At 44.8% G+C, this 72,089-nt stretch overlaps 2 protein-coding genes across 2 annotated transcripts; one reads left to right on the top strand and one right to left on the bottom strand.

Moving 5' to 3' along the window:
* The first annotated feature begins 37,786 nt into the window (after positions 1-37,786).
* LOC141104545 (uncharacterized) lies at positions 37,787-38,496 on the top strand. The gene has a single exon (XM_073594147.1). It carries the CDS (start codon positions 37,802-37,804, stop codon positions 38,456-38,458), a length of 657 nt encoding a protein of 218 aa, XP_073450248.1. The 5' UTR covers positions 37,787-37,801; the 3' UTR covers positions 38,459-38,496.
* Positions 38,497-39,787: 1,291 nt separating this feature from the next.
* LOC141104556 (histone H3) lies at positions 39,788-40,239 on the bottom strand. Its single transcript, XM_073594162.1, has one exon. It carries the CDS (start codon positions 40,200-40,202, stop codon positions 39,792-39,794), a length of 411 nt encoding a protein of 136 aa, XP_073450263.1. The 5' UTR covers positions 40,203-40,239; the 3' UTR covers positions 39,788-39,791.
* Between the last annotated feature and the right edge of the window lie 31,850 nt (positions 40,240-72,089).

Below are 72,089 nucleotides of genomic sequence, written 5' to 3'. Positions count from 1 at the left end.
CTGAACACGTGAGTCAGCTGTACACGGCGAGTATAGTAAAAAAAAACACTTTGTAACAGGCCCCTCGCGGGCTCACTACGCCACACTTCGGGCACGGCCTCGCTACGCTCGGCATTTTAATATTCTAACTCTGTGTCCACTTGGATGGTGGGGCTTTAACCTGGACATAGGGCAGAATGTAGTGCGCAGGCGCCATGTAGAGCTGACGATCAGCTGTTCTTCGGCAATTTTCGGCGGCTCCGTAGTCGTTCGTACTGCGCAATCGCAGTACAGGGGGGTCCTTATCCGCCAGGGGAACTTTCTCAGCAAGACACCGGTCTGTGATGTCCCACGCCGACCGGGTGGGGGGGTATAAAGGCCGGCATCTCCAGCTCTCTAATCGCTGGACTCTGGGGCGCTGCCACGCTTTTTGTTCACATACAAGGTTAGTGTCATCTATAGGGCATGCTCTTGGATTCTTCATCTCTTGTTATTTTGGATCCTTTTTCATTATGTTACCCGGTCTTTTCCTTTTTTCTTTCCTAGTTGTTTCTGTTTAAGGCCAATTTTGCCTTTACGCTCTGTGTAGTGTTTGGGAGTCTGCCTGGCAGTCTACAGTGAGCAATCAATTCCAGTACTTTATCTGATTTGGAAGCTTAGGCATGCATCGTTTTTGTCCTGGGTAAGTGTAAATGATGGTCTACTTTTGGAGATCATTTTGTGATTTTATTCGATTTATATCCAATGATCACTTCTTTCATAGTAGCAATTCCCTTTTTGTTTTCTGATACCACAGCTTCAATCTATGCCTCAGTTCACACCAGAGGCGGCACGACTTGCAGGTCACCTCACCGAGGCGACCTGCACACGACTGCCCCGGCAACTTGCAAAACGACTTCTGTATAGAAGTCTATGCAAGTCGCCCCAAGTCGCCCCCGAAGTCGTACAGGAACCTTTTTCTAAGTCGGAGCGACTTGCGTCGCTCCCCTTAGAACGGTTCCATTGTACTGAACGGGACGCTACTTGTCAGGCGACCTAGGTCGCCTGACAAGTCGTCCCAGTGTGAACCGAGGCTAAGTGTTTCCTATTGCACAATCTGATTTTTATTGATTTCTCCAGCGCCCTAGTATTGGACTTCAGTTTTTCAACTATCATTGGTAGGTATTGAGGCTATGTTAGCCCTATACATGGGATGTGTTTGGTTCCCATGTTGATTTAAATGTTTTTGTTCAATCCTCTTCTATCCTAGTATGCACCCGGTCTCCTTTTTCCCCCCTGCAGCCACAATGTGGTGGAACTGGGCTGCTGCCTCTGAGCGGTCTCTGTCCTGACCCGGCCGACTGGTGACATCGGTGTAGGTAAGGGAGCATTGTCATTTGGGGTTGTGGGGTGGTTCTTTTTCCCGGGGGGGGGGACTCCTCATGCCATGTTGCTTCTCCATTATCGCACATCATATTTAAATTATATTGCTATGTACTATCTATGTTTAATTCTTTGCATTTTCAATTTCCCACTTAGAGCTACATTTATTACATTGGTCACGTCTTATATCCCTGAAGAAGCCAATTGTTCGGCAAAACATGTAGGGAAGAATTGACGCACAACTTTTGCAGGCCAAGACCATTCTGGCTAGTAGTAATTATAATGTACTCTCCTTTTCTTATTTGGTTTTGATTAATTTTTTGTATGTTTTGTATGTCTACAATATTGATGTAATAAAATACTTTATTATTAATGATTTCTTGAGTCGTCTGGCACTGTGATAATCCCCATTCCCTTTGTTCCTTTTTTCTAATAATCATTGGGATGAGGTGCCATATCTAACTAGGACATATCAGCCACACCCCCCTTCCATTTCCATATGATATTATATGGAATGATAATATGTGTATTATGATGTGTACTGAGGGGCCCATCCCTCCTCTCACCACCACACATCCACATTCAGCAGGTCTGCTCAGGCAGTGTGGGGATTTCTACCATAGAACATTGCTGACTATCAGAGTCTCCACTACACCCCAATCCTACACCTGGGGGGGGGCAGTAAAAGCAGACCACTGATTTCTGGATTTATTGTGTTCTATTTTACATGGATCGGGCTCAGAGGAAGCAGAGATTTATAGGTGAGATCTCATTATAATAAATAGAATACGTCTATATACCCCTCCCCCACATGGAGCTCATCCGGGACCCCCCCTCCCCCACGTGGATCTTACCCGGGACCCCCCTTCCCCCACATGGAGCTCACCCGGGACCCCCCTCTCCCACATGGAGCTCATCTGGGACCCCCCTCCCCAACATGGAGCTCACCTGGGACCCCCCCTCCCCCACATGGAGCTCATCCGAGACCCCCCTCCCCCACATGGAGCTCATCCGGGACCCCCCCTCCCCCACATGGAGCTCACCTGGGACCCCCCCTCCCCCACATGGAGCTTATCTGGGACTAGGGTTGCCACCTTTTTTCAAGTCAAACCCGAACCCGGACTGTCCTTTGGTGTCCTGACATCCAATGCAGGACTATGGACCCTGCTCTGGTCACCAATAACCTTTGTAGTGTTGGGGTGCGGTTGGTGAGGGGAGGAGGATCAGGTAAGTAACTCTCCTTTTATTCTTCCTCTGGACATAAATGGACAAATAAAAGTTGCAGGTTTTTTTTTTTTTGCTAGAAAATGACTTATGCCGCGTACACACGGTTGGACTTTTCGTCTACAAAAGTCCGATGGACGCTGACGGACAAAATACGGCTGACAATCCGATCGTGTGTGGGCTTCCCTGGACTTTCAGTGGACTTTCCCAGCAGCAAATCTGACGGACTTTAGATTTGAAACATGCTTCAAATCTTTACGTCGTAACTACGCCGGACCCAGAAATCCGCTCGTCTTTATGCTAGTCCGACGGACAAAAACCCACGCTAGGGCAGCTATTGGCTACTGGCTATCAACTTCCTTATTTTAGTCCGGTGTACGTCATCACGTACGAATCCGTTGGACTTTTGTGTGATCGTATGTAGGCAAGTCCGTTCGTTAGAAAGTCCGCCAAAAGTCCGTTGAAAGTCTGTCGGACAGGCTGTCGGACTTTTGTAGCTGAAAAGTCTGACCGTGTGTACACGGCATTAGAATCCCCAAACATCACATACTGGTTTAAGCAGAGGCCCTAGAGAATAAAACAGTGGGTGGTGCAATTTTTTATATCACCGGGTATTTTTGTAGTAGTTTTTCAAACGCAAATATTTTGGAAAAAGATCTACTTTAACCACTCGCCTACCAGGCACTTTTACCCCCTTCCTGCCCAGGCCAATTTTCAGCGCTGTCACACTTTGAATGACAATTGGGCGGTCATGCTACACTGAACTCTTATGAAATGTTTATTATTTTTTTCACACACATAGAGCTTTCTTTTGGAGGTATTTAATCACCGCTGGGGTTTTTATTTTTTTGCTAAACAGACGAAAAAAGACCGAACATTTTGAAAAAAAAAAATTGTCATAAAATTTTGCAAACGGCTAATTTTTCTCCTCCACTGATGTGCGCTGATAAGACTGATAGGTACTGAGCAGGCAGCACAGCGCTTTTATTTGGGTACAGCATCGCACGACTGGTAACCTGTAAAGGCTTTTAACCACTTCACCTCCGGAAGATTTACCCCCCTTCATACGACACTGCGCGACTTTAATAATTTATCCCTTTCATGACTAAGCCTATTTCTGACATTTGTTGCTTACAAGTTAAAATCCAAATTTTTTGCTAGAAAATTACTTAGAGCCCCCAAACATTATATATATATTTTTTTAGCAATGGTTGCAATATTTTATGTCACACGGTATTTGTGCAGCGGTGTTTTGAGGCAACTTTTTTGGGGGAAAGACATTTTCATGAATTTAAAAAAAAATTAAACAGTAAAGTTAGCCTAATTTTTTTGTATAATGTGAAAGATGATGTTACACCGAGTAAATAGATACCAAACATATCACGCTTTAAAATTGCGCACACTTGTGGAATGGCGACAAAGTACGATACCTTAAAATCTCCATAGGCGACACTTTAATTTTTTTTTACGGTTACCAGGTTGGTGTTACAGAGGAGGTCTAGTGCTAGAATTATTGCTCTCGCTCGGACGATCGAGGCGATACCTCACATGTGTGATTTGAACACCGTTTACATATGCGGGCGCAACTTCTGTATGCATTTTCTTTGCTGCGCGAGTTCGCAGGGACGGGGGCACTTTATTTATTTTTTTTTTTCTTATTTATTTTATTAATTTTTATATTATTACATTGTGTTTTAAAAAAATAAATACAATTTTGATCACTTTTAGTGCTGTCACAAGAAATGTAAACATCCCTTGTGACAGTAATAGGTGGTGACAGGTACTCTTTATGGAGGGATCTAAAAGACCCCCGATCCCTCCTTTGCACTTCAAAGTATTCAGATTGCCGAAAATGGCGATTTTGAATACTGTATATCGGAAGTGACGTTGTGACGTGGCTTCCGTGTTTACAGAGAGAAGACAAAGAGCCGTTTCCAGCTTCGTGCCAGTCTATCTCTAGGCGACGGAAGTGACGCATCGCAGATCGGGTCTCCCGGTAGGACGGGAGGCGGCGGGAGGGGGAATGTCCCCTCCCTCTCCTCCAGGATAACAATCGAGCGGCTTTTAGCCACATCAGTTGTCATCCCTGGAAAGCCGACCGCTGGTTTTAAAAAATGGTACCAGGATGATGCCTGCAGCTGGGGGCATCATCCTGGTATAACCCCCTAAAGCTGAGGCCGCATATATGCGTACGCTCGGTGTGAAGGGGTTAACTGACAATTGCACACTTAAAGTAATGCAGTGCCGTATGAAGGGGGGTAAATCTTCCGGAGGACAAGTGGTTAAAAGCCTTTACATGTTACCAGTTTTGAGTTACACAGGAGGTCTGGACTCGAATCATTGCCCTCCCTCTGATGATTGTGGTGATACTTCATGTGTGTCCCACGTACCAGGGAAACTTGGACACCTGTCTCCAAAAAATGCACCAAAAGTGCAACTGCGGGTGTGTTTTTGATGCATTTTCCAATCATTTTAATAGGAAGGTGCATTTTTCTTTTTTATAAAAAGTTTTTTTGTGAAGAGTTCCACAGGTCTTCAATGCATTTTTCTTACGCTTTTAAAGTGGTTGTATACCCAAATTGGACACTTTGACCTACAGGTAAGCCTATAATAAGGCCTAAAATAAGGCTTACCTGTAGGTAAAATTAATATCCCCTAATCCTGTACGGTTTAGGAGATATTCCCTTTGCATGCAGCCGCTGACGTCAGTGGCGCATGCGCTCTGAATGCCTGGCTGAAGGTCGCTGCCGGACCTTGCCGGGAAGAAAACACCCGTGTGCATGCGTGGGAGTGACGTCATCGGGGCTCTGGCCACTCACAGCGCCAGAGCCGCGAACCCGGAAGACACGCCGAGGGCAAGATGTCAGCTCCCTAGGCGTGGACCGGGCTCCAATATGGGGGCTTCGTTCTGAGGTAAGTATTTCATAACGATCTAGTATGCGCTGTATACTAGCTCATTATGCCTTTGCCTTGCAGGTTTTTTTTTTTTTTTTTTAATGTGCGGGATTACTACCGCTTTAATAGTTGAAAAACTGCTTAGTGTGAAAGGGCCCCGAGGCCGGCCATAGACGGAGTGATTTTCTTTCCTGCAACCACGGGTTGCAGGAAAGAAAATCATTTGATTTCCCCCCATCAACACAGACAGTCCCGGGAATCCCTCCCTTGGAGCTATTGTGTTCTCGTATGGGGAGCCGTCCCTGCTGGGAGGACACAATGGGGTTGATTCACTAAAGGCAAATAGACTGTGCACTCAGTTGCTCCAGAGCTTAGTAAATGAGCAGAAGTTCCGCTTACTTCCATCATCCAATCATGTGCAAGCAAAAATGAATTTTTTTTTTATTTTTTTTTTTTTCCTTGCACCTGATTGGGTATTTCATTTCAAAGTGAACATTTACCTCATTTACTAAGCTCTGGAGCAACTGCCCTTGCAGAGAGCAACTCCACTTTGCAAAGTGCACAATTTGCCTTTAGTAAATCAACCCCAAAGGGGTTACCAAAGACAATTAGACTGTGCACTTTGCAAAGTGCAGTAGCTCCAGAGCTTTTTTTTTAAAATAACAAACATATCATACTTACCTCCACTGTGCAGTTCATTTTGCATAGAGTGACCCCGATCCTCCTGTTCTGGGGTCCCACGACGGCTCTTGCGGCTCCTCCCCCGCAATAGATAACACCCTCTGGGAAGCTCTCTCCCGAGAGGGTTACTTTGCGGGCGCGCTCTCGTGTTATACACTTGGCGTCCATAGACGCCGAGTGTATGACTCGGCCCCGCCTCTCGGCGGCAACGTCATTGGATTTGATTGACAGCAGCGGGAGCCAATGGCTGCCCTGCTATCAATCTATCCAATGAAGAGCTGAGAAGCCGTGGAGAGAGCGACGCGGGATCAAGGCTCAGGTAACGGGGGGGGGGGGGGGGCGGACACTGCAAGGTGTTTTTTCACCTTAATGCATAGGATGCAAAATGCAAGGTGAAAAAAACAAACCTTTACAACCCCTTTACCCACTTTAGCCCCGGACCATTTGGCTGCCTAAAGACCAAAGGACTTTTTACAATTTGGCACTGCACTGCTTTAACTGGTAATTGCGAGGTCATGCAATGCTGTACCCAAATGAAATTTGTGTCCTTTTGTTCACAAAAATAGAGCTTTCTTTTGATGGTATTTGATTGCCTCTGCAATTTTTATTTTTTTGCGATACAAACGGAAAAAAAACGAACATTTTGAAAAAAATGATATTTTCTACTTTTTGTTATAAGAAAAATCCAACTTTTGTGTATAATTTGCCATTTAATTCTCACATCTTAAAAACTGACGAGACTAACTCCACATACAGACATACCCCACCTTGCAAGCCCGACACTTCCACACGTGCTCAGGAATAAACAAACGGACTTATATCTAACTACACACTGCCACTTCTCCAATCAGCCCCTAAATTTTTGAAACCATAATTAAAGTGACACTCCTGTCTAAGATGGTTCCGGATCTCAGATGATGAGGTAAACCTCGAGTTCGAGGAAGTTTTACTCCTTTATACGTCTGTTTGATTTTCTGTTAAACATATATCTAACTCACTATACTTCAGTGAGATAAGTCATGTCAATAAGGTTTATGTTGTCTATTCACCTATTGTTTGTAAAAACTGGGTAACAACACTTTGTTCACAATAAAAACTTTTATGGGAAAAAAAAAAAAAAAAGAAAAATCCAATAAACTCAATTTTAGTCATAATATTAGGCCAAAATGTATTCAGCCACATAGGGCCGATCCTAGGGTCACAGGCGCCTGGGTGCAGAAATATTTATGGCACCCCCCACATGGGCGTGGTCATTTTAGTAACTCCTCCCCTTTACAAATATTTCTATGGCAATGACTCAACCACAGAGATGCTCCAACACAAAGTCTTCATTACCCTGGGATCCTTACAGGTACAATAAACAAAATACAGGAAGAGAAGCAAGAGTACTTTATTGGGACCTGGAGGGGGGCCTCTCTGATGGAGACAGAGAGCGCTTTTGTTAGAGAGTCTGTTAGAAAGAGCCCTCAGAAATACTACAGACATGATACAGGAGATGATCAGAGACTGCAGACATAGTACAGGAGATGGTCAGAGACCGCAGACATGGTACAGGAGATGATCAGAGACTGCAGACATGGTACAGGAGATGATCAGAGACTGCAGACATAGTACAGGAGATGATCAGAGACTGCAGACATAGTACAGGCGATGGTCAGAGACTGCAGACATAGTATAGGAGATGGTCAGAGACTGCAGACATAATACAGGAGATGATCAGAGACTGCAGACATAGTACAGGAGATGATCAGAGACTGCGGACATAGTACAGGCGATGGTCAGAGACTGCAGACATAGTACAGGAGATGGTCAGAGACTGCAGACATGGTACAGGAGCTGGTCAGAGACTGCAGACATGATATAGGAGACAGTTAGAGACTGCAGACATAGTACAGGAGATGGTCAGAGACTGCAGACATAGTACAGGAGACGGTCAGAGACCACAGATATAGTACAGGAGACGGTCAGAGACTGCAGACATGATATAGGAGAAGGTTAAAGACTGCAGACTCTCACTTCCGGTTCCGGCGCCGCATGGAGTAGCTGTCTCTCCTCACAGCTCCCGCAACCAGGACTAAAAACCTGCCTATAAAACCGGCCCTGAAGCCCGAATCAACCCCCGGCCACCTCAGGCACCTGTACCCTACATATGGACCGGTTCGTGGAAGTCCGCGGCCCCCGATCCAATACGGCCCAAACGGCGCCGCCACCACAGCCGCAAATCGAGGCCCCGGCTTCGGCCTACACGGACCAGCAATCAGACGCGCACCCAGCAGACATGGAAGTAAGTGGCAGTGCAGCCCCTCACGCATCTCCACAAGCTCCCCAAACTCAGCCAAAACCCCAAAACGCCTCTCCTCTAGCCCCTCTCTCACAGGCCTTCCAAACGCCGGCCTCCACTCCACAGCTTACAGGGGACCACACCACAGAGCGCATCGCACAAGCAGTTGCAGCCCTCCTGTCCCCCATGATTGCAACATCTGTGGAGAAAGCTGTAAATGCAGGGATGAAACAAATTAAAGCCCAGCTAGGAGAGCATAACACCAGGCTACATGATCTGGAACACCGCCTCTCCAGTATGGAAGAAGAGATGTACCAAGCCCAAGCCACGGAACAGGCGCAGGACAAGACAAACCAATTCATACTACAAAAACTCGACGATCTGGAGAATAGGTCCAGAAGGAGCAACCTGCGATTCGTGGGGTTACCCGAATCGCTACAATCATCTGCTCTATCAGACTTTTGCTCCCATCGCATCCCTGAAGCACTAGGCCTAACAGGCCCCTGCGCGGTGGAACGCGCCCATAGAATGGGACCATATAATGAAGAACGTAAGAGCCCTCGCCCCATCATCGCCAAATATCTAAACTACGCAGACAAAGCCCTCATTCTCCAAAAATTTAGACAAACCCGCACACTCCAAATTGATGGGGTGAGAATCTTGATTTTTGCTGATTACTCCATTGAGGTCTCCAAGAAACGCAAAGCCTTCCAACAGATTTGCACAGAACTCTTCAAGCAACAAATCAAATTTACTCTAGCATTCCCAGCCACCCTACGCCTCAAATCTCCCAACGGCGACCAGCTATCCTTCCAGGATCCACCAGAAGCGGAAGCCTACGTGCGATCGTTACTCTCCAACAACCAACAGCACACCCCCTCCAAGGGCACCCCACTCAACCGCTCCCTGGACCAACGGAGCCCACGCAAAGACTCTCCCAAACGCTTCAGACCCTCACTTCCGGAACAGCATCGCTTCACTCCTCGCTGAACTGTAACTCGCATCCGCAACTGCGGTCTTCCCAACTTACGGGCAATTCCCCAACTTGCCCCCACTCAGGTCTTTTCTCTCACCCTCCTTCCACGGTTTCACGTAATGTATAACGCGATATTGTTATGATTGGCTCTCAGTTTTAAGAGGCTTTGTTATATTGTTCTTTATCCTTTCCAGAATAATATTTTGTATTGAACACAGTTTTCTTACATGTCTATGTCCTCCTGGCTTCACTGTGTACGGCAACATGTAACCCCCCCCCCCCCCCCCCCTCCAAATTCTACTTTCTATCCTCAAGAGCATGCACAGACTCCTGTCACCCTTCCACGGGCTTTCGGGCCACACTCCATAACTGTCCTGTTATGGGAGCTGACCTACACAGTGAACCCATGCGGAAAAAAGCGAAGTGCTTAGGCTTAATGGTTATGTTACTCCCAATGTTACTTCCCCTCCATGGTTCACCTCCTCCCTCCTTCTACCCCCCTCCACGGGGCCCAAAACATCTTCCCCTTACATCCAAGGCGATTTTTGATCATTGTGCAAATAGCACGAATTCTACCATAGCTGGTGACTTATCCCATCTTACACAAATTGGTAAATTGACAACATCTGCCCACACCCCTCACAACCCCCCCCTAACATGAAAATAATTTCCTGGAACGTAAAGGGTCTCAGATCCCCTCAAAAAAGAATGAAAATCCTTAGGCATCTTAAACGGCTCAAAACAGATATAGCCCTACTCCAGGAATCTCACCTGCCAGCCTCAGACTTCCACCGTATGCAAAAGCTCTGGGTTGGCACTGTTCTAGGATCTGAGGCAGCAGGACGCAAAGCTGGCGTCCTCCTACTCATCCACAAAAATCTCCCTTGTTCAATCCTGTCGACAAAAACTGACCACCAGGGCCGCCTGCTCACCACACATGTCAAAATAGGCTCCAAAGAGCTCATAATCTCAAATGTCTACGCCCCTAACAGCCCCAACAATCAGTTCTACTCCGAGCTCTCTAGTTGGCTTCTGGATAACACTCACCTCCCCCACCTGATCGGAGGGGATTTTAATGACACCCTTCATCTGATAGACGACAGATCCTCACCAAAAAGCCCAAACCCACGATCCACCACTCCAGCTCCTACCCTCTTCGCAAACACCATGGACTCTATCCATATCCAGGACCTTTGGCGCCTCTCCCACCCAACAGACAGGGAATTTACATTCTACTCCAACCCTCACAAAATATTCACAAGGATTGACTACTTCTTTGGCTCCGACAACTTAATCCCTTTCCTCCAGAACACCACCATTCATGACATAACTATCTCCGACCACGCACCTATAGAAGTTACTCTTGACAATCTAAACCTACCCCCCCACCCCAACATCTGGCGATTTCCCTCTTTCCTCCATAACAACACTGACTTCCAACAATACATGTCCGATGCATGGACGGAATACTCCTCCAACAATGCCCCCCATATCCATGACCCCAATCTATTCTGGGATGCCGGCAAAGCCTACCTAAGAGGCCGAATCATCTCCTACGCAACCTCCTTTAAACGCAACACCCTATCTAAATACAAAGCTGCCAGCTCACGCCTACACCAGGCACAACGAGCTCTATATACCTCAGACTCCCCAGCCAACCGAATGGAATGGCAGGCAGCCAAGAGGGACTTCGACACTTGGGTAAACACCCTTGAACACACCAAACAGGCCCACTTAGAAGCCTCTTTCCACAAATTTGGAAACAAAGCAGGCAAACTCTTATCCAGACTGTGCAAAGGCCCTTTCCGCCCCACCCACATTACATCACTCCGCGACAGTACAGGCACCCTTCAATCCACTCCACAAGCCATTAACAAAGTTATGCAACAATTCTACTCTACACTTTATGCCACAGATCCCATAGATACACAAAAAGCACGCGCTTTCTTAGGAAAAACAAGCTTACCCAAGATCTCTACACTACAACTAGAAACTCTTAACGCCCCCATAACCCCCTCTGAGATATCAACAACCATACGCCACTTGACCCTATCCAAAGCTCCTGGCCCAGACGGCTTCACTAGCGAATTTTATAAGACCCTCCAACCCCTTCTAGAACCTACCCTCCTCCAAGTATACCGGAATATCTGGTCGGGGGGCTCGTATCTACAGTCAGGGAACCAAGCTCTCATAAAATTACTAACAAAAAAGGGCAAAGACCCCCAAGAACCAGGCTCATACAGACCCATCTCCCTTCTCAACCTAGACGTGAAAATTCTCTCCAAAATTATAGCCACTAGGTTGGCTGACATTGTCCCTTCCTTAATCCACCCCGCTCAATCAGGCTTCGTAAAAGGTAGAACCGCCACCCTCAATATTCGTAAAGTCATGATGGCCCTAGAACACGCACTCCATCACCCAAACACCAACCACGCCATTATCACATTAGACGCAGAAAAGGCCTTTGATAACGTTAGCTTCGACTGGCTTTTTATGACAATGTCGGAAATGGGTTTCTCTGGCCCTTTCCATCACCTCATCACTGCCATGTACACAGCCCCATCAGCAAAGTTAGTGGTAGCAGGACTCATGTCAGAAGAATTTCGCCTTCATAAGGGTACACGCCAAGGATGTCCTCTATCCCCACTTCTCTTTAACATCGCCCTAGAACCCCTGTCCAGATATTTAACACTAACAGCCCCCTTACATGGCATAAAAATAGGCACACATGACCTACTTACCTCTTTATTTGCAGATGACATTCTTATATTCTCGGCCAACCCCCCCTCGGACATGTCAACCATCAAAAAGGTGTTTGATGAATTTCGCTTGTGCTCCGGCCTACGCATTAACTACAGCAAAAGCGAAATTCTCCCCATAGGCACACACTCTGTACCACCATGGGCCCAAACATCAGTCTTCCCAGTCGCGAAATCCCATATCACATATTTAGGGATAAAAATAGGAAAGCTCCCCTCCTCGATATATCATTTAAATTACCCTCCTCTGCTGTCGAAAATATCTCAAGAATTAAATGCCTGGATGGACCTGCCCCTCTCGCTCTTGGGAAGATGCCACCTAATAAAAATGGTCAGTTTCGCAAGATTACTATACCCACTACAAACTATTCCATTACTACTTCTACACAAAGATGTATCCTTGCTTAACTCCTCCTTATCCAAATTCCTATGGCGAAACAAAAGACCACGCATTGCTCTAGAAAAACTGTATCTTCCCAGGCGCGAAGGGGGCATCAGTTTACCGCACATTAGAATGTACAATATAGCATGTTTACTTAGAACCAGCATTGACTGGATAACTCAATCCTCCCGCTATTCAAACTTCTCCCTGGAATCGGACATGGCCCATCCCTACTCGCTAGCAGGTCTCCTCCACTGCAGATGGAAGTCAGTCCCCCCCCCTCACCAACATAATCTACTGTTGAGAGATACAGCGGTGGCTTGGAGAGAAGCTAGAAAAATACTAAAGATATCCCCCTTCATGTCATCTCATCTCCCGATCCAAGGAAACCCGGCCTTCCCACAGGGTCTAGACCACAAACCTTTCAAAATATGGGAACGGAAAGGCCTAACAAAATTCTCCTCCCTTTGCAACATTCAGACGGGTCGACCACTGCCTTTTACCAACATTGCCGAATCCTTCGCTCTTCCCACCTCACACTCTTTCCACTATGGGCAATGCATCAGCTTCCTAAAGGAGACATGTATACAAGCAGAGAAAAGGTTTCCATCAAACATCATAGACCAAATGATTTCAAACAACTCCTACAAAACCTCAGACATTTACAAACCCCTTCTACTCAAATCATCTCCACCCCTCTCAACATCATCAATCAAAAACTGGTCTAAAGATTTCCCAGACTCCAACCTAGTGGAAAAAATCGTGCAAGGTCTCAACTCCGTACAACAGCTCACACCCAATGAAGTTTGGAGAGAAACGCAATTAAAAATATCCCACAGAGCTTATATGCCCTTTTCTTCGTCAAAGACGGACGCTAGCAAAGCCTTTTGCCCACTATGCCACCTCCGGAAACCTACCCTAGCCCACCGCTTCTGGAGCTGCTCATACATTTCAACTTTTTGGGACCAAGTTCTTGCCTACATATTCGAAGTGACCCTATTAAAACTACCCAAAGACCCGCTACTCCTCATATTCGGCTATTGGGACCCTCTACTCCTACCCTGGTCCAAACTCGCCAACAGCGACACAAGCCCCTCAGGAAATTTAAAAGTCAACACCCCACACAAAGGGTGGATCCTAACCTGTCTGCTAATCGCAAGAAGGACTATCCTAAAACATTGGATATCTCCACCCCACCCCAACATTGCACAAGTCAAAAGAGAGCTTCTACACCTACTCATCAAAGACCGCATAAACACGGACTTCAAACAGACAACCTCCTCAGACCGCTTCCATTTCAAATGGCACACCTTTATGCTCTCATCTCTTTCTCAAGAAGAAATAGCAAATATGAACAAATCCACCTTCTCCTACCACGACTCATACCAACAGTTACGAAACAAAATATAAATCCTTCCATGAGAGGTGTCACCCTGAACCATCCTCAACTATCCGGACCACCACGTGAGCTACTCAATTCACAAATCCAAGATCTTCAGCAATCCAGCATGAAACCTAAAGTCTACCAGCTATCCTATCCTACCCACAAACTGATCGCAATATGGCACATTGTCTAAGATCAACCGGACAATATACCCTCATAAACTGCCACTCCATCTTCCATCTCATGCCCCCCCCCCCCCCACCCCCCCCTCTCTGGTTATGAGTTCCTATCAAATCTACAGGTATCTGACTGATATTAAATAAGTTAATACTCGCTTAAATAAGTTAATACTCGCAGAAATAGTAATAATTGGTTCCATCCAGGCATCCACCACACTACTCTATGATCACTAGGTTTGGGATCTGTATAATTCTGTATAATTGTGTACCGAACTCTATCCCATATCTGTGAATGTACAAGTATTTCAAACTATCTGTATATATCACAATACCCATATACATCAAAATATCTGTATTCATCACTGTATTTTATACCTTCTGTTATATGTTTGAAAAGCGAAATAAAAATTTTTTGAAAAAAAGACTGCAGACATGATATAGGAGATGGTCAGAGACTGCAGACATAGTACAGGAGATGGTCAGAGACTGCAGACATAATACAGGAGATGATCAGAGACTGCAGACATAGTACAGGAGATGATCAGAGACTGCGGACATAGTACAGGCGATGGTCAGAGACTGCAGACATAGTACAGGAGATGGTCAGAGACTGCAGACATGGTACAGGAGCTGGTCAGAGACTGCAGACATGATATAGGAGACAGTTAGAGACTGCAGACATAGTACAGGAGATGGTCAGAGACTGCAGACATAGTACAGGAGACGGTCAGAGACCACAGATATAGTACAGGAGACGGTCAGAGACTGCAGACATGATATAGGAGAAGGTTAAAGACTGCAGACATGATATAGGAGATGGTCAGAGACTGCAGACATAGTACAGGAGACGGTTAGAGACTGCAGACATAGTACAGGAGATGGTCAGAGACTGCAGACATAGTACAGGAGACGGTCAGAGACCACAGATATAGTACAGGAGATGGTCAGAGACTGCAGACATGATATAGGAGATGGTCAGAGACTGCAGACATAGTACAGGAGATGGTCAGAGACTGCAGACATAGTACAGGAGATGGTCAGAGTGGTGCCCTATGTACCCCATGATCCTGTTTCACAAATAAATAGACTAATATAATTTATTCCGGTGTGCGGCTGTCCAGATCTCTTCATCCATCCATACTTGCACTAGCAATTGCCAGCACCTGGAGCTCTCCTCTCTCTGGAGGTGGAGGATTTATACACCTTGGTTTGGATCATCCTGAGCGGTGGTAAATATATTGCTTTACATGGATACCAAACACGACATGCTTTAAAATTGCGCACAAACGTGTAGCGACGACAAACTACATACATTTTTAAAAGCCTTTACAGGTTACCACTTTAGATTTAAAGAGGAGGTCTACTGCTAAAATCACTGCCCTCGATCTGACCTTTGCGCTGATACCTCACATGCATGGTGCAATTGCTGTTTACATATGACCCCAGACCGACGCTTGCGTTCGCCTTTGCACGAGAGCAGGGAGGGGCAAGGGTGCTTTTTTTTTTTTTGGGACATGGTAGCGCCTATGATAGACATCACACTGGTCCAATCAATGCTAGGATCGCAGGACATGTGACCTGTGTGACGTCCACCACTGTCGAACCAACCAGTATAGCTAGGCATTGGCAATAATAGAATAGACTTTGCGCAGGCGCCGCCGCCCACCGGATTTTGTGCAGCAGTCTGAGCTGAGTGCTCGCTCGCGCTCGGCCCTTTGAATCAATCTCCACTAAGGCTGCGGCTCGCGCACTCTGTTTGGGCGAGCGCATTTTCCTTATAATCAGACGTTCGGAGCTCGGGGCTAATAATGCTTCATTGAATGGCCGAGACCCGGGGCTTTTTGGGGGCCCACTCGGGGCTCCAGCCCCCCCCTCCCAACGCCACTGCTTCTGGCCACTAGACTATCAATTATCAAGCCTTGGAAGCCCATCACCCCATCTATAGGGAACATGGTCCAATTGATCCAAACCCATTACACATAAGAGTCAATGCTGTCTCCAACCAGTGAAGCATACATCCACTCCCAAAAAAGCATGAGTCCCATGGGCAACCTGCTACACACACCAATGCCTTTCTCATAATTATTCTATTTCCAAATTAATTCCTCCTTGATTGACCATATCCTTTTTATTTCCTTTTTCTTGCAATTCTGTTATTCTAAATGTTTTTCAAGGCAAATCTAAGGTTTTACTTCATAGTACGCTTAATGTTAATTGCATATTATATTTTGGTAGTACCAAATGTTTTATGTTATGATCGCACTCTTATCACACCATTACTCTGTTTTTGCCATGTAATGTTGCTGTACGGCATATATTCCTTTCAGAAATGCAATACAAATCTATTGAACTCAGTATAAAAAATAAACGTTCAGACATTGGGGAATGATGATGGGAATAAAATGGTTTCCAGGTTTGGAGATCATGTGTAAGTTCATTATGGTGATAAACATGTCCATGTTAGGAAACATTTTCTACCTTCTATAAAGGACTGTGTGCTGTCCGAGGTGATATTGTGATCAGATTTGTATGTAGATGATACTTTGTACATGTTAATTATGTTTATTATTATTGTTAATTAGAACTATAAGTACAAAGAATGAGCTCATCCCCCACCCTGTGTATACATTGATCTGCTGTTGATGATTGAAATAGATACAAATAGAAAAAGATTTGTCTGGGCTGATTGAGTAGATACAAATGTTTCGTTTTTCTTGTTTCTTTCCCCCATTGTGTTGTGGGTTAAGGACTCCACGATCTTCACAACTTGTGATTTCAGATAAAGTAACAATGTAAGGCGGGAGATTGTGGAGGATCTTTTATTGTAACAATGTGTGAGTGCGGCATAAGTGTTTATTCAGCTCTGCCACCTTGTGGTCATTCCCGGTAGAACACTTGGGTGTGTGTGCAGTACAAGGAGGTGAATAGGGAATGTATACAGCCAGAAAGTGGAGATGATCTCCGCAATAAATCTGGAATCAGGATGGGAATAGAAGGAAGGTTTATTCATCCCCCTCCCAGTCTGACCGATCTACGGTACTTCTCATCTAAAGATCAATGTTATTAGTATTTTAGCATTGCCTCACAAACATGCCACCCACATCTCTCTACATAGAGCCGGACATACGTGCTTTCTATTCCTATTCTCCAATGAAGTTATATATTATCAATACTGTCAGGTAAAGTTCCCTGTAAAGACAAACCCTTTGTCTTCTTATCACACTCAGACTTGTAATAGAGGTGAGGAGTAATGAGAGGAAATGTGATCACAGTACATCATTCTCTCATCTCTTTTCATTCCAATCTTTCTATGCTGATCGTCTCCTCACCGCTAAACCCTCCAACCAAAACCATCCACCCCTCCATGTCTGTCCGTCCTAACAGCAATTCAGAGTTTCTAGGATTTGTATCATTTACTGCATTTCATGTGAAGGAACGATGTGATCTCCTTACAGGGACTGGTTTTTATTGTCCTCCATCCTTTAATTCTGCTGAATATCTTCTGGAGATCAGAGATCATTCAAAATGAAATACCAAACAAACATCCCCCCAGCTGAAAGGAACACAGATCTCAGATCCTCCTTCACACTCAATACATTTTATCCGAAGAAATCGCCCAGAACTGTGATTGGTGCAAATATGAAATTGATTCATTCAAATTTCACGCCGGAATTCTATGGAACATTCCAATGATCTCAGATAGAATAATCCTACACTAAAATCTGATATCTCTTCCTCCGGGAACATCGATCAACGCTCCTCTGAACTGTCGGGCAGTTTATCTAATCAAGAGTAATAAATCCATTAGAAAATATGAATGTCACATTTCTTCTAGTCTTTTCTTTTACTTCACAATGCAGAATCCGCCCTGCTAGAGGATGTTTTCTATAGAGATCAATGAAAAGTCTACAGAACAAGTATTTTCTGGGCTGAAAACGGAGAAAGATCTCAGTCAGAATACATTTCTTTGAAATTCTCATAAGAAAGACATTACTGGCTGATGAAGGAAACGCCCACAGCTCTGATTGGCTCAGATTTCAAATTCATACTTTCAAATATGCCCGCCTAAATAGTGAAGAACGTTACAGAGAAATAATCAGCCCTATTATCCCGCCAAATCCGACACTGAGATCATCAGATGAGACATTTATCCGAGAAATATCATCATAGCTTTATTTTCATTGATTAGCCCGGAATGAATAGAAATGGATTCCGAAGATTATTGAATAATGTAAAACATTTCCATATGTTCTCTTTTATTCCAAGTCCTCAGAATGCAGAATCCCCCCCCCCCTCCCCCTACTGCTACATAGAGAACATGACAGTGAGATGACTTCTCTCATAGATTCTCTACTTCTCTACATTCTCTACCTTTCTATATGATGGCCAATAAAGTATTACACGTTTCATCATCAGATCTGTATAGGATCGTAGAACTGGCCGATAATTAATGTTCCCTCTTTAGGACATGTAGTAATTATGGACCCCCCATATTAAAACTAGAATATCTTTTGTTTATCTTTTTACATATAGCAAATTGTACATAGTTTGCTCTTCCTATAAAAAGATCGGGAAATATGACATTATTGTTAGAAGTAGGTAATAATGATGACATGCCAGACACATGTGTACAATTAATCAATAAAGATAATATTGCGCTTCTGATGAATTACATCCGTTGCCATTCAGCAAAATATTGAAAAGCGTCTAAATAAATGAAACTCTCTGCAGTGTAATAAATTATTAGACCCCGCCCCTTCTCATGTCTCCCATCAGGTCCGCTTAGCCTTACACCCAGGAAGGAGAGACGTCAGAAGTAATGTGTTTCTGTGTTTACTTTTCAAAATAACGTTTTATAAATATGAAATTAAAATGAATAATTGAAACTGCTGATTGTGTTTCTGTTATGAAGTGTTAAAGATTCATGTTCTCTGTATAATCTCCAGGTATAAATAAAAAATAATTGAGAAGAAGGAATAAATTCATCTCCTGGACATGTATTGCTGTTGCATTAATGTATCTGAATTTTAACAGACTATTTAGGAGCCTTCTAAAGGAATGGAATTCTCTCGTTTATTGTAATGAATGGGTGTGACTCCGCCTCTTTCACAGGAAGGTTTCCATCAGGTCCGCTCAGGCTGTATATAAGGAGGAAGTTGTGTGCGGTTTCTTTTCTGTTCGTCTGGATACCAAGGATTTCTGAGATGTCTGGTCGCGGTAAAGGAGGGAAGGGTCTGGGGAAAGGAGGCGCCAAGCGGCACAGGAAGGTGCTCCGGGACAACATCCAGGGCATCACCAAACCCGCCATCCGACGTTTGGCCCGCAGAGGGGGTGTCAAGCGCATCTCCGGACTCATCTATGAGGAGACCCGCGGAGTGCTGAAGGTTTTCCTGGAGAATGTCATCCGCGATGCCGTCACCTACACCGAGCACGCCAAGAGGAAGACCGTCACCGCCATGGATGTCGTCTATGCTCTCAAACGCCAGGGGCGCACTCTCTACGGATTCGGAGGATAAACCCTCATAGACACCTACCCACTTCATCTACACAAAGGTCCTTCTCAGGGCCACCCACCTTCTCATACAAAGATCTATATACCGCATCCATCTCCAAAACTCACTACGTCATCCTGAGTGCTGATTGTACAATCTATTTATAGATCCATTTTCTACCCAATTAGATACAACATTGGATAACTAATTTAGTTGTGTTCTTAGGTAGCGTTAGTAAAGAAGATCGAACAGTGTATGGTCAGACATCGCACGTGTACCTGGGGATTACACGGAGAACACGAATATTTAACAGAAATACCAGTTTCAATTGTTCATGTTTAAAAATAAAACAAATGCATTTTTTCCCTACATCTCTCCTTCCTGGATGTAAAGCTGAGCGGAGTGCGGACCCGTTTGGAGACATGAGGAGGAGGGGCGGGGTTTATTCACTTATTGCACTGCAAAGAATTTCATTTATTTAGAAGCTTAAATATATTGGTGAATGAAAACGGATGTAATTCATCAGAAGCTCAATATTGTCTTTATTCATTCATAGTACGTATTTTTCTGGCATGTCATGATGATTGTATGTTTATCTTTTGTTTCAGTTACATAATCCTATGCAGATCTGATTATGTATTTTATTGTACAAACTTTTATGTATCTGGCAGTGTCATATTTTCTACCAGTCCATTCACATATTTTATATTGTTCTAGTTGTAATTTGGGGGAAATCCGTTATTGCTACATCCGATAGAGGCCAGTTCCATCATCCTATACAGATCTGATGACAAACCTATTCTTCCTTTATTACGGTTTTCTAATACTTTTTCGGAGATTACATAGAGAACACAAAGCACCGGTTACTATTGTTAATAACATTTACACACCCATATGGGATTACTAAAGACAATGAGAAAAAAGTCGCATTTTTGTTTCTAAGATAAAGCCATTCAATACTCTGCAGATAATTACTTAGAAACATTGTTAATGTTTCTAGTTACAAAGTGGATACCGATCTGTTTGATTCATTGTACATATGTATCTGGCGGTGTCATGATTTCTACCAATCCTTTCACTTTTTATAAATCTAGTAACAGAGAACATATTTTACGTTATTCAACAATCTACTGAATCAATTTCTATTCCAGACTAATCGATGAATCTACTTGAAAATAAAGCGCTAATGATATTTGGCGGTATAATAGGGCTGATTATTTCTGTAACGTTCGAAAGAATTCAGGCGGGCAAATTTAAAATGTGAGCCAATAATGTTTTTGATGAGGAATCCAAAGAAATGTGTTCTGAGATCTTTCTCCGTTTTCAGCCCAGAAAATACTCGTTCTGTAGACTTTTCATTGATCTCTATCGCACAAACCCCTTGAAACAATATAATATTTCAGTGCATTTATTAAGTACCTGGAATGTTCCCCGGAAGAATTTACATTTTTTATAATTCAATCCATTCATTTCAGCCGATATGATTGTAACGTTCCATACTCCACCCGCCATAATAGGACAATTCTGAGATCTGTGTTCCTGATCAGTTGGGGAGATGATTGTTTTGGTATATAATGAATGATTTCTGATCTATAATAAATTCGGCAGAACTAAAGTTTGAAGGACAATGACTATCAGTCCATGTAAGATGAGCAGATCCCCCAATAATACATTTCAGGCTCTTTATATGTAGTAATTGTTCTCCCTGTACAACTCTCCTGTATTAGAAGTGTGAATAAATAAGAATGTATTTCCTGTGTAAAGCTATGAGTACAATTGAGGGCTCATTCCATGCGATGTGGTAGACACAATGAGGTATGTGTGGGCTCTTTGTAGAGAGATGTGGGTGGCTCTGAGAAGAGCCTTTGTGTTGTAAAGGAATTGTTGGGATTACTTGGATTTGGCGGCGGCCTTGTGGCTCTCGGTCTTCTTGGGCAGCAGCACGGCCTGGATGTTGGGCAGGACTCCTCCCTGGGCGATGGTGACGCCGCCCAGCAGCTTGTTGAGCTCCTCGTCGTTGCGGACGGCCAGCTGGAGGTGTCGGGGGATGATGCGGGTCTTCTTGTTGTCGCGGGCGGCGTTGCCGGCCAGCTCGAGGATCTCAGCCGTCAGATACTCGAGGACGGCGGCCAGATAGACGGGAGCTCCGGCCCCGACCCGCTCGGCATAGTTCCCCTTCCTGAGCAGACGGTGAACACGACCGACTGGGAACTGCAGACCAGCCCGGGATGATCGGGTCTTGGCCTTAGCCCGAACCTTGCCTCCTTGTTTTCCACGGCCAGACATTGTGAGATTTCTGTGTCGTTACTCTGACAAAGATAACCAACTTCTAGCGTCTCCTTATATTTATACCGTCAATGCTCTGACGTCACACACTGTGATTGGCTACTTTTCAAGCCCGCCAATAGTGCTCTGAATTGTTTCTACACCAATCGGTAAACGAGGAAGGAAAGCATTCCACTCCTCTCCATCACATGACTGAATCCTCCAATAGAAGAGTGAGGAGGGAGGAGACTCATTTTCATAGGACGCCTATAAAATCAGCACATGAGGGCGGCTCCAGCACACATCGGAGTTGATCTGATTGATCCTAATCATGCCTGAACCAGCCAAGTCCGCCCCGGCGCCTAAGAAGGGCTCCAAGAAAGCCGTGACCAAGAGCCAGAAGAAGGACGGCAAGAAGCGGAGGAAGAGCAGGAAGGAGAGTTATGCCATCTACGTGTACAAGGTGCTCAAGCAGGTCCACCCCGACACCGGCATCTCGTCCAAGGCCATGGGCATCATGAACTCCTTCGTCAATGACATCTTCGAGCGCATCGCCGGCGAAGCTTCCCGCCTGGCTCATTACAACAAGCGCCGCACCATCACCTCCCGGGAGATCCAGACCGCCGTCCGCCTCCTCCTGCCCGGAGAGCTGGCCAAGCACGCCGTCTCCGAGGGCACCAAGGCCGTCACCAAGTACACCAGCGCCAAGTAATCCCCCCATCATCATCATCATCCCAACACAAGACACAAAGGCTCTTCTAAGAGCCACCCACCATTTCCATCAATGAGCTCTCATCACATTTTATTACAATTCTCAACACACGAAGAATTAACAGAATATTAATACTATGTTTGTACAATCTGATGGGGAGTTATACATTTGAGGATGTATTATAGTTGGAATAAATATATCCGAATATCAGCTAGTTTTCTACATTCCCTTTATTTGGGAATTCCTAACTTGTTTCCATTGTACAGACTATCTGGAGGGTCTGATTTGTACATCAATATTGTTGGCTAATGGAAAAAAAACATCCAATCACATTGTATATCTTCCCAGATCCCGTACAGAAGACATTTATTTTTATAACCACTAGGTGTATTTTCTCCTCCATGACTCCTTATACCACAAATAAAAGACCTTTTTAAATGCATTTCTCTTACAAAAAAAAAAACATAAAATAATATGCATTTTGTAGCTTAGATCCCCTCCTGTTACCATTTCCTCAGACCCCCAGGTATGATTTTTAATTCTGTTATCAAAGTCCTCACACTAATTCCAGTTTTTTTTTTTTTAATTTTCACTCAGGGATTCAGAAAGAGAAATATGAGATCACATTATCTTTTCCCTGATCCCCGTACAGATGTCATGTCTCCTATCACCACCAGGTGTCAGTGTTGTTTCTCCATAGAGAATACATTGGATCGGATCTCATTGTCTGTAGATTGATCGGCGCTAACACCGATCCCAGAGCAGGGAGGACAATGCTGGGGGGGGGGGACACGATTCATCTGTCCCTCCATGTTAGTACAGAATTGTGCTGGATGGAACAAGCTGTACAAGTCACCTTTCTACTTGTTATTCACTAAAGAACGGAATAATCCGATCAGTGAGATCGGAGGAGGATTTTCTGTCATCTCATTTCCTGTATTATGGAGACAAGCATTCCAATGTCAGAGCTCCTAATTCTTACACCGATTAGGAATCTCCGATCTTATCATTTTATAATATATTTCTGATGAATATTTTCTCATTTGGTAGTAAGGAAAACGGATAGAGAGGAGCCTCAGCCATCCAATACTCTGCAGAGAATTTCATTTACTTTGTAACTAGAAAACTACAAAATGTTATCAATGATTCTAAGAGAGGACAGATCTGATTCTTCAGACATGTAATATTTGTTTTATTGATTAATTGTACAAATGTATATCTGTCAGTGTCACGATTTCTACCAGTCCTTTCACTTTTTTTATTTATTATTCTACTTTGGGGGAAATCTGTAACTGCTACATATCTGATTATCGGCCAGTTCCCACCATCCTATACAGATCTGACGATGAAACGTGTAATACTTCATTCCCCATCATATAGAAAGGTAGAGAATCTATGAGAGAAGTCATCTCACTGTCATGTTCTGTATGTAGCAGTGGGGGGAGGGGGGATTCTGCATTCTGAGGACTTGGAATAAAATAACATATGGAAATGTTTTACATTATTCAACAATCTTCAGACTCCATTTCCAAATAAATCCGGACTAATCAATGACAATAAAGCATTGGTGATATTTCTCGGATAAATGTCTCATCTGATGATCTCAGTGTCGGATTTGGCGGTATAATAGGGCTGATTATTTCTCTGTAACATTCTTCACAATTCAGGCGGGTAAATTTGAAAGTAGCCTTTTGAAATCTGAGCCAATCAGAGCCGTGGGCGTTTCCTTCATCAGCCAGTAATGTCTTTCTTATGCCGATTTCAAAGAAATGTATTCCGAGATTTTTTCAGCCCAGAAAATACTTATTCTGTAGACTTTTCATTGATCTCTATAGCAAACATTCTCTAGCAGGGCGGATTGTGTATTATTTATTATTCCTAACGAATTTATTAATGGATTTATTATTCTTGGTTAGATAAACTGCCCGACAATTCAGAGGAGCGTTGATTGATGTTCCCGGGGGAAGAGATATCAGATTTTAGTGTCGGATTATTCTATCTGAGATCATTGGAACATTCCATAGAATTCTGGTGGGAAATTTGAATTCTAGAATGTGAAAATTTGCACCAATCTCTGATCTGGGCGATTTCTTCCAAGGAGTGTGAAGGAGGATCTGAGATCTGAGTTCCTTTTCAGCTGGGGGATGTTTGTTTGGTATTTAATTTTGAATGATTTCTGATCTTCAGAAGAATTAACCACTTCAATACCAGGCACTTAGACACCTTCCCGCCCAGACCAATTTTCAGCTTTCAGCGCTGTCGCAATTTGAATGACAATTGCGCGGTCATGCTACACTGTACCCAAACACATTTTTTATCATTTTGTTCCCACAAATAGAGCTTTCTTTTGGTGGTATTTGATCACCTCTGCGGTTTTTATTTTTTGCGCAACAAATAAAAAAAGACCGAAAATTTTGAAAAAAAACATGTTTTTCTTTGTTTCTGTTAAAACTTTTTGTAAATAAATATGTTTTCTTCTTCAATGACGGGCACTGATACGGTGGCACTGATGGGCACAGATGAGGTGGCACCGATGAGGTGGCACTGACGGGCACTGATGATGGGCACTGATAGGCGGCACTGATGGGCACTGATAGGTGGCACTGATGGGCACTGATAGGTGGCACTGGTATGCGGCACTGATGGGCACTCATAGGTGGCACGGATGGGCACTTATAGGCGGCACTGATGGGCACTCATAGGTGGCATTGATGGGCACTCGTAGGTGGCATTGATGGTTACTTATGGGTGGCACTGATAGTTGGCACGGATGGGCACTGATAGATGGGCACTGATGGGCACGGATGGGCACTGACAGGTGGCATGAATGGACACTGATGGGTGGCACTGATGGCATTGCTTATTTGCAGTGATGCCCCTAAGGGTGGCATTGCTGGGCATCACTGCAACATAATTGTGCCAATCAGTGCCCATTTGTGGGCACTGATTGGCATAGATTTGGCACACTGGGCACATGTGGATGGCCATGGGGTACATACCTGGCCATCCACATGTTGCCCCTTCCCTGGTGGTCCTAGTGGCGATCCCTGGTGGTCCAGTGTGGTGATCTGCGGGGGGGCTGCGCTGATAAACAATCAGCGCAGACCCCCCCTGCCAGGAGAGCCGCCGATCGGCTTTTTACCAAGATCAGTGTAGCGGTGTGTCAGACTGACACACCGCTCCACCGATCGCCGCGATGCGCGCCCCCGGGGGCGCGCTGCGGCATGTTATCCTGCTGGACGTCATATGACGTCCAGTCAGGATAACAGAACCACTTCCTGGACGTCAATCCGCTATAGGGCGGGCGGGAAGTGGTTAAAGGATGGGACAGTGGCAGCTGGTGCTGTGTGTGTGTGTATATATATATATATATATATATATATATATATATATATATAATTTTTGGTGGGGCGCAGAACTTTTTTCAGGGGTGGGGGCATCATTTTAGGTCACCCATATTCAGCAGAATTAAAGGATGATGACTAGGGATGAGCTTCATGTTCGAGTCGAACATTGTGTGTTCGGTCTTTCGTTGAATTATGAACGATATGGGCCGTTCACGCCAAATTTGAGTGGCGCGTCACAGTCCATAATTCACTGCAGCATTGCAGTGCATTGCTGGCTGATGATTGGTCAGGCATGCACTAAGACCCGCATGCTTGGCCAATCACAGAGACGTCTGAACAGAGAGCTGTAATTGGCCAAAGCCAAGGAGGCTTTGGCCAATTATAGCTCAGGGGGTTTAGTACACGCCCCACACTATATAAGGCCACCTGCACGGCTGCCCTGTGTAGTGTGTTCCAGCATTGAGAGATAGAGACAGAGAGACAGTGTCATTTGATTTAAGTTAGATAGAGTAGGCAGGTCGAGAGGTCGAGTCAGTTAGCTACAGTGTATTGTGTATATATATATATATATATATATATATATATATATATATGCATCCCAGGTGTTGTATGTATGTATATATATATACACACACACACTGTATTCAGTGCTAGATCCTGTTCTTCTCTTCCTAATATACTGACTTACAGTATTTCCAGCTACTTTACTGTGTACCCTGCACAATCTCACCTACAGTATAGCAACCTGCAGCCAGATGCTTGTGTAGGCTCATTGAAGTATTTCCAGGTACTTTACTGTGTACCCTTCACAGTCTCACCTACAGTATAGCAACCTGTAGTCAGGTGCTTGTGTAGGCTCATTGAAGTATTTCCAGCTACTGTACTGTGTACCCTGCACAGTCTCACCTACAGTAAAGCAACCTGCAGCCAGGTGCTTGTGTAGGCTCATTGAAGTATTTCCAGTTACTGTACTGTGTAACCCGCACAGTCTCACCTACAGTATGGCTACCTGCAGCTAGGTGCTTGTGTAAGCTCTTGACGTATTTCCAGTTACTGTACTGTGTACCCTGCACAGTTGCACCTACTTTATAGCTACCTGAAGACAAGTCAAGTGCAGGGGTTATCATACTAATACTACAGGCAGGCAGTTGATTCTGCTAGCTGCAGTATAATTGGTATATATATATATATATATATATATATATATATATATATATATATATATATATATATATATATATATATATATATATATATATATGAGGCAGACAGTCACAAGCCAATAAAAGAGGGCAAGCAGGCTCTTTGTCTAGAGGCAACAGTGCTGGTCGTGGACACAGTGCATCCTCATCAGCACATGGCCACATGGCCATGGGACACGCTTGGCCTTTTTTTCGGCAGCTGGCCTTGCTTGAGGGGATGACCAAGCCGTCCTCATCGTCCTTAACCCCCCCCCCCCGGGCTCAGGGTACTTTATCTGGCAAAGCAGCTGCCAACGCGGCCTCTTCCCTCAGCTCAATGTCATCAGTGACTCCTTCCTTAGACCCACCATGTCCTCCTGAGGAGTCCCTCGAACTGTTTGACCACAGTGTTGGGTACATGCTCCAGGTGGATGCCCAGCATTTTGAAGGCTCTGATGATGATACTGAGCTAGATGAAGCAGTAACGTGAGCACGGACAGAGGGGTGCCCAAGAAGGACAGCAATCTGGCAGTCATGTTCCCCCAGCTGCAGCATACTGCCAGGTTTGCTCCAGTGATGAGGAGGGAGGGGATGATGAGGTCACTGACTCAACATTGGGTGCCTGATAGGAGGGAGGAGGAGGAGGCACATCACCAACGAGGCAGGATGCCCTCCAGGGGCCAGCCTAAGGGCAGCACACTGACTGCATCACACCTCAGAGCTCCACATGTGCAGGGCGCTGCTGTCTCTGCACGTTATTCCAAAAGTTCTTTGGTGTGGGCCTTTTTTGAGACGAGTGCATCAGATTGCACCGCTGCTATTTGCAACATATGTCTCAAGTGTATCTCGCGTGGCCAAAACATCTCCTGCTTGGGCACCACATGCTTGACCAGACATATGTTGACCTGCCATGTAGTACGTTGGCAAGCGTACCTAAAAGACCCACACCAAAGAACAAAGAGGACCTCTCTTTGCTCCTCATCAGCTGGGATCTCCAACCCCACTATACCTTCAGTCCTCTCTGAGACCTGCACTGAGAGGAATGAAGGTGTAGAATTAGGTGTGTCACAGCCAAGTGCTTGCGGGCAATCTGCTATTGGTACAACAACGTCAGATTATACCAGGCAAATTTCCCTGCCCCAGCTGCTGCACCGCAGAAAGAAGTTTGCTCCCAGCCATCCACATTCCAAGCAGTTGAATGCTAGTTTGGCAAAATTTCTAGCACTTCAACTGCTACCTTTTCATTTGATAGACTCTGCCCCCTTCCTTGAGTTTGTGGAATGTGCGGTTCCTCAGTGACAGGTTCCCAAACGCCACTTTTTCTCACGGAAGGCGATTCCGGCTCTCTACTGGCATGTGGAAGGCAATGTCTTGGCCTCGCTGGACAGGGCGGTCAGAGGTAAGGTGTATATTACCGCTGACTCATGGTCCAGCAGGCATGGACAGGGACGTTACCTAAGTTTCACGGCACATTGGGTGACTCTGCTGGCAGCTGGGAAGGATGCAGGACAAGGTGCAGTAGTGTTGAAGGTTGTTCCATCACCATGCCTCAAAAATGCCACTACTGGTGATTCTGACACACCTCTCTCCTCCACCCCCTCCTCTTCTTCTTCCTCCATGACCTCTTCCTGTGCTTTGTCCTCAGAACCAGCGGTGCTCCGTAAGCGTTCAAGGGGCTACGCAAGTACGCAGGCCAAAAGATGCCATGCAGTGCTTGAGTTGGTGTGCTTGGGGGACAGGAGCCACACTGGGGCAGAGGTTCTGTCAGCTCTGCAGGGGTAGGTTCAGAGGTGGATTACACTATACCAACTTAAGTCAGGAATGGTGTTTTGCGACAATGGCACCAACCTCCTCTCCGTCCTCCGACAGGGACAAATTACCCATGTGCCCTGTTTGGCTCACGTCCTTAACTTGGTGGTGCAGTGGTTCTTGGGCAGGTACCTGGGCTTACAGGATGTCCTGAGGCAGGCCAGGAAAGTCTGTGTGCATTTCCACCGGTCATTTAATGCCAGTGCTCGGCTGGCAGACCTACAAAAGGAATTTAACCTGCCCAAGAACCGCCTAATCTGTGACATGCCCCCCAGGTGGAACTCAACGTTGGCCATGCTGCAGCGGCTGCACATGCAGCAGAGGGCCATCAATGAGTACCCGTGCGACTATGACACCAGGACAGGGTCAGGGGATCTTGTTTTTTTTCCCCACGCCAGTGGGCCATGATCAGGGATGCATGCATTGTCCTGTCACCATTTGAGGAGGCCACGAGGATGGTGAGCAGTGACAGTGCATGCATCAGTGACACTGTCCCCCTTGTCCACCTGTTGGAGCACATGCTGCGTGGAATAATGGACAGGGCACTTGAGGCAGAACAGAGGCAGGAAGAGGAGGACTTCCTTAGCTCTCAAGGCCCCCTTTATCCAGACAGTGTTCCTGCGTGCCCGCCGATCACACAGGAAGAGGACGAGGAGGAGGAGGATTGTGTCAGCATGGAAGTGGAGCCTTCCACTCAGCATCAGGAGCAGTCTTTAAGGGATCATTTACAGTCCCAAGAAACACATGGACTTGTACGTGGCTGGGAGGAGGTGGCTGCTGATCATGTCGTCCTTAGTGACCCAGAGGACTCCGGACCGAATGCCTCAGCAAACCTACACTGCATGGCCTCCCTGATCCTGCAAAGCCTGCAGAAGGATCCTCGTATACTGGCTGGCAACCCTTCTTGATCCACGTTACAAGGGTAAGGTTGCGGACCTTATCTTGCCGTCGCAGAGGGAGCAGAGGATGAAACATCTTCGGGAGGCCTTGCAGAAAGGTCTGTGCAACGCGTTTCCAGAGACTGGTAGGTTACAAACTCCTGTTCCTGGACAACATGTTGCTGAGGCTTCGGTCAGTCAAAGAAGGAGCGGTGGAGAAGGTGGCCGTCTGACCGATGCTTTCAGACAATTTTTTAGTCTGCAGCCCCAAGGTATGATCGGTTCCAGCAACCATCGCCAGCGTCTGTTTTACATGGTGCAGGAATACCTAGGGGCAAGATCTGACTTGGACACCTTTCCCACCGAAAATTCTCTGGGTTACTGGGTCTTGAGGATGGATCACTGGCCAGAGCTTGCACAGTATGCAATTAAGCTACTGGCCTTCCTGCATCCAGCGTTCTTTTGGAACGCACATTCAGTGCTGCTGGAGGTTTTAGGGTTGCCACCTTTTCTTCAAACCAAACCGGAACACTTTAGCAGCGCACATCAATCATTTTTTTTTTTTTTTTTTTACAGTATATACATATATATTTTGCATTTAAATAACATTTCTAATCATATGACATTAAAACCAAGAGTTCCCCTTTACATCAGAGTCCACACAGTTCACCTTTTACATCCACAGAGTTGCCTTTCACTGTAAGAGGGGGATTCTGCAGACTCTGATGTAAGGGAGAACTCTGGGGACTCTAAGCTCTGGGAACTCTATGCTCTGGGAACCCTGAATTAAGGGGGGACACTGAGAACTCTAATATATGGAGAGGACTCTGCTGTAAGGGGAAACACTGTGGCCTCTGGTGTAAAGGGGAACTCTGATGTAAGGGGTGCTCTGAGAACTCTGATTTACCTTAGTGTACTCACTCAGAGGCAGGAGAGAGAAGGGCGGGGACTTCAGTCACAGACAGGGATGGATGGTGAGCTCACTCACCCCTTGGCAGTCAGCACCTCTCATTCAGATGTATCTGAGGCTGCTGGACTTCACATTTCCAGCCCCCACTATCCTTTTCTGAGGCATAGAGCTGGCGATTGGAGTGTGGGCAGACACAGAGGGGTAGGGGTGGGAGAAAGAGGTGAAGATCGAGCCCTCTCTCCTCTCCCGTCAGTGTGGGGGAATTGTTAGTATTGTTAGTGTTGGCTTTGAGCAGTGTGAAAGAACATGTAACAGAAACTCTCAACTTAGCCAACTGCAGCCAGCAAACCTGTTGGGAAGCCATAGTCCAGTCTGAATAATGTGTCCGGTTTTCAGGCAGTCTGAAACCCGGACATATGATTCCAAACCCGAACTGTCCAGGTGAATCCCGGACAGGTGGCAAGCCTAGGAGGTTTTGTAACCAATCACAGGGTGTGCCTGCCCACCGACTCGGTCGATCGACTGACCTTCATAAAAATGAATCAGTCTTGGATCACCACCAGCTACCATGCACCTGATGCTGATGTAACCAAATCTTTTTTTTTGGAATGGCAGATCCCTTCAAAGATTGCCTATGCTGATGCTGAGTGACTATCCTGTTATGCTAAGTAACTATCCTCTTCCTCCTCAATGATCATGCTGATAGCTTGTAAAAACATTTTTGGTTCTGGGCGCCGCCACCATTGGGTAAGGCCCAATTTTTCAGCCCCTGTTTAACAAGGGCGTGTAATTACAATTTTTGATGCAATTATTTGCAGCAGGGCTAGTTCCTGCGCTCCAACTAGAGTATCTGTGAGGGGTTGCAGTGTTGTGGCACCAGCACCAGTGCCTAAGGCCGAATTTTTCTGCCCCTGTTCAACAGGTGCATGCAATTAAAATTTTTGATCTAATATTTCACAGCAGGGCCCGTTTCTGCGCCCACCAAGAGTATTTGTGAGGACTTACAGTGTTGTGGCACCACCACCACCACTACCAAAGGCCCGATTTTTCTGCCCCTGTTCAACAGGGACATGTAATTACAATTCTTTATCTAATATTTCACAGCAGGGCCCTGTGAGGGCTTACAGTGTTGTGGCCACAACAACACCTAAGGCCCAAATTTCTGCAGAGTATATAGGGCAGGCCCCTACTTTCAAACATCCAACTTACAAACGACTCCTACTTGCAAACGGAAGGAGACAACAGGAAGTGAGATGAAATCTACCCCTAGGAAGGGAAATTCTCTCCTGTAAGAGTTAATATGGGGAAAACATGTCTCCTCTTCACTGATGCTTTATCACCAATCCTTGTTTTACTAAAAGCCCCACATTTTCAAAAAAAACATTTGTCATTGGGACAGAAAGTGAGGTGAAATCTTCTGAAGAGGAGCACAGACAGCAAAACAAATGTCACAGGGGTGATAACCCGTCCCTATGTTTTCCAAAAAGCTTAAAAATAGATTTTTTGGCTGGAGCTACACTTTAAAAATGTACCAGTTCAAAATTACAAACAGATTCTACTTAACAACAAACCTACAGTCCCTGTCTTGTTTGTACCACCTGTATACTGCTGTTCAGAGTATATAGCGCCTAGTGGCCCCATACCTTTCCTTTTTTTTAATTTGGGTGCGGGGTTCCCCTTAATATCCATACAAGACCCAAACGCCCTGTTAATGGACTGGGGGGGTACCCATGCCGTTTGTCTCACTGATTTTCATCCATATTACCGGGACCGAACATTACATTAAAGCCGTAAGCAGTTTTAAATTACTTTTATTACTTTAAAAATGACATTTTGTGCAGGGACTGTTCTAAGCACGGGAAACACGCGCCACTTTACAGGCATACTATAGACACACCCCGGGTACGATATTTAAAGGAATATTTCACTTTTTTTTTTTTTTTTTTTTTTTTACTTTAAGCATCATTAAAATCACTGTTTCCGAAAAAAGGGCCGTTTTTAAAACCTTTTTTTGCATTGATACATGTCCCCTGGGGCAGGACCCGGATCCCCAAACCCTTTTTAGGACAATACCATGCAATTTAGCCTTTAAATTTAGCACTTTTGATTTTGAACGTTCGAGTCCCATATAAGTCAATGGGGTTCTAACGTTCGTGCAAATTTTCGGTCCGTCCGCAGGTTCTGGTGCAAACCGGGGGGGGTTCAACTCATCCCTCATGATGACAATGAAAACCAATCCCTGTAAGGAGATCACAATATTCCTTCACATGAAATACGCTATAATAAATTATAAAAATCTTATAATCTCTTAATTGTTGTTAGGACTGATGGTTCCCCCACTCAGATCACAATCATAAGTTGACTATACATTATAAAATGTTTTTATTTCATCTTTAGATTTATCTTCAACTATGTAGTGTCAGGGCCTGCCTGATTGCATAGAATTTGAAGGTGTTTAAGTTTGACCCCCTATTATATGGTTTTGGTTAAATCTAAAGAAAAAGTGTACATGACAACTTTATAATGTATGGCCAGCCTACGTTATCTAAATGTACAATAAGATCTCCCAAACATGTATGTCCGGCTCCTTCTTAGATCTGAGAAGATGTGTTTTATTTGGTAATAGGTAATAATTGATTTGGATTACTTGGTGGGCTTGTGGCAGTAATCTTCGAGGATTTTATTGGTTTGGATATAATATTTGGAACCTGAAAACCAGCAAAATTGACGTCAATTGGAGGAAGTTGAGCAGATCTATGAATAGAACTTCTAGAATGTTGGGTTTCAGTGGAGGCTGGTGCTCCATTTTTTTGGGGGGACAGCAAATAAACCACCCACTGCCCCCTCCCAGGTGCTACGTGGGTCCGTCAGTCAAAACCCCCCCATGTTCAGTCCAATCGGCAAACCCTGCACTTACCCCATCTAGGCCACAGGCCTGCATCTCCACTTTGGCGGCCATTACAGCCGCTTCTCCTCTCTACCAATCGGGTCTCAGTACCCACTTCCTGATTGGCTGGGAGGAGAATCAGGAAGACAATAGGGAATATTAACTTTCTATTGTCACACAACTTGGGGGGCTCAGCGTGCAGTGCTCTGCGCCCCAAGCCCACCCTTTTTTGAAGCCAGAGTCTCAGGCTCTAATCATGTGCTTAAAAAAAAAAAAATCCCCATTGGAATCCATGCGTCCAGCACCCTGCATGTAGATTAGGGACTGGGCACATAGATTAGGGGGGTGGCACCCGTGTGCCCCTAATGGATGGGCCGCCACTGTCGGGTTTAGCGGGATAATATGGCTGAATCTTCCTAAAGGTCTGTAGAATTATGATGGGAGATTTGAAAGTAGAAACTCTGATCCCTCATAGGCGGGGTCTATTTATAGCCAAGAGGGGAATAATTTCCTGAAATATGAATTATAGTGTGCGGTGACATTGGAGCTCTATGGAGGGGTGGATGGTTTTGGTTGGAGGAGTTTAGTGGTGATGAGTAAGACGATCAACATAGAAAGATTGGAATGAAAAGAGATGAGAGAATGATGTACTGTGATCACATTTCCTCTCATTACTCCTCACCTCTATTACAAGTCTGAGTGTGATAAGAAGACAAAGGGTTTGCCTTTATATAGAACTTTACCCGACAGTATTAATACAATTGATCACATTAATAATAACCTAATAACTATATTGGAGAATAAGAATCCAAAACAGATATGTCTGGCTCAATGTAGAGAGATGTGGGTGGCATGTTGGTGATGCTATTTACATATGATGGAAAATAAAACAGCAAAAAAAAAAAAACCTAACCCTAATAATAATGATCTTTAGATAAGAAGTACTGTAGCTCAATCAGACTTGGAGGGGGATTGATCAAACCTTCCTTCTATTCCCATCCTGATTCTAGATTTATTGCAGAGATCATCTCCACTTTCTGGCTGTATACATTCCCTATTCACCTCCTTGTACTGCACACACACCCAAGTGTTCTACCAGGAATGACCACAAGGTGGCAGAGCTGAATAAACACTTATGCCGCTGTCATGTCACATTCAGCTACCCATCACAATTTGCAACCCGCTGGAGTGCGCATGCGCGACACCGCCATATGCGTTCCAACACTGTTGTAAGACCACTTTGCCACAGGGCCCCTTGCGGGCTTGCTTCACTCGGCATAATTATAATCTAACTCTATGTCCACTTTTATGGTGGGGCTTGAACCTGGACTCAGGGGTGTGGCCACAAAATTCTGCACAAGTGCAGATCGCCACAGTGTTGGGACGCATATGTCGGCGTCGCACATGCGCAGTCCAGTGGGTAGCCAAATGTGATGGGTCGCCATATGTGACGCTACACCGCACTCACACATTGTTACAATAAAAGATCCTCCACAATCTCCCGCCTTACATTGTTACTATATCTGAAATCACAAGTTGGAAAAGATTGTGGATGTCTTAACCCACAACACAATGGTGAATATAAGCGAAAAAAACGAAACATTGTATCCACCCAATCAGCCCATTCAAATCTTTGTCTATTTGTATCTATTTCAATCATCAACAGCTCATCAGATCTGTGTATTTGTAGTTCTAATGAATAAGACAACGTCATAAACTGCCTGATTGGAAAATGACACAAAATATATACAACGTATCAGCTACATACAAATCTGATGACAATATCACCTCGGACAGCACACAGTCCTTTATAGAAGGTAGAAGTAGAAAATTGTTCCTAAGTCATTGGACATGTTTATCACCTTTACTACTAATATCTACACATTTATAGGTGAACTTACACGTGATCTCCAATCCTGGAATCCATTGTATTCCCATCATCATTCCCCCAGTGTCTGGAAGTTTGTATACTTTTATTAACATCATTAGGGGATTAAAAAACTTAAAGTGTTAGTATTAAAGGAGGTAACATCTAGTCAAAAATACAAGATGTGCATATTGCAATCAAATAAAATATAGGTTCAGCACAAACATTTTTTATTCTCATAAATGTGTTACATCTTCAAAACAATCCATATAGAGGTGCGGGGTTTCAGTAATTAACTTGCAAACCACAATGTGTGCGCCCCATACACTCTACAATCTGATTTCCTCCACTAACAATCACATAGAGCAGCTTACCAGACAGACCTGATATGTTGGAAAGTCAAACAGTGCTTTGCTCTTGACAACCTCCTTCAGCTGAGACTAGGACAGTCTCCACTGTCCTAGTCTCAGGGGGGGTCTGTGGGCTGGGGGCTTATCAGAATTTAGAAGTCCCCTTTAACATGGGAGCCCCCCAGATCCCGGTGCATGCTGGGTTAGTGATGTCCCATGGGGCAGTGCTGGCAGATGGCAGTTAGCCTTTGTCGAGGGCGGAGCACTTTTTTTTTTAGGGGGGGGCGGGGGAGGGGGAGGGGGTCTGGTGGTGGCTGCCTCATCATTATGATTGATGATGGATCTACATTGAGGGGTATATATATATATAATTTTACTACTAGACTATGAAGCATCATTTCTTTCTACTGTGATTGTCAGTAATAAACAGCTTTGGTTGTCGAAATGGAAAAAAAAGAAAAGAACTTAAATGTGCAATACAAGCAGTGGCAGCTCATGCACTGTGGGCGCACAGGTGCCACCCCCCACCCCCCCCCCCCCATCCATGTGCCCGGCCTCTTTCAGTACACCGGATACATGGATTTCTGTGGCGGAGTGATACTTTTTGAAGCACCTGATTAGAGCCAGAGGCTCTAATAGGCTTCAAAATAGGGTGGGCTCAGGGCGCAGAGAGTGCGCCCTGATCCCACACAATTGTGTGACGATAGCAAATTAATTTTCGCTATTTCTACACTAACCTTTCTCCCCGCCAATCAGGAGGCAGGGCGTCAGACCTGCTTCCTGGTTGGCCAAAGTGCCGGGGAACCCTATTGGATGCCCGGCGCTTAGGAAGAGGAACGGAGGAGACGCTGCTCTGAGAAGACTTCTGCAGTGCTATGGTAAGTCCCCTCGGCCCTATCAGAGCCACGCAGGGGGGTGCTGCCAGAGCCGCACATGCGGGGGTGCTGCCAGAGCCCCAAATCCTGCAAGTGGGGGGGGGGTCTGTGGGCACTGTGGCTGCATATACTGGGCACAATGGCGGCATTTGATGGGCAAGTGGCTACATATGATGGGCACAAGTGGCTACATATGATGGGAACAGTGGCTGCATATGATTGGCACAGTGTTTGATGATTACAATGGCTGCATTTGATGGGCACAGTGAGGCTGCAATTGATGGGGAGGGGGGGTTCAGTATTTTTCCGTTTGTTTGCGCCCCCCCAAAAAAGTTTTGAGCACCAGCCGCCACTGAATACAAGGACATGAAGCAGCTATTATTGCAGAATAAATGATTTACTGGCCTGCTGTGTGCAGTCAGTTGTAATACATTTACGTAGTATGATAAAGTGACAAAATATTTGTTATAAGGACCACAGATCGATACATAGTACATGAAATATGACATGTCCTCATCAGATGACACCTTTGTATCTCTAACAATCTCCCCCATCACATCACACAAGGATCTCAGGTCTCCGGCTGATGTTTTTGTTCCAGGCTCCTTCTACTCAGCTATAGATGAGCAGAGTTCTGTATTAGAGGGAAATGTTTCCTGATCTTCACTCTTCACTCATCTAATGTGAAGATGATTGTAGTGGGAGATGTGAGAAGATTGTTTTCTGATGGGAATGTGTGTAGAAAAGCAGGTAGAAGGAAGAATGGGACACACACTCAGGAGGATGGATGTGTTTGCAGCCTCTGTGTTCAGCCTCCTGAGCAGATCATGAGAGCGGTAAGTGACAGATCGATAAGTGACAGTCCAGTGAGCAGATCGGGTCCCCGATGAAGATTGGACATCTTTCCATTTCTTATTATAATCGTTTTTCTCTCTATCAGGGAAACACAACAAGAGAGAGAAGATTCCCCAACACTGGAGTGACAGTCAGTGGGCGTGTCTAGCGTGTAACCAATAGCAGTGCAGAAGGCAAGTTCTATATCAACCAATAGTAGTGTAGAACGTCTCTATATAAGCCAGAGCATCACACACTGTATTTATCTATTTTCAAAACCTCGTTGAGAATCATGACGGAGACTGAGATCGCCCCATCCGCCGCTCCTCCAGCGGAGCCCGCCGCCAAGAAGAAGGCGACTAAGAAGGCGGCAGCCGGAGGAGCCAAGAAAGGCAGCAAGAAGCCGTCCGGTCCCAGCGTGTCCGACCTCATCGTCACAGCCGTGGCCGCTTCCAAGGAGCGCAGCGGGGTCTCCCTGGCCGCCCTCAAGAAGCTCCTGGCCGCCGGAGGATACGATGTGGACAAGAACAACAGCCGCCTCAAGATCGCCATCAGGGCGCTGGTGACTAAGGGGAGCCTCGTCCAGGTCAAAGGACATGGAGCCTCCGGATCCTTCAAGATCAACAAGAAGCAGCAAGAGGGCGACAAGGCCAAGAAAGTCACCAAGAAGAAGCCATCGGCTGCGGCCAAGCCCAAGAAACCTGCGGCCGCCAAGAAGCCAGCCAAGTCCCCCAAGAAGAAAGTCCCCAGCAAAGCAGCCAAGAGCCCCAAGAAGGCCGCCAAGAAACCGGCAAAGGCTGCAGCTTCTCCCGCCAAGAAGGCGACAAAGAGCCCCAAGAAGCCCAAAGCTGCAGCCAAGCCGAAAAAAGCCGCCAAGAGTCCGGCTAAGAAGGCGGCTAAACCCAAGACAGCAGCCAAGTCCAAGAAGGCCGCTCCGAAGAAGAAATAAAGGAAGGCGGCAGTAGCCGGAGAACTCCTTCATCTCCACCCCCCAAAGGCTCTTCTCAGAGCCACCTACCTCCTCCTAACAGAGCTACACCTACCTACCTATACCCACCTCCTCCTAACAGAGCTACACCTACCTACCTACAACCACCTCCTCCTAACAGAGCCACAGCTAACTACCTACACCCACCAGGGCCCGCATAGACTTTACACACCGTCTAGATGAGATGATATGTTCCCATCACACGTACATTTATCCCTTGCAGGGAATCTCAGATTACATTTTATGATAAATCCCACAAATGATTACTAGAGATCCTGTAGATCGGAAATCCCTCCTGCTATAAAGGATCTTTTCAGGGGCCCCACCCCACACACATCTGTCATGTGCAGATAGGAGACCTGGAGGTCCCCGACAATTCCCGCACAGTCTGTGGGATCTCCCGGGGGAGGGGGACATTCACACTTCCTCTTTCTAGATGATCGTTCAGGATCTTCAATATTTCATGTGATCGGTATGAGGGAAATCATTGTACTGATCGGACATGTTAGAATGATCAGCAACAAGAACATTGTTATGAGGAGAATGGACTCTTCACTGTCATAGAATAGAATTCCATATTTTCACCATATTGTCACAACAGATAGTGGAAGGTGTTCCGCACACACTCACCGTACAGATCACTATCTGCTGATTGGCTGACATATAAAATAATTTGACGCTTGGAATGAGAAATGTACAACTCTCTCCAGGGTGCCAATAATTGTCTTCTGTAGATAATGAGAAGAAATAGAGGAGAGTGTAAGATGTAACAATGTGATCGGTGTGTGTGTGAGAGAGAAGATTGGAGAAAGTTGTAGAATAGCAGAGGAGAGATTCCTGTGATAGATCGGGGAGAGGAAATCTCGTCTTCATACAGAAGAATGAATAGTGAGTGTGAGATTTCTTACTAGTCAGTTGTAGGATTTCTACACCGGAGCTGAGAAAGAGGTGATCCCGGGATCTGTGTACAGGAGGGGAGGAGATGACTTTGTATTTCTCTTGAACAGGTTTTCTTTCCCGATCTCCTGGTAATGATGAGGGAAGTCTAGAGATATGAAGAGAATCTTTCTAGGAAGGTGTCTTGTTCTCCTCTCCTATATATTGTATTGTGGTGCGAAGAGATCGGCACGAGAAAAGATCTCCTTCCTAGAGAAGTGTGAATTGTTACTTTGTAATCATTTTAGAGATAGTGGTGATGAGATAGTATGGAGCTCTTTGTGAGGAGGATGTGGTGGCTCTGAGAAGAGCCTTTGTGTTGTGTGGGGGGTGATGAGGATGTTGGTCGGGGGGTATATTAGGCCCTCTCTCCGCGGATGCGGCGTGCCAGCTGGATGTCTTTGGGCATGATGGTGACCCTCTTGGCATGGATGGCGCAGAGGTTGGTGTCCTCGAAGAGTCCTACGAGATAAGCCTCGGAGGCTTCCTGCAGAGCCATGACGGCGGAGCTCTGGAAGCGCAGGTCGGTCTTGAAGTCCTGGGCGATCTCTCGGACGAGGCGCTGGAAGGGCAGCTTGCGGATGAGCAGCTCGGTGGATTTCTGGTAGCGGCGGATCTCTCGGAGAGCCACGGTGCCGGGCCTGTAGCGGTGAGGCTTCTTGACTCCGCCGGTGGCCGGGGCGCTCTTGCGGGCGGCTTTGGTGGCCAGCTGCTTGCGGGGAGCTTTCCCTCCGGTGGACTTACGAGCGGTCTGCTTGGTTCTTGCCATGGCTGATCGATGCTTCCAATCTCCAGAAGAAAGACAAGTGTGAGAACACGGGCTGTGCGGCGTCTATTTATACACATCACTGCCTTCTGATTGGACAAATAACTCACACCCCTTTTCATGATTGGTTTACTTTAAAAAAGCGGCATTTTTAAATTGCCTGCCAAGATCTGCCCGTTATCTGTGTTAGTAGAGTTACCTTCTTTGTGTGGGGTGGGGGAGGGGAGTTCCTTCACATCATATAATGTGTAAGAATTAGGAGCTCTGACATTGGAATGCTCGTCTCCATAATACAGAACATCCTCCTCCGATCTCACTGATCGGATTATTCCGTTCTTTAGTAAATAACAAATAGAAAGGTGACTTGTACAGCTTGTTCCATCCAGCACAATTCTGTACTAACATGGAGGGACAGATCGCTGGGCAGACAATGAATCGTGTCCCCCCAGCATTGTCCTCCCTGCTCCGGACACATCTGGGATCGGTGCGATCATTACTTCTAGATGTTCCATGTGGATCAGCATTAGATCATTGAACTCCTATTGCTGGATTTACATTATAATCGGTGTGCCGCCAACTCCTACCGGGGGATTTGGGAGAATGGACACAGGGCGACATCTAGATTACATAATCAATCCGATACATTTACATGAATTGGGTTTTAGTTGTTAGAAAATGCTGCAAAAACATGATTTGAACTATAATTCTCATGATATCATGTCACCATTAGAAGGAGAATGACAGCTCTGATATGGAGCATATGAGAGGGTCTTATGAAGAGCATTTGTGTCTTGTTTGGATGATGGGGGGTGTTGGGGATTTACTTGGTGCTGGTTTATTACATTAACATAAAATATTATTATTATTTGACAAAATGTATATAGTGCTAAACATTTAAACAGGTCTTTACAATACAAGGGTGACAGTACAATCTCAATACAGTTCAATACAAAATGAATACGAGCGTCCTGCTCACGGAGTTTACAATCTAATGAAATATTTTTGTAATCAAATATTAGAGACTCCTTATCAGTGTAATAATCAGAAACATTGAGATTGGATTATTTGTGCCCATATTTCAGTAAATTAGATGACACAAAAAGAGATAACCCCCAGGATCTGAGGGATGTATGATAATCTGCATTACAACGTGTAATGCACTTTCTAATCTGTGGCAACTGAAATTCACCAAAATACTCTAATACAAATATATATATATACACAAAATATAGAGAGAGGGAGATACAGACCAGGAAAGACAATGTATGTCCAATTGATGATCTAATCCGTCTCTTCTCCCCGATCTATATATATTATCTTTGGACTCCAATAAAGAAAAGAGATTGCTGTATGACAAAATGAAAACACAAGGGGATGTATTAGTAAAACTTTTAAGCAGATGATCCTAATATGTAAGCATCCCCCTGTATATGTGTCTCCAGACATTATCGTGATTTAGTCCAAGATCATTTATAAAACGGAAAACAAACGTGTCGGTCAAAAATGACGTAATAAAGATATTATATATGTGTAATCCTTCTATACATACAAATCCGCTTTCAATTTACGGGGAAAATCTCCCATGTATTCTCCGAAGAGCAACACTGACACCTAGTGGTGACAAAATGCATGCCTTTTATACGGGGAAGACATACAATGGGACTGAATGGTTTGTTCCCATTAGCACAATATTCATCTATAAATTAGATCCTCCGGATATTCATTCTACAGGACGGGTCTAAGTGGGAAAAAAACAATTATCTGGAATTTCTCAATAAAGGGAATCTGGAAGACTAGCTGGTATTCGAATGGATTTATTCTAATTCATCCACAACTCCCCATCAGATTGTACAAAATGATCTTTCATAATCTGTTAATTCTTCACTTGTGTTAAAGATAAAATGTGATGAGAGCTCATTGATGGAAATGGTGGGTGGCTCTTAGAAGAGCCTTTGTGTCTTGTGTTGGGATGATGATGGGGGGGATTACTTGGCGCTGGTGTACTTGGTGACGGCCTTGGTGCCCTGGGAGACGGCGTGCTTGGCCAGCTCTCCGGGCAGGAGGAGGCGGACGGCGGTCTGGATCTCCCGGGAGGTGATGGTGCGGCGCTTGTTGTAATGAGCCAGGCGGGAAGCTTCGCCGGCGATGCGCTCGAAGATGTCATTGACGAAGGAGTTCATGATGCCCATGGCCTTGGACGAGATGCCGGTGTCGGGGTGGACCTGCTTGAGCACCTTGTACACGTAGATGGCATAACTCTCCTTCCTGCTCTTCCTCCGCTTCTTGCCGTCCTTCTTCTGGCTCTTGGTCACGGCTTTCTTGGAGCCCTTCTTGGGCGCCGGGCGGACTTGGCTGGTTCAGGCATGATCAGGATTAATGCGATCTCCTCCGCTGTGTGTAGAGAATGTGTGCTGGAGCCGCCCTCATGTGCTGATTTTATAGGCGTCCTATGCAGATGAGTCTCCTCCCTCCTCACTCTTCTATTGGAGGATTCAGTCATGTGATGGGGAGGAGTGGAATGCTTTCTTTCCTCATTTACTGATTGGTTTAGAAACAAGTCAGAACACTATTGGCTGGCTTGAAAAGTAACCAATCACAGAACGTAATGTCAGAGCATTGACGGTATAAATATAAGGAAGCGGGAGGAGTTTTGCATCTTCATCCGACATCGCAGAAATCTCACAATGTCTGGCCGTGGTAAACAAGGAGGCAAGGTTCGGGCTAAGGCCAAGACCCGATCATCCCGGGCTGGTCTGCAGTTCCCAGTCGGTCGTGTTCACCGTCTGCTCAGGAAGGGGAACTATGCCGAGCGGGTCGGGGCCGGAGCTCCCGTCTATCTGGCCGCCGTCCTCGAGTATCTGACGGCTGAGATCCTTGAACTGGCCGGCAACGCCGCCCGCGACAACAAGAAGACCCGCATCATCCCCCGACACCTCCAGCTGGCCGTCCGCAACGACGAGGAGCTCAACAAGCTGCTGGGCGGAGTCACCATCGCCCAGGGAGGAGTCCTGCCCAACATCCAGGCCGTGCTGCTGCCCAAGAAGACCGAGAGCCACAAGGCCGCCGCCAAATCCAAGTAATCCCAACAACTCCTTTCTAGTCCCAAATCCATTCATTTACAACACAAAGGCTCTTCTCAGAGCCACCCACATCTCTCTACAAAGAGCCCACACACACCTCATTGTGTCTACCACATCGCATGGAATGAGCCCTCAATTCTCTTCATAGCTTTACACAGGAAATACATTCTTATTTATTCACACTTCTAATACAGGAGAGTTGTACAGGGAGAACAATTACTACATATAAAGAGCCTGAAATGTATTATTGGGGGATCTGCTCATCTTACATGGACTGATAGTCATTGTCCTTCAAACTTTAGTTCTGCTGAATTTATTACAGACCAGAAATCATTCATTATATACCAAAACAATCATCCCACCAACTGATCAGGAACACAGATCTCAGAATTGTCCTATTATGGCGGGTGGAGTATGGAACGGATTTGGCTTCGTTTTTCATATTACGTTACAATCATCTCAGATCGGCTAATCTGACACAGAAATTGAATGATACAAAATGTCAATTCTTCCGGGGAACATTCCAGGCACTTAATAAACGCACTGAAATATTATGTTGTTTCAGGGGGGTTGTACTACAGGATCATAGAGAATGTTTTCTATAGAGATCAATGAAAAGTCTACAGAACAAATATTTTCTGGGCTGAAAACAGAGAAAGATCTCAGAACACATTTCTTTGGATTCCTCATCATAAACATTATTGGCTCATGAAGGAAACGCCCACAGCTCTGATTGGCTCAGATTTCAAATTGCTACTTTCAAATGTGCCCGCCTGAATTCTTTAGAACGTTACAGACAAATAATCAGCCCTATTATACCGCCAAATCCGATGAGACATTGATCCGAGAAATATCATTGGCGCTTTATTTTCAAGCAGATTCATCGATTAGTCTGGAATAGAAATTGATTCAGAAGATTGTTGAATCATGTAAAGTGTGTTTTTCTCTGTTACTAGATTTATAAAAAGTGAAAGGACTGGTAGAAATCATGACACTCCCAGATACATATGTACAATGAATCAATAAAACAAACAGATCGGTATCCACTTTGTAACTAGAAATCAGCAAATTGTTAACAATGTTTCTTAGGCTCGATTCACACCTATGCATGTTGCTTTTGAGCGTTTTTGGAGGTTTTTTTTTCATGCTTGCCGCGTTTTTGAGCCGCGTTTTTGCCGCGTTTTAGCGGCGTTTTAGCGGCGTTTTTGCCGCGATTTGCGTTTTGCGTTTTTTTTTTTTTTTTTTTTTTTTTTTTTTTCATTTTTTTTTACAGTCTTACAAAAAAATTACAAAAAAAAAAAAAAAAAAAAAAAAAAAAAAAAAAAACGGCAAAAACGGCAAAAACGCACCAAAAACGCACCAAAAACGCATCAAAAACGCTGCAAAAAAGGTGCACTTGCGTTTTTGATGCTTGTCCATTGAAAACCATTACATGCAAAACGCTGCATTTTGCATGAGAAAAAGTCCCCGACCCTTTCCAAAAACGCGGAGATACAAAAAAGCATTGATGTGAACATGTTCCATAGGAACCCATGTTAAAAAATTCCCGTGCATTTCTGCAAAATGCAAAATGCATCAAAAAACGCGCTAGTGTGAATGGGGCCTAAGTAATTATCTGCAGAGTATTGAATGGCTTTATCTTAGAAACATAAATGCGACTTTTTTTTCCCCCTTTTCTGCATATGAAATTGTTACTAACAATAGTAACTGGTGATTTGTCTTCTCTGTGTAATCTCCGAAAAATAATTAGAAAACCGTAATAAAGGAAGAATAGGTTTGTCATCAGATCTGTATAGGATGATGGGACTGGCCTCTATCAGATGTAACAATAACGGATTTCCCCCAAATTACAACCAGAATAATAATAAAATATATATCTATATGAATGGACTGGTAGAAATCATGACGCTTCCAGATACATAAATGTACAATACAAAATACATAATCGGATCTGCATAGGATTATGTAACTAACTGAAAAAAAAGATACAAATATATAATCAGCATGACATGCCAGAAAAATATGTACTATGAATCAAAGAAAATATTGCGCTTCCGATTAATTACATCCGTTTCCATGCAGCAAAATATTTAAAAGCTTCTAAATAAATTAAATTCTCTGCAGTGCAATGAATAGACCCCGCCCCTTTTCAGGTCTCCAATCGGGTCCGCTCAGCTTTACGCCCAGGAAGGAGAGATGTGGGGGGGGGGGGTTGTTATGAAGCGTTAAATATTTTTGTTCTCCGTGTAATCTTCAAATACACGTGCAATGTCTGACCATACACTGTTCGATCCTTTTTACTAAAGCTACGTAAGAACACAACTAAATTATTTATCCATTGGGTAGAAAATGGATCTATAAATAGATTGTACAATCAGCACTCAGGATGATGTAGTGAGTTTTGGAGATGGATGCGGTATATAGATCTTTGTATGAGAAGGTAGGTGGCCCTGAGAAGGACCTTTGTGTAGATGAAGTGGGTAGGTGTCTATGAGGGTTTATCCTCCGAATCCGTAGAGAGTGCGCCCCTGGCGTTTGAGAGCATAGACGACATCCATGGCGGTGACGGTCTTCCTCTTGGCGTGCTCGGTGTAGGTGACGGCATCGCGGATGACATTCTCCAGGAAAACCTTCAGCACTCCGCGGGTCTCCTCATAGATGAGTCCGGAGATGCGCTTGACACCCCCTCTGCGGGCCAAACGTCGGATGGCGGGTTTGGTGATGCCCTGGATGTTGTCCCGGAGCACCTTCCTGTGCCGCTTGGCGCCTCCTTTCCCCAGACCCTTCCCTCCTTTACCGCGACCAGACATGATGAATATTTTCTGCTCAAACAGAAACTGAACTCAGCTGCCTGCCTGCCCTCCTTATATACAGTCTGAGCGGCGGACCTGATAGAAACCTTCCTGGGAAAGAGGCGGAGTCACACCCATTCATTACCAAAAAAAAATAGAGAATGTCATTCCTTTACAAGGCTCCTAAATATTCTGTTGTATTTAGATACATTAATGCAACAGCAATACATTTCCAGAAGATGAATTTATTCTTTCTTGTCAATTATTTTCTATTTATACCTGGAGATTACACGGAGAACATGAATCTTTAACACTTCGTAATAGAAACACAATCAGCAGTTTCAATTGTTCATAGGAATTTCATATTTATAAAACATGATTTTGAAAAGAAAACAAAGAAACACATTGCTACCAACATCTTGTCTTCCTGGGTGTAAGGCTGATCGGACCTGATAGGAGACAGGAGAAGAAGGGGCGGAGTCTAGTCATTTATTACACAGCAGAGAATTTCATTTATTTAGAAGCTTTTTATTAGTTTGCTGAATGGAAACGGATAGAATTCATCAGAAGCGCAACATTATATTTATTGATCAATTGTACATATTTGTCTGGCATGTCATGATTATTACCTATTTCTTTCAATAATGTCATATTTCCCCGAACTTTATATAGGAAGAGCAAAATATGTACAATCTGCTGTATGTATAAATGATATATCAGAAAGAGGGAGCGAGAGAAGAAAAATTATATATATATATATATACATACTATTATATTATATCTCTAGATTTTCCCATTTAGTATTCTGCATTCCGGGAACTTGGAATAAAAGAGAACATATGGAAATGTTTTACATTATTCAATAATCTTCACAATCCATTTCTATTCATTTCGGACTAATCGATGAAAATAAAGCATTGATGATATTTCTCGGATAAATGTCTCATCTAATGATCTCAGTGTCGGATTTGGCGGTATAATAGGGCTGATTATTTCTCTGTAACGTTCTTCACTATTCAGGCGGCAAATTTGAAAGTAGCAATTTTGAAATCTGAGCCAATCAGAGCTGTGGGCGTTTCCTTCATCAGCCAGTGATGTCTTTCTTATGAGAATTTCAAAGAAATATATTCTGAGATCTTTCTCTGTTTTCAGCCCAGAAAATACTTGTTCTGTAAACTTTTCATTGATCTCTATAGAAAACATTCTCTAGCAGGGCGGATTCTGTATTGTGAAGTAAAAGAAAAGACTAGAAGAAATGTGACATTCATATTTCTAATGGATTTATTATTCTTGGTTAGATAAACTGCCCGACAATTCAGAGGAGCGTTGATCGATGTTCCCGGAGGAAGAGATATCAGATTTTAGTGTCGGATTATTCTATCTGAGATCATTGGAATGTTCCATAGAATTCCGGCGGGAAATTTGAATGTATCAATTTCATATTTGCACCAATCACAGTTCTGGGCGATTTCTTCGGATACAATGTATTGAGTGTGAAGGAGGATCTGAGATCTGTGTTCCTTTCAGCTGGGGGGTGTTTGTTTGGTATTTCATTTTGAATGATCTCTGATCTCCAGAAGATATTCAGCAGAATTAAAGGATGGAGGACAATAAAAAGCAGTCCCTGTAAGGAGATCACATCGTTCCTTCACATGAAATGCAGTAAATGATACAAATCCTAGAAACTCTGAATTGCTGTTAGGACGGACGGACAGACATGGAGGGGTGGATGGTTTTGGTTGGAGGGTTTAGCGGTGAGGAGACGATCAGCATAGAAAGATTGGAATGAAAAGAGATGAGAGAATGATGTACTGTGATCACATTTCCTCTCATTACTCCTCACCTCTATTACAAGTCTGAGTGTGATTGTCTTTACAGGGAACTTTACCTGACAGTATTAATAATATATAACTTCATTGGAGAATAGGAATAGAAAGCAGGTATGTCCGGCTCTATGTAGAGAGATGTGGGTGGCATGTTTGTGAGGCAATGCTAAAATACTAATAACATTGATCTTTAGATGAGAAGTACCGTAGATCGGTCAGACTTGGAGGGGGATGAATAAACCTTCCTTCTATTCCCATCCTGATTCCAGATTTATTGCGGAGATCATCTCCACTTCCTGGCTGTATACATTCCCTATTAACCTCCTTGTACCGCACACACACCCAAGTGTTCTACCAGGAATGACCACAAGGTGGCAGAGCTGAATAAACACTTATGCCGCACTCACACATTGTTACAATCAAAGATCCTCCACAATCTCCCACCTTACATTGTTACTTTATCTGAAATCACAAGTTGGGAAGATCGTGGAGTTCTTAACCCACAACACAATGGGGGAAAGAAGCAAGAAAAACGAAACATTGTATCTACTCAATCAGTCCAGACAAATCTTTGTCTATTTGTATCTATTTCAATCATCAACAGCAGATCAATGTAAATAGATAAAACCATACGCTGCCTGATAGGTAAATGACACAAAATATGTAAAAAATATCATCTACATACAAATCTGATCACAATATCACCTCGGACAGCACACAGTCCTTTATAGAAGTTAGAGGAAGATAATTGTCCCTAGGGCATTGGGCATGTTTATCACCTTTACTAATATCTACACATTTATAGGTGAATTTACACATGATCTCCAATCCTGAAAACCATTTTATTCCCATCATTCCCCCCAGTGTCTGAAAGTTTTTATAATTGTATTATTGTCATTAGGGGATTAAAAAACGTAAAGTGATAATATTAAAAGGTGGAGGTTCAATTGAGTTAAAAATCCAAGATGTGCATATTGCAAAGTGAATGTTCAGTCCAAACATTTTTTTCTTTTAAAGTTTTGGATTTACATGAGAAAAGGTTACAACCTCTGTCAAGTTCTTACTACTTCAAAACATTCCATATAGAGGTGCGGGGCGTCAGTGGTAAACTTGCAAACTGCAATGAGTGCTCCCCATACACTCTACAATGTGATTTCCTCCTCTAACAATCTCTGGCTTTATCTTAGAAACATAAATGCGACTTTTTCCCCTTTTCTCTAGTAATCCTTTTATGAATATGAAATTGTTACTAACAATAGTAACTGGTGATTTGTCTTCTCTGTGTAATCTCCGAAAAATAATTAGAAAACCGTAATAAAGGAAGAATAGGTTTGTCATCAGATCTGTATAGGATCATGGCACTGGCCTCTATCAGATGTAGCAATAACGGATTTCCCCCATATTACAACTACAATAAATCCCTTTCATGACTAAGCCTATTTTTGAAATTTGGTGTTTACAAGTTAAAATCCGTATTTTTTGCTAGAAAATTACTTAGAACCCCCAAACATTATATATATATTTTTAGCAGAGAATCTAGAGAATAAAATGGCGATTGTTGCAATATTTTTTATCATACGGTATTTGGGCAGCAGTGTTTTAAACGCAAATTTTTGGAAAAGTGACACTTTCATGAATTTTAAAAAATCCAAACAGTAAAGTTACCCCAATTTTTTTGTATAATGTGAAAGATGATGTTACGCCGAGTAAATAGATACCAAACATGTCACCCTTTATAATTGCACGCACTCGTGGAATGGCGACGAACTACGGTACCTTTGAATTTCCATAGGTGACGCTTTAAAATTTTTTTACAGTTACCAGGTTTGAGCTACAGAGGAGGTCTAGGGCTAGAATTATTGCTCTCGCTCTGACGATCGCGGTGATACCTCACATGTGTGGTTTGAACACCGTTTACATATGTGGGCGCGACTTCCGTATGCGTTTTCTTCGCTGCGCGAGCTCGCGGGGACAGGGGCACAATTTTAATTTTTTTTTTTATTTTATTTATTTTTGTACCTTATAAATTGTGTTTACATTTTTTTTTTTTTTTTTTTTACTTTTATTGCTGTCACAAGCAATGTAAACATCCCTTGTGACAGTAATATGTGGTGACAGGTACTCTTTGTGGAGGGATGGGGGGTCTAAAAGACCCCCCATCCCTCCTTTACACTTCAAAGTATTCAGATCGCTGAAAACGGCGATTCTGAATACTGTGCACTTTTTTAAATTCGGCGCCATTGGCAGCCGAGTAAACGGGAAGTGACGTCATGACGTCGCTTCCGCATTTACAACAAGAAGGCTGGAACGAAGCCGCTCGCAGCTTCGTTCCAGCCTGCCCCCAGCCGCCGAAGGCAGCCGAATGGACACCGGGCCTCCTGATCGCACGGGAGGCCCGGTAACAGCGGCGGGAGGCGGCGGGGGGGGGGATGTCCCCTCCCGCTCCTCCGGTATAACACCTGAGCGGCTTTTAGCCGCATCGGTTGTTATACACGGGTAGCCGATCGCCCGCTGTAAACAACGGTACCGGGATGATGCCTGCAGCTGCGGGCATCATCCCGGTATAACCCCGGAAAGCCGAGTACGCATATCTGCGTACGGTCGGTGGGAAGGGGTTAATAATAAAAAATATGTGAATGGACTGGTAGAAATCATGACGCTGCCAGATACATAAAAGTATGTACAATGAAAAACATAATCAGATCTGCATAGGATTATGTAACTGAAAAAAAAAAAAAAAAAAAAAAAGATACAAATATATAATCATCATGACATGCCAAAAAATATGTACTATGAACCAATAAAGAAGATATTGCGCATCTGATGAATTACATCCGTTTTCATTCAGCAAAATATTGAAAAGCTTCTAAATAAATGAAATTCTCTGCAGTGTAATAAATGAATAGACCCCGCCCCTCCTCATGTCTCTATTCGGGTCCGCTCAGCTTTACACCCAGAAAGGAGAGATTTAGGGAAAATGCATTTGTTTCCTTTTCAAAATAATCTTTATAAATATGAAAAATTGAAACTGGTGTTTGTGTTATGAAGTGTTAAAGATTCATGCTCTCCGTGTAATCTCCAGGTACACGTGCGATGTCTGACCATACACTGTTCAATCTGCTTTACTAAAGATACGCAAGAACACAACTAATTTATTTATCCAATGTTGTATCTAATTGGGTAGAAATTTGATCTATAAAGAGAGTGTATAATCAGCTGTGTAGCTGAGCCTAAGAGGCATTGCCACCCTTGCTGATACAAAAAGGTGGTTACTATCCGCCCCCACCTGTAACTGGTCACTGCAGCAAGGAGCATTCCAAAGCAAACACATAAAAATAAGACATTTCCACGCTCAACTTACCGACCAGCCTGTGACCAACCAAACTGTCCCGTCAAGCAGTATGTGCCAAAGACAGGGGTTTAGTTGCACACATTTACAAATGCATGCGTAAGCCACAGAGCCACGGCAAGGCACCCCATTTTTCTGTGGAACCTAAGAGGCATTGCCAACATTGGTGGTAGATGAGTGTATGTAGGTGGGAGCAGAGGGTACACTGGGCATGGGGGAGTGAGGGCAGAAACTTGGAGGGAAGTTCCACTGGCCACACTCACCCCCCTACCCAGGGTTGTAGCGTCCCTTCTTGATGGTAGATGAGTGGGTGTAGCAGAGCCTGAGGCATTGTCACCCTTGGTGGTAGATGATTACATATAGGTGGGGGCAGGGGGTATTACCAGTATGCTGGGCATGGGGAAGTGAGGGCAGATGAAACTTGGGGGGGAAGTTCCACTGGCCACACTAACCCCCTACCCAGGGTGGTAGCATCCCCTCTTGGTGGTAGATGAGTGGGTGTAGGTGGGGGCAGGGGGTATTACCAGTATGCTGGGTATGGGGAAGTGAGGGCAGATGAAACTTGGGGGGAAGTTCCACTGGCCACACTCACCCCATACCCAGGGTGGTAGCGTCCCCTCTTTGTGGTAGATGATTGCATATAGGTAGTTGTATTACCAGTATGCTGGGTATGGGGGAGTGAGGGCAGATGAAACTTGGGGGGAAGTTCCACTGGCCACACTCACCCCATACCCAGGGTGGTAGCGTCCCCTCTTTGTGGTAGATGATTGCATATAGGTGGGGGTATTACCAGTATGCTGGGTATGGGGGAGTGAGAGCAGATGAAACTTGGGGGGAAGTTCCACTGGCCACACTCACCCCATACCCAGGGTGGTAGCGCCCCCTCTTTGTGGTAGATGAGTGGGTGTATTGAGTTATGAGGCAGTTGATCCAGAGGAAGGCGAAAAACCCCAGCAAAGCATGATCCAATGTGCTCCAGCTGGGGAAAAAAATTCCTTCCTGATCCCCCGAGAGGCAATCGAATATTTCCTGGATCGGCCCTGTGTGTGGGGGAGGGCGGGCAATTGGAGCCCCACCCTCGGTGGTAGGTGAGTGGAGATGTGGGTGTCAGTGTGTGGAGAGCGGGGGAGGAGGGACCATCCCCCACAGAGCTCTGGAGGGAGGAGCCATTGCTTGGACTACAGCCAGGTCACGGCGTGTCTGTGTGATCTGCCTCCTCTGTTCAGGCTCTAAAGGAACTACAAGTCCCAGCAATCTGGGAGTTGTAGTTCCTCAGAGGCTGAGCAGAGGAAGCAGGTTCCCCGGACACACAGACATGCTGTGACCCGGCTGTAGTTCGGACAATGGCTCCTCCCTCCGGATCTCTGTGGTGGAGATGTTTCCTGGATCGGCCCCGTGTGTGGGGGAGGGCGAGCAAATGGAGCCCCACCCTCGGTGGTAAGTGAGTGGAGGTGTGGGTGTCAGTGTGTGGAGAGCGGGGAGGAGGGACCATCCCCCACACAGAGCTCTGGAAGGAGGAGCCATTGCTTGGACTACAGCCAGGTCACGGCGTGTCTGTGTGATCTGCCTCCTCTGCTCAGGCTCTAAAGGAACTACAAGTCCCAGCAATCTCTGTCCACATGAGGAACTACAACTCCCAGCATGCACTGTGTAAGTGATGGGGGTTCCGCTCCCAGCCTGGAATAAGATGCTGTAGGACTACATATCCCAGCATGATTTTCTCTATGGAGATATTACAGGTCCAGTGATCTCTACATACCCCAGTCTGCTCCCCGGCCCCTCCCCCACCTCAGGGGGAATTGCACCCCTCCAGTTCCAACCAGCCCTCCCCCATCCTGGGGGGAGGGGACCCACCGCCTGTGGTGGGAGAGGAGTGTGGGGTGCAATTACCCCTGAGGAGGAGGAGGGAAGCAGGCTGGGGTATGTAGAGATTGCTGGGACTTGTAGTACATCTATAGAAGAAATCATGCTGGGATATGTAGTCCTGTAACATCCTATTCCAGGCTGGGAGATGAACCCTTATTACTAACACAGTACATGCTGTGAGCTGTAATTCCTCATGTGAAAAGAGATTGCTGGGAGTTGTAATTCTTCAGAGGCTGAGCAGAGGCGCCAGGTTCCCCGGGCACACAGACACGCTGTGACCCGGCTGTAGTCCGGACAATAGCTCCTCCCTCCAGAGCTCTGTGGTGGAGATGTTTCCTCCTCTCCGCTCTTCTCATACTGACCGCTGCCTTCCCCCGCTCAGCTATTTATCTGATCAAGCCGTGACGTCACAAGTGTAACGGCTCCAGCTCCTGATTGGCTATTCATCCTCTGGTCACGCCCATCCCACGCGCTGATCACGCCCACTCCCACCTGAGCCGTTAGGTCGCTCTCTGCGGGAGTCACGTGTTGCACGTAACGGTCAGAACGAGGCCACGTGACTTCACAGGGGGAGAAGCATGAAATCCTCCCTGCAGCTACTGCGCATGTGCGGCTGAGAGACGGCAGAACGTAAACAAGCCGAGGTGATGATTTCCATGGAAACCATTAGCCCCATAAATGCCAGACACTTGAGTCTCCGCCCCCTGCAGGTTCCCAGCCTATCTCCTGCAGGCTGCTGCTTGAGTGGGCGGGATGGGGGTGTAGCCTGGAAGAGGGAGGAGTTCCTGGAGGTGCATTACTTTCCAGGCCTGAAACTCCCCCTCGTCAGTGTTGTGTCATTATCAGAACTGCATAGGATTATGTAACTAACTGGAAATATTATATATATATATTATCATGACATAGCAGAAAAGTACGGGTATGTACTATGAATCAAAGAAAATATTGCGCTTCTGATAAAACACATCCGTTTCCATTCATCATAATCTTTAAAAGCTTCTAAATAAATGAAATTCTCTGCAGTGTAATACATGAATAGACCCCGCCCCTTCTCATGTCACCCATCAGGTCCGCTCCGCCAGGATGATGTAGCGATTTTTGGAGATGGATGATGTGTACATAATCTTTAGTCTGTTGAAGTCAATACTTCATGATGAAAAGAACGGAGCTCAGTAATAACTGGGATCGATTTTAAACGTACGATGGAGACGATGAATTTTCCGATCACCAATCCTGGGACATGCCCTTTATTTGGCACACAATTGGGGGAGGGGAAATAAACTACAAGATAAGAACTTTACTTCTTCCACCAGTAAGAAATTCAATAATTGTACAGAAATCCTCCATCCATGTCCTGCTGAGATTTGGCGCTAGAATAGATCTGGTTCTCTGGACGGAACGTTCTTAGACTTCGGGGAGAAATTTCCAACTGAAGCTGAGCCGATCCCAGTTCTGGACGTTTCCTGACAAATCCAAACGGCTGATTGATTATAACATTTAATCGGCCGAATAAAATCAATCACCTCTCATGCAGTCTGATCACACTTTGATCTCCTACATAGGACGAATGTCACATGTCCAAAACCCTCCCGCTACATATATGTGTAGGAAACGTCATGTATATTACATTTACTAATAAAGCAAATAGCGGTGTATATAGATCTTTGTATGAGAAGGTAGGTGGCCCTGAGAAGGACCTTTGTGTAGATGAAGTGGGTAGGTGTCTATGAGGGTTTATCCTCCGAATCCGTAGAGAGTACGCCCCTGGCGTTTGAGAGCATAGACGACATCCATGGCGGTGACGGTCTTCCTCTTGGCGTGCTCGGTGTAGGTGACGGCATCGCGGATGACATTCTCCAGGAAAACCTTCAGCACTCCGCGGGTCTCCTCATAGATGAGTCCGGAGATGCGCTTGACACCCCCTCTGCGGGCCAAACGTCGGATGGCGGGTTTGGTGATGCCCTGGATGTTGTCCCGGAGCACCTTCCTGTGCCGCTTGGCGCCTCCTTTCCCCAGACCCTTCCCTCCTTTACCGCGACCAGACATCTCAGAAATCCTCGTTATTCAGACAAACAGTAAAGAATCCGCACACAGCCGCCTCCTTATATACAGCCTGAGCGGACCTGATGGAGAATAAGTGGGCGGGGTTAGAGGAGGGCGTGTCCTGACATCACGAAAAGGCCGCCTCTCCAGGTTCTAAATTATCCAATCCTCAGCGGTTTGAATTTCTCACTCTATGATGTTCTTTGTTCTCTAATTAGGGAAAGGCCAACTGATTGAACAAAGTCCCTGTGTGTAGGGAACGTTCTAGAACCCGATCACTTAGGAATAGAAGTTCTGCTTTCTAATTTCTCCTCTGTATTTGTTAGCGGAGAAGACAGATCATATTCACTAAACAATGATAGAAGCGCAGAGATGGCGTCTGTGCCACTGCAGTGATCGTGACTTCCATCTGATCGTTTCTTATACAGAGAGACATCATTACTGATCACTGCCGGCTATAGAAAGGTGAGCGGATGGAACGTATTAGAGGAGACTTTTCTACTCCCTATGATGACCATTGGATGTCACCTGATAATCATTACTGGGGAGATCGGTGGTGAGGTCATGTCTCTGACGTCATCCAGTATCACCCGAAGAATTGTCTTCTGAACATTCACATATGAGGAAGAAAATATAAAAATATAATATTATCATAATATATAAATCAATATATTATGTTTAAAAGCAAATCGTCAAAAACACCTTAAAATGCAGCATTTGTCACTCCCCACCCCTCCCAAAACTGGACATATTACACCCCAATCATTAGTAGAGTGCGAAGAGATATAAGATTTTACTGTCGGATTATTCTATCTGAGATCATTGGAACGTTCCATAGAAATTTGAACGATAGAATGTGAAAATTGCACCAATCACAGATCTGGGCGATTTCTTCAGATAATAAAATGTATTTTATGTTGGTACCAAATGTTTTGTTGTGTGCTGGTCGTACTGTTATCATCCCATTACTCTGTATTTGCCATGCCATGTTTCATATCAAAAATTAAATAAAAATGTATTGAACTCAGTATAAAAAAACTTTCAGACAGGGGGGGTGATGATGGGAATAAAATGGTTCCCAGCTTTAGTAAAGCAGATTGAACAATCAGATTGCAGAGTGTATGGTTCGCTAGACATCCCAGTATACCTGGAGATTACACGGAGAACATGAATCTTTAACACTTCATAACAGAAATATCAGTTTACATGTTTCATATTTATAAACATTATTTTTAAAAAGGAACAAAGAAATGCATTTTTTTGCCCGACATCTCTCCTTCCTGGATGTAAGGCTGAGAGGACCTGATGGGAGACATGAGAAGGGGCGGGGTCTATTCCTGTATTACACTGCAGAGAATTTCATTTATTTAGAAGCTTTTAAAGATTTTGATGAATGGAAACGGATGTGATTCATCAGAAGCGCAATATTTTCTTTATTTATTTTCTGGTATGTCATGATAATATATGTACTGTATCTAATTTTTTTCCAGTTAGTTATATAATCCTAAGCACTTCTGATAATGAAATATATACTAGCGTATGTATCTGGCAGTGTCATGATTTCTACCAGTCCTTTCACTTTTTTGTATTATTATTATTCTAGTTGTAAAATGGTGGGAATCCATAACTGGCACAGATAACTGGCACAGATCTGATGATGAAATGTGTAATATTGTATTTCTCATCATATAGAAAGGTGGAGATCTATGAGAGAAGTCATCTCACAATCATGTTCTGTATGTAGCAGTGGGGGGGGACTTGGAATAAAAGAGAACATACAAAAATGTTGTACATTATTCAATAATCTTCAGATTTCATTTCTATCCATCCCGGACTCATCACCCATTCATTTAAAACACAGAATTTTATTGTTTTTCAAAGTCTGCAATTTTCAGATACATTAAGAAAACACAAATCTATTCTTCCTTTACTACGGGTTTCTATTTCTTTTTCCGGAGATTACAGAGAACATTCATCTGTCACATCATAACAGAGAACACAATCACCAGTTACTATTGTTAATAACAATTACATATTTATAAAGGATTACTAAAGAAAAGGGATAAAAAAACATAAATATTTCACATTTATATAATTTCATTTACTTAGAAACATTGTTAACATTTTCCTGATTTCTAGATACAAAGTGGAGACATAATTGTTTTATTGATTCATTGTACAAATGTATCTGGCAGTGTCATGATTTCTACCAGTCCTTTCACTTTTCTTAAATCTAGTAACAAAGAACATATGGAAATGTTTTACATTATTCAGTAATCCTCAGAGTTTATTTCTATTCATTCCGAACAAATCGATGAATCGGCTTGAAAATAAAGCATTGATGATATTTTTTTGAATAAATGTCTCATCTGATGATCTCAGTGTCGGATTTGGCGGTATAATAGGTCTGATTATTTGTCTGTAACGTTCTTCACAATTCAGGCGGGCAAATTTGAAATCAGCAATTTGAAATGTGGGCCAATCAGAGCCGTGGGCGTTTCTTTCATCAGCCAATAATGTATTTGATAAAGAAAACAGAAATGTGTTCCGAGTTCTTTCTCAGATTTCAGCACAGAAAATACTTTTCATTGATCGCTATAGCAAACACTTTCTATGATTCTGTAGTACAAACCACTTGAAACAATTTATTTCAGTGAGTTTATTAACTGCCTGGAATGTTCCCCAGAAAATATAGAAATGTTTTATCATTCATTTTCTGTCAATTAGCCGATCTGAGATGATTGTAACGTTCTACTGGAAATTAAGCCAATCCGTTCTGAATCTACCCCCACCCCCCCATAATAGGACAATTCTGAGATCTGTGTTCCTGATCAGTTGGTGGGATTATTGTTTTGCCATTTAATGATTTCTGGTCTGTAATAAATTCAGCAGAACTAAAGTTTGAAGGACAATGACTATCAGTCCATGTAAGATGAGCAGATCCCCCAATAATACATTTCAGGCTCTTTATATGTAGTAATTGTTCTCCCTGTACAACTCTCCTGTATTAGAAGTGTGAATAAATAAGAATGTATTTCCTGTGTAAAGCTATGAAGACAATTGAGGGCTCATTCCATGCGATGTGGTAGACACAATGAGGTGTGTGTGGGGCTCTTTGTAGAGAGATGTGGGTGGCTCTGAGAAGAGCCTTTGTGTTGTAAATGAATGGATTTGGGACTAGAAAGGAGTTGTTGGGATTACTTGGATTTGGCGGCGGCCTTGTGGCTCTCGGTCTTCTTGGGCAGCAGCACGGCCTGGATGTTGGGCAGGACTCCTCCCTGGGCGATGGTGACGCCGCCCAGCAGCTTGTTGAGCTCCTCGTCGTTGCGGACGGCCAGCTGGAGGTGTCGGGGGATGATGCGGGTCTTCTTGTTGTCGCGGGCGGCGTTGCCGGCCAGTTCGAGGATCTCAGCCGTCAGATACTCGAGGACGGCGGCCAGATAGACGGGAGCTCCGGCCCCGACCCGCTCGGCATAGTTCCCCTTCCTGAGCAGACGGTGAACACGACCGACTGGGAACTGCAGACCAGCCCGGGATGATCGGGTCTTGGCCTTAGCCCGAACCTTGCCTCCTTGTTTTCCACGGCCAGACATTGTGAGATTCCTGAGATGTCGGATGAAGATGTAAAACTCCTCCCGCTTCCTTATATTTATACCGTCAATGCTCTGACATTACGCTCTGTGATTGGTTACTTTTCAAGCCAGCCAATAGTGTTCTGACTTGTTTCTAAACCAATCAGTAAATGAGGAAAGAAAGCATTCCACTCCTCCCCATCACATGACTGAATCCTCCAATAGAAGAGTGAGGAGGGAGGAGACTCATCTGCATAGGACGCCTATAAAATCAGCACATGAGGGCGGCTCCAGCACACATTCTCTACACACAGCGGAGGAGATCACATTCATCCTGATCATGCCTGAACCAGCCAAGTCCGCCCCGGCGCCCAAGAAGGGCTCCAAGAAAGCCGTGACCAAGAGCCAGAAGAAGGACGGCAAGAAGCGGAGGAAGAGCAGGAAGGAGAGTTATGCCATCTACGTGTACAAGGTGCTCAAGCAGGTCCACCCCGACACCGGCATCTCGTCCAAGGCCATGGGCATCATGAACTCCTTCGTCAATGACATCTTCGAGCGCATCGCCGGCGAATCTTCCCGCCTGGCTCATTACAACAAGCGCCGCACCATCACCTCCCGGGAGATCCAGACCGCCGTCCGCCTCCTCCTGCCCGGAGAGCTGGCCAAGCACGCCGTCTCCGAGGGCACCAAGGCCGTCACCAAGTACACCAGCGCCAAGTAATCCCCCCCATCATCATCCCAACACAAGACACAAAGGCTCTTCTAAGAGCCACCCACCATTTCTATCAATGAGCTCTCATCACATTTTATTACAATTCTCTACACGCGAAGAATAAACAGATTATCAATACTATGTTTGTACAATCTGATGGGAAGTTATACATTTGAGGATGTATTATAGTTGGAATAAATATATCCGAATATCAGCTGGTTTTCTACATTCCCTTTATTTGGGAATTTTTAACTTGTTTCCATTCTACAGACTATCTGGAGGGTCTGATTTGTACATCAATATTGTCGGCTAGTGGGAACAAACCATCCAATCACATTGTATATCTTCCCAGATCCCGTACAGAAGACATGTCTTTTTATAACCACTAGGTGTCAGTGTTGTTCCTCAGAATACATGGAAGTTTTTTATCTACACGATTTCTGATCTATAATGTTTTTTCATTGTGTGATAAATACAAGCTATACATCCAAACATGTTTAGATTTACAGAATTAATTTATACCAGAAAATTGCATTAATAATAGATCTAGATGTCCGCCTGTATTTTATCTCCCTAAATCCTTATACAGCAAAGTAACCTTAAAAGATCTAAATTGTTTTTGGTGTATTTTTCTGACACAGATTAAAAAAAAAAAAAAAAAAACGTTTAATAAGGTTAATTTTGTAGCCTAGATGTCCTTCTGTTTCCATTTCCTCAAACTCCCAGTATGAATTGTAAGTCCTGATTAGTTTTATTGTTCCTCGGGGATTCAGAAAGAACTATGAGATCACATTGTATCTCTTCCCTGATCCCCGCACACAAGTCATGTCTCCTATCACCACCAGGTGTCAGTGTTGCTGCTCCATAGAGAACACATTGGAGCAGTTTAGTTGAATTTCCTCCAAATGGATCTGATCTCATCGTTTCTAGATGATTTACAGCAGAACTTCAGTTATTTTTTCATCTATTAAATCTTCTGCCCTTGTTGTTTTAACTTTGGATAGTAAAAAAAAAAGAAAATAAAATATACAGCCTTATACAGCCCACTTCCGGTTTCCTGTCTAGTAAAAAGCCTAGGTTTGTGCTATCATGCACAGCTCTCTAACTCTGAGTTTGCAAGGGGGAGTCATAAGAGAGCCAATGAAAACTGCAGAGCTGAAGATGTGCCTCTATGTAAATTCAGGAAGTGAACAGGCAGAAGCTGAACTGCCTAAAGTTAAATGATTGCAGCCAGACTCACTGGAGGGAGATTTCTGGCAAATACATAATCACAGTATAGGTAAAAAAAAAAAAAACAAAGTGGTTGGAGGGAAGTTTCAGAATGGCAAATATATTTTTATTACAAATTTTGTGAGCAGACTGAAGTTCCTCTTCTACGGTGAAAAACCTCATGTGATGCAGCAGCCCCCCAAAGCCCCCCTTTTACTTACCTGAGCCCGATCTTTCCAGCGTCGGGGAGGAGCACAACAGCTCGTGTCTCTAGTTCTGATTGGATAGATTGATAGCAGTGCAGCCATTGGCTCCCACTGCTGTCAATCAAATCCAATGACGCGCGAGGCGGAGTCCCACTGTCTGTGTCAATTTCTTTATGCCACTCTGGTTGGTTTATGGTATTGTCTCCTATCCTATGTGCTGTGCCCATCGGTGGCCGCGGTTTTGTTTCTCCTCTCCGGGAGCTGCGATGTATAAATGGGGGGCTATCCTCCCCCCTGCTGTCCCCTCCCCTCCAATATTTGTATGGGTGGGGCCACCTTTACATCAGGGCCATATATCTACACCCATCGTGTGACTTCCGCATCCCTGCGGCTCCACGTTTTGGCGTGCAGCGCGTCATCCCGTTGGCTGGAGGAGCTTGCGCATGCGCAGCGCGGGCATCCACCATAGCCACGCTCATATGGCGTTAGGGGCGTAGCCCAATGCTCCCGCTCGGGGATTTAAGTTTGGAGGCTGTGACATGGCAAACTCTCCTTTCTCTCTCCACTTGGATTGTTCCCTCACATCTGAGAGGTCCTACACATGGGTAAGCACACCACAGTCATCTACTATGTCATTCTATTTTACTCAACCTCACTTGCACATATTATGTGTGAATTGTTCTATTTATTACCAACCAGCAAAAAACATCTCTCTATTTTTCCTTCCTTTATCTTGGTTTGCTTTATCTTACTCTTCGTATTGTGTTCATATCCACCCTTGTTTGTCTGTGCTCTCCTCTCATTCTAGTATACTACATGGACATATAAAGATACCTATATTTTTACATATTTATCTCACCATTATGGTGTTTACCATCAGATCTATATATATATATTTTACTGCCAACATTGTTATTATACTATACATGGCTAATGAGACACACCAAGGAACATAATCCTTTTCTTTTCCTTTTCACATCCTGCATCCTTTACACCCTTCCTATTATTTTCTTTTCTTTCCTGTTTGCATCCACGCCCACCATGTCATGGATTTCTCTATATAAGAGTGATATTACATTACTTATACTCTTCAACTACTATTTAGTTTTACTTTGACCCAGATACATATATATATAATTTTTATTACAGTTATCATGACATGTGTGACCATTGGTGCCCTGAGGGAGAATGTCTCTCCAACGGGGCACTTGAGAAGAGGAAGAGCCAGGAGCGCCGCTGAGGGACCCCAGAAGAGGAAGATCGGGGTCCACTCTGTGCAAAACCAACTGCACAGAGGAGGAGAGTATGACATGTTTGTTTAAAAAAAAAAAAAAAACTTATCCTTTTTAGTGTTAGGGTCTGCCTCATTGCATACAATTTGAAAGTGTTTAGGTTTGACGTCATATTATATGGTTTTGGTAAATCTAAAGGAAGATTGTATAATGTATGGCCAGCCTACAATGTCTAAATATACAATCAGATCTCCCAAACATGTATGTCTGGCTCCTTCTTAGATAGATGTGGGTGGCTCTGAGAAGATAAGTTGGGTCTGGTAATGGAAAATAATTGATTTGGTTTACTTGGCGGCTGGTGGGTGGCAAACCAACACCACACCCCCCCCGTGGGAGACAGATGGAAATACGGTGATTACCACCCCCATGGGAGACGGACAAAAAGATGGTAAACACCACCCCCCGCGCGCAGGAGACGGACGGACAGGGATGCGGCGATCAGAGGCCTCCTTACCTTAGGAGACAGATCCCGAGTCCAAGGATGACATCTGATCTCCCCTCCTCCTCCCTCCTAGCCGGGGAGTGCTGGATGTGGCTGAAGAGGGAGCCGAGGACAGCTGGAGAGGACGGCTGGAGAGGACCGCTGGCTGAGCTGCTCCCTGACTCCTCCAAGCTCCGGGGGCTGTTGCTTCTCCTCTCGCCCTGGAGGAGAATCAGGAAGACATAGCAAATATTAATTTGCCTCAGGCTCTAATCATTTGCTTCTAAAAAACAAAAACATTGCATGGATAAGGGGGGGTGACGCCTCTAATGGATGGGCCACTGCTTGGTGGGCTTGTGGCAGAAATCTTTGATGATTTTACCAGTTTGGAGGAAATAGTTGGAACCTGAAAAGTGACACAAGAGAAGTCATTTGGAGGAAGATGAGCAGATCTATCAATAGAACTTCTACAATGTCAGGTTTAGCGGGATAATGTGGCTGAATCTTCCTAACGTCTGTAGAATTATGGCGGGAGATTTGAAAGTAGCAACTCTGATCCCTCATAGGCGGGGTCTATTCATAGCCAAGAGGGCAATCATTTCCTGAAATATGAATTATAATGTGCGGTGACATTGGAGCTCTATGGAGGGGTGGATGGTTTTGGTTGGAGGCGTTTAGCGGTGAGTAAGACGATCAACATAGAAAGATTGGAATGAAAAAAGAAGAGAGAATGATGTACTGTGATCACATTTCCTCTCATTACTCCTCACCTCTATTACAAGTCTGAGAGTGATAAGAAGACAAAGGGTTTGTCTTTACAGGGAACTTTACCTGACAGTATTATTATAATTTATCACATTAATAATATATAACTAAATTGGAGTTGGTGATGCTATATATACCTATGATGGAAAATAAAACAGAAAAAAAAAAAACTAATAATAATGATCTTTAGATGAATAGTACTGTAGATCAATCAGACTTGGAGGGGAATTGATCAAACCTTCCTTCTATTCCCATCCTGATTCCAGATTTATTGCGGAGATCATCTCCACTTTCTGGCTGTATACATTCCCTATTCACCTCCTTGTACTGCACACACACCCAAGTGTTCTACCGGGAATGACCACAAGGTGGCAGAGCTGAATAAACACTTATGCTGCACTCACACATTGTTACATTAAAAGATCCTCCACAATCTCCCGCCTTACATTGTTACTTTATCTGAAAAGACAATTGTGGATTTCTTAAACCACTTCAGCCCCGGAAGGATTCACCCCCTTCCTGACAAGGCCCTTTTTTGGGATACGGCACTGCGTCGCTTTAACTGACAATGGTGCGGTCGTGCGACATTGTACCCAAACAAAATTGACATCCTTTTTTTTCCCCACAAATAGAGTTTTCTTTTGGTGGTATTTGAGATCACTTCTGCGTTTTTTTTTTTTTTTTTTGCGCTATAAACACAAAAAAAGAGAGACAATTTGGGAAAAAAAACAATATTTTTTTTTACTTTTTGCTATAATAAATATCCCTCAAAAAATATATAAAAGAACACATTTCTTCCACAATTGAGGCCAATATGTATTCTACATATGTTTGGTAAAAAAAAATTGCAATAAGTGTATATTAATTGGTTTGCGCTAAAGTTATTGCATCTACAAAAAAAAGAATAAATTTATTGCATTTCTATTAATATTTTTTTATAAATTAGTAATGGCGGCGATCTGCAATTTTTATCGTGATTGCGGCGGACAGATCGGACACTTATGACACTATTTTGGGAGCGATCAGTGCTATAAAAAATCACTGATTACTGTGTAAATGTCACTGGCAGGAAAGGGGTTAAACACTAGGAGGAGATCAAGGTGTTCCCTCAGCATGTTCTAACTGTAGGGGGATGGGCTCACTAGAACATGACAGAGATCACTGGGAGCAGTAGATCTCTGTCATGTTGCTAGGCAGAACAGGGAAACGCCTTGTTTACATCTCCCTGTTCTGCCTCTCTGTGCCACGATCGCAGGCCACCGGTGGACATCGAGTCCGCGGGACCTGCGGGCACGCAGCCGCCGGCATGCGACCGCTAGTCGCGGATGACGCAGCGACGTACGGGTACGTTGTTTTGAGCACCCGTGCCACTTTGGCGATGTATATCGGCGTGAGCCGGTCGGCAAGTGGTACCACAATCAGGCTAGAAGCAAGAAAAACAAAACATTGTATCTACTCAATCAGCTCAGTCAAATCTTTGTCCATTTTTATCTATTTCAATCATCAATCATTAAAACTTTGTTTTGCATTGATACATTTGATACATGTCCCCTGGGGCAGGACCCGGGTCCCCAAACCCTTTTTAGGATAATAATATGCAAATTAGTCTTTAAAATTAGCACTTTTGATTTCGACCATTCAACTCCCATAGACTCCAATGAGGTTCTAACGTTCCTGCAAAGTTTCGGTCCGTTCGCAGTTTCTGGTGCGAACCGGTGGGGTGTTCGGCTCATCCCTATTCATGACTAAGCCCATTTCTGACATTTGGTGTTTACAAGTTAAAATCCATATTTTTTGCTAGAAAATTACTTAGAGCCCCCAAACATTATATACATTTTTTTAGCAGAGAATCTTTGGAATAAAATGGCGATTGTTGCAATATTTTATGTCACACAGTATTTGTGCAGCGGTGTTTTAAACGCAACTTTTTTGGGAAAAGGAACACTTTCATGAATTAAAAAAAAAAAAACGAAACAGTAAAGTTAGCCCAGTTTTTTTGTATAATGTGAAAGATGATGTTACGCCAAATAAATAGATACCAAACATGTCACGCTTTATAATTGCACGCACTCGTGGAATGGCGACAGACTACGGTACCTAAAAATCTCCATAGGCGACGCTTTAAATTTTTTTTTTATGGTTACCAGGTTAGAGTTACAGAGGAGGTCTAGTGCTAGAATTATTGCTCTGACGATCGCGGGGATACCTCACATGTGTGATTTGAACACTGTTTACATATGCGGGCGTGACTTCCGTATGCGTTTCCTTTGCTGCGTGAGCTCGCGAGGACGGGGGCGCTTTACATTTTTTTCTCTTATTTATTTTATGTATTTTTATATTAATAAATTGTGTTTAAAAAAAAAGAAAAAAAAATGATCACTTTTATTTCTGTCACAAGGAATGTAAACATCCCTTGTGACAGTAATAGGTGGTGACAGGTACTCTTTATGGAGGGATCGGGGGTCTAAAAGACCCCCGATCCCTCCTTTGCACTTCAAAGTATTCAGATCGCCGTTTTCTGCGATTCTGAATACTGTATATTTTTTAAAAACTGACGCCATTGGCAGCCGAGTAAACAGGAAGTGACGTTGTGACGTCGCTTCCATGTTTACAATCAGAAGACTGGAACAAAGCCGTTTCCAGTTTCGTTCCAGTCTGTGGCTAGATGCCGGAAGTGGCGGTTCGTGAATTGGGTCTCTCGGTGGGACGGGAGGCCCGTTCAGAGCGGCGGGAGGCGGCGGGAGGGGGGGACGTCCCCTCCCGCACCTCTGGTATAACAGCTGAGCGGCTTTTAGCTGCATTGGTTGTTATCCCTGGAAAGCCGATCGCCGGCTCTAAAAAACGGTACCGGGATGATGCCTGCAGCTGCGGGCATCATTCCGGTATAACCCCCGAAAGCCAAGGCCGCATGTCTGCGTACGCTCGGCAGAAAGGGGTTATAGGTGAACTTACACATGATCTCCAATCCTGGAAACCATTTTATTCCCATCATTCCCCCCCAGTGTCTGAAAGTATTTTTTATATTGTTATTATCGTCATTAGGGGATTAAAAAATGTAAAGTGATAGTATTAAAAGGAGGTTCAATTGAGTCAAAAACACAAGATGTGCATATTGCAATCAAAGTGAATGTTCAGCCCAAACATTTTTTTTCCTTTTAAAGTTTTGGATTAATGTGAGGGAAGGTCACAACTTCTGTCAGGTTTTTACTACTAAACATTCCATATCGAGGTGCGGGGCTTCAGTGGTAAACTTGCAAACCACAATGTGTGTGTCCCATACACTCTACAATGTGATTTCCTCCACTAACAATCACATAGAACAGCTTACCAGACAGACCTGATATGTTGGAAAGTCAAACAGTGCTTTGGTCTTGATAACCTCCTTCAGCTGAGATTTCCCGATGGGAATTGTCTGATGACAGGCTGTTGGCGGAAAATCCGACCGTTTGTACGATCCATCGGACAATTGTTGTCTGATTTTCCGCAGACAAGTGTTGGATGGCAGGCTTCAAAATTGTATTGACACGCGTTGGGGAGGGCCCAGGACGGAACGAGAGGCAGTGAACCTGCCAGTGATGAGACACATACCATATCCCTTCACCGATTCATTTTTACATAGAGCGGTGCACTGACACACCTTAAGATTGTGAGTACCCCATTTGGGGAGTGTATTTATTTACTTAATAAATTTTAAAACAATATCACACCATCCGGTTTTCTTCTCTCATATACCTTTGGATACTGCATTGGAACCTGGGATCCGGTAATCTGTACAGAGCCCTGGGGTGGTTGAAAAGCGTGGTTTGACTTAGTGTAACAGCTGAGTCACAGGCTCTGAGGTGAGCATATCACCTAGGGGGTCACCGGATTGCACCAAAGTATGATCTGCGGCACAAAGGAAGTTATGAGCATGCTAACAAATAACACCAGTGGACATCACACATAAACACTTTCATAGGATCTGTCCACAGGATTTCACAAATCACTTATAAGATTTGTTTCAATAAGGACTGTTTTTTCACATGAACTGTGTGGCACTAAGCACTTTCTGGAATTTATTTATCGACGTATAACACACACTTTTTTCACCTTAAAATCAAGGGAAAATCGTGGGTGCGTGTTATACGCCGATCCCCACTGTCTGTGCGCCAAAAATGAGCGAGCACCGCCAAAAAAGAGCGAGCGCCGCAAAAAAAAACAAGCACCGCCGGGAAAAAAAATGAGCACCGCCGAAAAAGACCGAGCCGAGTGCTCAGCTCCACTCGCAGTCATGCCGTCCCGCCTCCCTGCTGTCTCTGAGAGGATGAGGAGCGAGTGCTGCCGAAAAGGACCGAGCCGAGTGCTCGGCTCCGCTCGCAGTCCCGCCCAGCTCCTTTGATGGACATAACCCTCTGTCTAATGGCAGGACTGGGCGGGACTGCGAGCGCAGCCGAGTACACAGTATACTCGGCTCGGTCTTTTTAGGAAGCGCTCGCTTCTCATCCTCAGTAGGGAGGCGGGGCGGCGTGACGAGCCGAGTACACAGGCTCTGTTTATCTCGGCGGCAGATTTAAATGGCGCAAACGGCACACGGCATTGGGCAAGGCTGCACTGGGCAAGACTGCACTGGGCAAGGCTGCATTGGGCAAGGCTGCACTGGGCAAGGCTGCATATGACAATGGGCAGGGCTGCATATGACAATGGGCAAGGCTGAAAATGGCACTTAGCAAGGCTGCAAATGGACACTGATCATTCTGCAATGATGGACAAGGCTATAGATGAACACTGATGAGGCTGCATTGATGGGCATTTAAAGTTTCCTTAAACTTCCCTCCTAAAAGTTTTTTTCCTTAAAATGCCCTTCTAAACTTGGGGTGCGTGTTATACATAGGGTGACCACATTTCCAAATTGCCATTCAGGGACACCCCCCCCCCCAGGGGGTTAGGTTGGGGGATGGGAGAAAGTAGGTTGATGGGAAATTTGGCGGCGGGTGATTTGTCGGGCGAATGGCTGGTGTTGGCACTTAAATCATCCCAGCACCATGCTTGATATGGTGTCAGGATGATTGAAGCACATTGTTTCTATTACTACATTATAATATATAATGAAAACGTTAACTCACCATAATGCAGAATCAGTGGGAACTGTAAGCTTGTCACTTGCCACTGTTACCTGCTGCCAGATGCAGTGTGTCACTTGTCACCTTCACATGCCACCGCAGCCTGCCCACCTTAGAGTGTCGCTTGCCACCACAGCCTGCCACCAGTCTAACACACCAGTGCCCTGGCCCCCCCAGGGAAGGTGGACCCCCCCCTGCCGCTGTGGCTCCTCCCAGTGGCTAGTGTGGCACAGGGGTTGGGGAGTCCCCTGCTTTAAAGCATGCTGGAACCCGGAGATGATAGAGGAGGTTTGTGCCGGCAGACGTCCATGGTGAAGGCGGAGCTGGCCCGGAGATGATAGAAGTGGGTGGAGTTGACATCCATGGTGGAGGTGGAGCCTGCACAAGCCCGGAGAAGATAGAGGAGGTGGGTGGGTGCCACTGTGACAGTACGGGGGGGTGGGGCATTACAGGACCACATTATATTAGCAAGTCCTCTATGCCTAGCCCTCCCTTCTTCTGGCAGCACATGGTGAGGTATGTAAGGGTCATGGCACAGGAGTGGGCTCCCTGGCAGGGCATTAGAAGAGAGAAGCAGGCAGAAGTATGGGTGTTCAGTGTATGATTGTTCTCCTTGCAGGCAGCACATGGTGGGATGTGTAAGGGGCAATCATGGCACAGGAGGGGGCACCATGGCAGGGCATTAGAAGCGAGAATCAGCAGGCAGAAGTGTTCAGTGTATGATTGCTCTCCTTGCAGGCAGCAAATGGTGGGGTGTGTATGGAGCAGTCAGGGCACATAGGGGGGAGATCCCTGGCAGGGCAGGAGAGGAGGTGCCATAGGTGGGGGTGACAGGAGAAGAGGGGGGACCCAGAGAAGGTCTGTGAGTTCTCTGTAGGTGGTGGGCTGGTGGGAGGGGAGAAGTTAAAGAAACCTGCTAATGGAGGGGGGAGTGAGGCAGGGAGAGGTGAGTGCAGTGTGGACTGAGATGCTGCAGGAAGGGAGAAGCAATGCTGAGTGAAGGGAATCCCGGAACTGGAAGGAGAGATGATCCCTGGAGAAGATGCTGCCAGTGATCTGGTGGTGCAGTGATCTGACACGGTGAGTCCTGGACTGTACACTGCGGGCTGTGCTGCATGCAGATCTGTGGAGGCGGAGCCGGCCTGAAGATGATAGAGGAGGTGGGTGGATTGGGGGCATCCGTGGTGGAGGTGGAGCCGGCCGTGCGGAGAGCACTAGGCGTGGAGGGGGAGGAAGTTAACTCCTCCTCCGCTTTGAATGCAGGGCAGGGAGTCCCGGCCGTTACGTAACTGGTTGTTAGACGCCAGGCGGCTGTAGCAACCAGTGGCCTGCCCATTAGAAGAGTCACTCAGATGATGGTGGAGGCGGAGCGAGCGCCAGCGCTATAGCGGGGTTTGCTCCTCTCTGTCAGCTTCATTCCGGGACACTGTATTGTCCCGGAATGAAGGTGCCCGGGACCTGGGACAGACCTGCCGATTGCGGTACTGTCCCGGGCAGTCCGGGACATGTGGTCACCCTAGTTATACACCGATAAATACGGTATTTAACAATATTTATATATGCACTTTAGCATGTTTGTTTGATTAGATTGTTATATTCATATATAAGTACATTTTGCACTTCAGTGGGTTTGTACAAAATAGCATTTGAATAATTTTATTATTATTAAGGAGCACTTTATTATTTATCACATTTGTCGTTCACCCAGTGGGGATATTGATTACATGCATTTATTTATGGTTTTATACATGCGTCTGTAAGTATACATACATTTTGGTATGCTATAACACTGATTTGCACAATATAGCACACTCTAGCACAGCATTTTTTTCTTTTGTATTAACCGTTTGCACGATATATGAGACATGTTTAACGCATGCAACTGAGTAGTGACATCCACTAAGCATAAGGTTTATTGTGGCTCGCAGGACTTTTTATCTTTTTTTTTTTTTTAATAAAAGTACTTTTAAAAACAGCACTGGCTGTGGAATCCTTTTATTTTGTATCTCTATGCCTTTAAACTCTAAAACTATTGGTCAGGTGCACTTAGGGCTTGTTCACGACAGCCGCTGCATTGCAACGCAGCAGCTAGTGTGCATTGTGGTGAGATCAGCACAGTGAAGATGTACTGAGCTCAGCACATCACAATGTTTTCTTTTTTTTAAAGCTGAATTCCAGGAATTCAGGTGCTTTGTAAAAACACCAGGCATACCATGAATCAAGTCTACAGAGGTGCCTGCCACCTTGTAGACTTATCTCTATTTACATTTGACAGGTTTATTGTTCTCCAGGAAGATAACTTGCTGTGGTCTCAATTCTGTCAAGAGTAGAGTTGCTGGAACTGCTTTGCCTGCCCTTCCCCTCCTTCAGTCCATTCACAGAAGCCTTTGTAATTTTTTAATGAGTTCACGCAATACAAAGGCTTCTTTGAATGGGCAGCAGAGGGGATTGGGAGGTGTAAAGGGGTTAAAGCCATTTAAGACATTCCATTTCCGATCATAAAGGCAGCTACCGAACACTCTGATCAGCCGAACAAGAAACCCATACAAATAACTCTCCCCCAAATACGAGACAAGGCTCTGTCTTGAGGGTCAAACAGGAATCAACAAATTTATTATCACACATGGACACAACAGATAAAATAACTTGGAGACTCTTTCCTCCCACCCTTGGAAAAGAGGGCGGGTTAAACCGTCCAATGACAATGGACACACAGGTCGGGTGTGTTTAACGTCTCATCAGTACACAGTCTTATCAGCAGGGGGCTGTTGGAGGAATCCCCCCTCCCTCTATAGGGATACACATCCTGTGATATCCCAGGCAGACAGACACAATAGAACATTGGAATACAGCCCCACCCCAAACTAGCACAGCAAATAGTACACAATAGCATGAGACAACACTCAATATATACACACAGCATTGTGAAGGAATCACTATCTATAATATGGCACATACGGGGTTCCCAGAGTTTTGTGTTTTGGGGGGGGACATGAACTTGAGTCCAAAGTAACATTACTTCCAGGGTCCCCAGGCATACAGCTCACAACGAGCACCGTTCCCCCAAATGCCAGGGCCCATAATCGGTCAGCAAGAAGCTGGCATTCAGTCCCCTCCAAAAGCCTCTGTCCCGGCTAGGTCTGTCACAGGAGGGATAGCTGCTGTGTGTGAATCTTTCCTCTCACAGCAGGAGTATATCCTCTGGGACTGCAATAAACTTGTCACATATAAGTAATAGAGATAAGTCCCAGAGGTGACATGCACCTAAGTGGACCATAGTGTGCCTGCACTTTTTGCAAAGTTGCTGAATTCCTGGAATTCAGCCTTAAAACAAACTGTATTGAGATGTTACGAAGACATCTCATAAAGTTCAATTGCTGGCTGCGTGGTGTTTTTTCAGTGCACTGTGCCCGCACACTACCCCAATGCAGTGGTGTGGCCTGGACACATAGGAGACAAGGCATTTTGCCCTGTTCCTGCAGTTGGACTGCACTGGAACAGTCGTCCAACACAGTCCCACCACATGTGGTGTGAACATACCCTTATTCACTTATTTTTGCTGGACTTTATCCAACCTGCTGTACCTCCTGCACCTGAGAGTAACCTAACTGTAGCCACTAACCCTACATCCAGTGCCTCCCACCAACACTTCTATTAA

Source organism: Aquarana catesbeiana, linkage group LG08 (genome assembly GCF_042186555.1).
Source record: "Aquarana catesbeiana isolate 2022-GZ linkage group LG08, ASM4218655v1, whole genome shotgun sequence".
NCBI classification, from domain to species: Eukaryota; Metazoa; Chordata; class Amphibia; order Anura; family Ranidae; genus Aquarana; species Aquarana catesbeiana.
Note: the sequence above shows the minus strand (reverse complement) of the source record. Positions and strands in the feature narration are given on the sequence as shown.

What these genes read in the sequence shown, in the direction of transcription:
- LOC141104545 (XM_073594147.1), top strand. Translation starts at nt 37,802, where the DNA reads ATGACGGAGACTGAGATCGCCCCATCCGCCGCTCCTCCAGCGGAGCCC.
- LOC141104556 (XM_073594162.1), bottom strand. Translation starts at nt 40,202, where the DNA reads ATGGCAAGAACCAAGCAGACCGCTCGTAAGTCCACCGGAGGGAAAGCT.